The 57,182-nt window shown below is 48.0% G+C and overlaps 3 protein-coding genes across 3 annotated transcripts; all 3 read left to right on the plus strand.

The window, feature by feature from the left end:
- Positions 1 to 947: 947 nt before the first annotated feature.
- CD207 (CD207 molecule) lies at positions 948 to 7,365 on the plus strand. The gene is given in 8 exon segments (XM_059942593.1): positions 948 to 1,021; positions 3,004 to 3,142; positions 3,237 to 3,353; positions 4,737 to 5,111; positions 5,708 to 5,859; positions 6,526 to 6,644; positions 7,129 to 7,169; positions 7,172 to 7,365. Coding segments are annotated over 7 exon segments (1,074 nt in total). The 5' UTR covers positions 948 to 1,021; positions 3,004 to 3,066.
- Positions 7,366 to 9,877: 2,512 nt separating this feature from the next.
- On the plus strand, positions 9,878 to 26,937 carry CLEC4F (C-type lectin domain family 4 member F). The gene is made up of 10 exons (XM_059942595.1): positions 9,878 to 10,135; positions 11,133 to 11,277; positions 13,847 to 13,945; positions 15,202 to 15,347; positions 16,179 to 16,295; positions 16,617 to 16,712; positions 18,914 to 20,032; positions 24,781 to 24,932; positions 25,821 to 25,939; positions 26,582 to 26,937. Exons 4-10 carry the CDS (start codon positions 15,287 to 15,289, stop codon positions 26,727 to 26,729), a joined length of 1,812 nt encoding a protein of 603 aa, XP_059798578.1. The 5' UTR covers positions 9,878 to 10,135; positions 11,133 to 11,277; positions 13,847 to 13,945; positions 15,202 to 15,286; the 3' UTR covers positions 26,730 to 26,937.
- Positions 26,938 to 37,772: 10,835 nt separating this feature from the next.
- FIGLA (folliculogenesis specific bHLH transcription factor) lies at positions 37,773 to 52,895 on the plus strand. Its single transcript, XM_059942835.1, has 5 exons — positions 37,773 to 37,988; positions 40,631 to 40,783; positions 42,393 to 42,543; positions 52,162 to 52,193; positions 52,830 to 52,895. The coding sequence occupies exons 1-4, from the start codon at positions 37,788 to 37,790 to the stop codon at positions 52,164 to 52,166; spliced, it is 510 nt and encodes a 169-aa protein (XP_059798818.1). The 5' UTR covers positions 37,773 to 37,787; the 3' UTR covers positions 52,167 to 52,193; positions 52,830 to 52,895.
- Positions 52,896 to 57,182: the final 4,287 nt, after the last annotated feature.

Genomic DNA, 57,182 nt, shown 5'->3' on the forward strand with positions numbered 1-57,182 from the left:
TCCTAACCAGAGAAGGGGAAAGTGGCCAAACTGTTTGCTTCCTCCATCCTTATCCAGAGGAGGCCTTAGAACCCCAGGAACATGGCAGTGGGGCAACAGAAAAATGAGCACTAACTTCCCTCTCTATCATCACAGCAGTGATTTTTGGTCACTCTAGATCTGGCCCAAAGTTCCTCCTCTGTTTGGAAGAGCGGGGTTCGCCTAAATGTCTGGGAGAATCGCTCTCCTTCCTGGCTGGAAAGTGAGGCTGAGGCGCTCACCTCCCACTTGGTCTTTTCTCCTCTGGGCTGTCAGGTCAGGGGTCACATAGAGCACCCAGAGGGATGCACGGGAGACTGCTCAGGAAATACCTGCGGATAAGCACGGCCAGAGGAAAATAGCTCATGACCCACATCTTCCCTGCAAAGTGGGAAATGAAACTCCTCATGGTCGGGACTTTTACAGAAACCATCTCCGAAACCCCAGAGGGCCCACAGAATTGCGGTTGCTTCTTGCCTATCTTCCTCATGCTGGATCAGCCTTTTGTCCAGCTATCAGCAGAACACTTACCTGAAGCCTCCATTTCCATCACTTGGAGTAAATGCCCCCCAAGCCCAGTCCCATCGTATGCAGTGAGTCCCTTCCCAGCTTGGCGAGGCTTCCAGATCCTTTCCTGGGACCACTGGGAGGGCACATGGGCATTCTACCAATCACTCATGCTACATAACAGCAGAGGTTGGGGAAAGTCAACTTTTCAACAGAGAAGGAAGAGGACAGACATTCCAAGATGTTATGTGGTAGCTGCTCTCCCTCAAATGCCTCAGGAGGAGACCAGGACCCCAGTGGTGCTTTCTACCAAGAATCTAAAGTAACTTGGATTCTTCTCCATCCCCAGGCCCTGGGACGTGGATGTGAGGCCAGGAACCAGGAGCAGAAGGGCTGAGGTGATCCTGAGATTAGACTGGATAACAAGCATGAGAGCCCAGAAACAGAACATTCTGACTCCTTCTGAGCCCTGGTAGAACCAAGGCTCTTCAACTAGGTGAGCGGCTTTAAGAGAACAGGCATGGTTATAAATATTCAGAGACTGGCAGTGAATTAGGAGTGAGGTCTTCAGTTTGTGGGATTAGCCAACGTCAAAGCTTAGAGCAGACAGCAGGCCTGGACGTTATGTGGGTAGGGAGGAAATGAGACAGGATGAATGGAACACCATCCTTGTGACCCAGCTTCCTTCCCAACACTTGGAAAGGGTGGTGTGGAGTCCTCTCTGGTTTCCCTCAACCAGTTAGAGAAACAGCTCTAGTCTGAGGCCTATTCAGCCTGGAGAGGGGAGCAGCAAGGGGTCTGTAAGCACAATGAACTGGTCAGAGAGGGAGGTGGGATCCTCTCAAATATCAAAGGCAGCAGAAGCCTCTGCAAGTAAAGGTAGCTATTTCCTTGGCCCCGATCATTTAGCCTCCAACCTTGGTCCCTGACACCAACGTGTCATCCAGCTTCACTGGCTCAGAGTCAGCGAAGCCAGTCAGCTTTCTAGTCCTGTGGCCAGAATTGTTATGCATTGTTGGGTAAGGTTTAAAACCACACTTGCCTCATGCCTTTACTATGGGAATGAATGAGAACTGCTGGAGGCCATAGAAAGATGCAGTATCTTCTAGAAGACAGATTCCAGTCCACAGGCTGGAATCTCAGAGTTGAGCCATGATCAGACATCAACTAGTCCATTCATTTCTCTTTCATCCATTCATCCATCTTCCATCCATCCACCCATCCATCCATTTTCCATCCATCCATCTTCCATCCATCTATCCATTCATCCATCCATCCATCAATCCATCCAATTATCTGGACTGACTTCCTTCTTTTTCTCCTTTCCTCCCTCTCTTCCTCTCTTCCCTCCTCTTTCCTACCTTCCAAGAAATATTTGTTTAGAATCTGTTATATACCAGGTTTCTCAGATTTGGCAGACTTCTTCAAAGTGTGAGAAGCTTCCCAGGAGAAAACTTAGTCCCTCATGGAGCCCCAAATCAGCTCCCCTCTGCCCTGAGCATCTCCCATGAATGAAAGAACAGCTCCTGGTCTGGTATTGCTGAGCCTCCCCACATTGTCTGAGGCCCTCACAAATGCAGGAAGCACAGAGGAGAAGCCAAATCTTACACTTACAGTTTGAATCTCCAAGCCCCATTTTATAGAGGGATACTATATCATCTAAGATGCCCTAAACAGAAGTAGAATATTTTATTGCAGTGGTCTCCTTACTGGTCTCCCTGCTTCCAGACTCCCCACACCCTGATCTCTGCTCCTCACCACGATCAGACTGATTTTTCTTCAGTGTTCCTGTCCTTGTCTCTCTCCTGCCTAAAGTCCTTTACTGGCTCCACATCACCTATAAGCCAGAGTTCAAGCTCCTTAACATGACCCAAAAGGATCTTTATGATCTGACCCCAGGTGCCTCCTTAGCCCAAGCCCTCCCTGCTCAGGTCATATATTGATACTCTATATTCCAACAGTGCCAAACTACTTATAATTCGCCAGGCACTCCGTACTTTCCAATATGCTAATCCCTCTACCTGGAACTTCTTAAAATTACTCCAGTCTATGTACTTCCCTTGAACTGTGCATATTCTTCTATTGTTATGCTTATCACCCTGTACTGTAATTTATTTGCTCAGGTCTGTCTTCCTTACCAGATGGTGAGCCCTTTGAGTACAAGGGCTGTCAGTTATTCAGCTCAGTCCTAGCACAGTGCCTGGTATCTAGAAGGCATTCAATAGGTATTTGTGGGGTGAATGGATGGCAGGATGGAAGATGGATGAGAGCCATCTTATAAGAGAAAAAGCTTAGCCTGAGGACAAGGTAGTTAAAGTGCCCATGTAATAGACCCCCGGAGAAGATGACAAATGACCTCTTCCTGAAAGCTCAGGCCCTTGAGGAGAGGACCGAGCTGTAGCCTAGGTGCTTAAGCCAGGAATGGGGAACTTTGGGATAACACAATGACTTCTGGGGGTCACTTCCCTTTTCCTCTAGATAAAAGGACTTTGGGGAGAGAGCTGGCCGGGAGCACCTGTGCCACGAGGGGTACGGTGCAGAATGAAGACTATCGAGAGCGAGGTCGCCGATGTGCACGTCACTGTGGATAAACAGAATACCTCCCTCTGGCCCTGAGGTAAGCACCAGCCACAGCTCAGAGTCTGCTCAGGGCTCTGTGTCCAAACCCACAGTTTGCTGGTCCAACGAACGCTCTCCTCTTCTTCCTGCAGAGCCTCCTCCCAAGACTCATCCATCTCTGGTTCTGGGGAGACTTCTCACAGTCCAGGCTGCAGTCATCTTCCTGATGCTGGTCCTGGTCGCCTCCGTCCTGCTGCAGGCCATTCTCTGTAAGTCCTCCGCTTCCATCTGGGCTCCAGCCTTCCCCACGGCCAGTCAGTTCCCTCTCTCCCCCGCTCTCTGCTGGTCTCTCCTGCCTCTGGCTTTTTCATTTGTCTTGTTTCCCCTCTTTCCACGTGCAGTCAGAGAGTCCCCTCCCACCTCCACACCCCCGCCGTCCCCAGTAAGATCAGCTGCTGCCCCGTCCTTTCCAATTCCGGGGAGATTTTCCTGGCAGGGATCAGCATGCCTGTGCTCTAGGACACGCTCTTTTGTCCCCAAGAAATGTTCGCCCATCTTCATCCTGTGTCATTTCCTCCTTCCTCTCTGAGTTTCGTGTCCCTTTGATTCAGAGCCTTGTGGGTAGCCCCCAACAGTGAGCATGATGTTTCCTGACCCCACAAGGGATGGTGTCCCAACTGTATCCTCAGCCCCAACTGACTAGATGGAGAACCTGGTCAACAGGTTAGGGTTAGGGTTAGGCTTAGGCTTAGGCTTAAGGTTAGGGTCAGTGTTAGGGATCACTGCCCCCCCCCCACCACAGGACCCCTTCTCTTCACTCTCCTGCTCCCACAAAGGTCATGTCAAGGGAGACTTCCTACTTCTTCATTGGATGTGTGATGTATCTTTCTCCCTCTTCTGGCTTTGCCAAGCCTCATGGCCTCTGCTGCTTCTTCCTCTCATTAGGTCTCCAGAAAGCAGGTGGAGGGAACATCTGCACTCTCCCTTCCAGGCCTCGGGACATATTTGGTCTTGGACTTGGAGGCTCTGAGCAGAGTCTCCTCTGCTTTGAGCCCACTTGGCTTACTTTTGGTTTCCTCTATGGCACCTAAGCCTGTGGCCTGAACAGAGTGTGACAGGGGGTGGGACAAGGGAAGAGAAGAAGTGGTTTCATAATTCTCCCTTTTTGTATTCTCTGGAGAAGAGATCACCTCCAGATTAGAAGTCTGCATAGGCTCTCCCTTCCATAACCGCGAGGGGCTTATGGGAAGTCATAAGCCGTGTGGCCCAGAGGGACGTGGGAAGTATGACAAAGGGGTGTTCGAAGGCATCCCTTTACCAAATGCGCTGTGAACATGCAAAGAAAATTTAGAACTGGATTCTAACCCCCTCATCTGCTTACCTGTGAGAGCCTCTAACAGAGAGCCCGTGTTTTGTCGATCTTTGCATGATCTGCCTTTACCAGAGTTCCTGGTGCATGGAAGGTGCCCATCGCATGTTTGTTGAATGAATACATTATGAATGAGTGGAAGGTAGACAACTGCTCCTTGGGTTGGGTCCTTGGGAAGCTTGAGCCCATCCCTTCCCTCCCCTTCCTTTTATTACCCTGGCAACACCCCCACTCCGGTCCCTGGGAATCCCCTTGGCTGACCTCTTGACTTTCTCAAATCCAGATCCCTGGTTTATGTGCACAATATCAGATGTCAAGACCAATGCCTAGTTGCTGAAAGGTCATGTGGACAACATCAGCACCCTGAGTTCTGAAATAAAGAGGAATAGAGGTGGCGTGGCAGCAGTTGGCATTTAGGTCCAGATGGTGAATGCCAGCCTGGATCGTGTGTGTTCTCGGATCCGGAGGTTGGAAACCAGCGTGAAGGAAGCCAATGCACGGCTGCAGATGCTAACAAGTAGTTGGGAAGGAGTCGATAATTTCAATGCCCAAATCCCGGAGCTAAAAAGAGATTTGGATAAAGCCAGTGCTTTAAACGCAAAGGTCCGGGGACTCCAGAGAAGTTTGGAGAATACCAGCCAGTTGTTCCAACAGCAAAGTAAGTGACTCAGAAAAGAACGTTGCAAGTTGACCAGTGGCCCGTGGGACCTTGCCAGTCTCAGGCATGACACCACTGGGCTGGTGTGTGTGGAGGGAAGGGGGAGAGGAGCAGGGTAGCCATGGCTGGAAAGTTAAGAGAGGGCTCAGCACTGGGTTTGGGGAGGACTTAGGGGCTGTTCAGGAGAGAAGGCACTAGGGACCAGCCAGGGTTCCCACACCAAGGCATAGAATATGAAGGCATTAGGGAGTCTCTTTGTCCTGATCCAAAGCCAGCCATTTTCCATTAGTCTCTACCTAGAGCCCAGGGGCTCAGACACTTGTGATGGCCAAAGGAAAATTACTCCTCCCCACAAGAGAGTCAGATTCTTGATTCAGCCTCTCTCACTCTCCCCTCTCTGAGCCCAGAGACTCTACCAATCTCAGTCAGACTTTCAGGATCTGAGGGAATGTCCCCAAGCTCCTACACAAGGACCCAAAGACCCCAGAGCCCAGCCCCATTCACTCTGTCTCTGGGATCCCACTCAAGTATCCCCACCTACCCAGCACCAGAGAAAACAGGAACACCAGAGTACATATTTCACTCTTGTTCTCCAGATGACATCCTACAGATGGTTTCTCAAGGCTGGAAATACTTCAGGGGGAACTTCTATTACTTTTCTCAAATCGCAAGGGCCTGGTACAGTGCCCAGCAGTTCTGCTGGTCCAGGGATTCACACCTGACCTCAGTGACCTCAGAGAGTGAACAGGTGAGTGCTGTCCTGTGGGGTCTAGGAAGGGGGTGTATTGGTAGCTGTATCAGGCAGGATGGGCAAGATTATGCTGCGGTGACAAAAATCCCCAAATATCAGTAATTCTTCAGAGTTACTTCTCACTTGTACACTGCATGTCCAATGAGGGCCAGCAAGGGGTTCTGCTCACTGTGGTTACTCAGGGCTTAGGTCAAAGGAGATTTCATCTCAACATATGTTTCCACAATTGCTGAGGTGAGAAAAGGGAACATGGCACATTGTGTGTTGGCTCTTAAAGCTTCTGCTGGCAGCAACGGACATCACTTCAGCTCACATTTCATTGGCCAAACAAATGATGCAGTATTTGTAGCTTCAAAGAGGGCAGGGTAGTACAATCTTTCCATGTGCCCAGAAAATAGAAATATTTGTGAATGGCATTAATGACACTGTCTAACCCAAGAAGTCCCCTACCTGGTGAGGCAGAATATTGAACAAGCTCCTTTCATCTGGAGGTGGGCTAGCAGAGCAGGTGAGATCATGGGCTCTGGAGTCAGAGTCTAGAGTCCTAACCCTGTGTCTGTGGGTTCAGGGGCTGTCGCTGAGGATGGGTGAAGAACACCCAGAGAGACAGATGCTCCAACTCAGAGTCGTGGCAGCAACTCTGCTCATTCTGTCTCTCTGCAGGAGTTTCTCTACAGGACTGCAGGCGGACTTCTCTACTGGATCGGCCTGAGCAAAGCAGGGAGTGAGGGGTACTGGTACTGGGTGGATGACTCGCTGTTCAACAAGGTCCAGAGTGCGAAGTAAGCCCCAAGAACCCTCCTTCCCAGACTGACTTTCTTGGGCCAGGGCCAGGGCATGAAGAGTGGAGTGATAGTTCCTACTGACCACAGGGTTTGTGATTCTTCCCCACCCTCGGGCGGCAGGAGCATTGAACAGAGATCTAGCTGACCTCTGCCACTAATTGGCTGTGGAACTGGGGACAAATTCATGGCCTCTCGGTACCCTCTGGGGTTTGGCAGTATGGCCGTCCACCCAGACTTGGCAGGGACCTTGTTCTAAGTCTAGGTCTCTGCACTGTGGGTTCCTGTAGGGCCTTGAGAGTTGTGGGCTGGTGTGGCCCTAACTTACGGGGTGATTGCAGGCTCAGAGGTTGACAGATCACTGGTCCCCTTCCTCTCAGGCATGGAAAAACTTGCGATGCTATCACCCGGCACCAAAGCTGGGGTTGAAATCTCTCAGTTATTCATTGGAAATATGTTTTTCTTTGTTTTTTTCCTTTGATAGGTTCTGGATTCCAGGTGAGCCCAACAACACTGGGAACAATGAAACTGTGCCGATATAAAGATGTCCTCACTGCAGTCATGGAATGATGCCTCCTGTGACAATGAATTTCCTTTTATCTGTAAACAACCGTACATCCCATCAGAACCATGGCAGGACTGGCCCCCAAGCTCAAACTTTAAACTCCAATGCTTGTTGAATTCAAGGAAATGCGGCTCTCTCCTTCATACTCCAGGGTGATTTTGAACCTTAATTTTTCTTGCTTCGAAATTGTCCTGAAGGCATCTGGGAGTCTATCTTCCTTGGCTAGGAATTCTCTGACCCCACAGAGGCAGCTGAAATGGAATGGAGATCTTGGGTTGAAATGGGAGCTGAGGGTGGAGAGGATTAGAAGTTCACTAATTTACACAGTGAGGTGAATCAGAACCTGCAATCTGGGGCAGCACCCTGGGGCATCCCATCCCTTCAGAGAAGCCTCAGCTTCACTGCGTGAAAGTTGCTTCGACCACCCAAGCAATTGTCTGGGGACTGAGACTCAGGGCTTTTCTGGTTGATTCCCCAGAATTCCCAGTTGCCTGCTGAGTGGCTGTGTTCTCAGTGGGAAGAGCTCTGCTCTTGGTGACCCTGTTCATGCCATGTACCCATGGCCCCCTTCATCCACATCCTCTGAGATCTGAGCCCCTTCTTCCCTGGGACGGGCTTGACTGGTTCAGATCTGGGGCTGACATGGGAATGTGTCTCCTTAGAGCTGGACCAGCGTCCATGCGCTTCTCCCTCCCCCTCACTCGCTAAACCCCGGGACCCAGTCTGTCTGCCGAGCCCTTCTGCCTCCCCTCCTCTTTCTTCTGCATCTCCTCTCTCCCCAGAGCGCAGGGGAAGGGGCCTCCAGTGAAGACGGCACCTCTGAGCTTCTGCCTGGGAAAAGGCCAGTCTCTTTTGTTGTTTTCTTCCTGGGGGTACAGGTGAATGTGCGGGGAAGAACATGTGCTCTGCTGGACATGAAGTTCTTGGGTGTCCTCAAGAAACAGTCGGGGGTTCAAAATAACAGAGAGTAGGAAAGTTCCAGCCCCAGAAATGCCATAAGATATGAGCAGTACTTATCTCTGGCTTTTACTGAAATGCAGCAGAGCTAGGACTGCAGTGTCTGCAGTGTCACGACCCTCTTGGTGGTCTTTCCTCCCAGATGTTCGTGGACCATCTTTTGTTCTCCAGCTTTGCTCCCGATGGGGAGACACGTCAGGTTTCCCACTCTTCACAGAGACCATGATCACAGACATCGGGTCCAAATCCCCCATCCAGGGGCCGAGGCAGGAATCCAGGCCCGCACCAGACAGGAGAGGAGCAGAGAGGAAGCAGAAAGGGTGCGGTGTGAGTGCAGGGTGGGTTCAGCAGAGCGGCCCTCCCCTCCTTGGGGTCCTAGTTAGGTGTCCTCTTTAGGGTCCTGGGGAGGGGACGTTTTCCTTCAGTGGCTGTGACCAGCAGCGTGGTGTTCTGGGTGCAAAGGGGTCGGGGTTAAGGTCAGGGGCATTAGGAGGAAACTTGAAGGAACACGGGGCAATTGGGGTTTTTAAAATATGGCGATGGACGAGGGATGGGCAGTCAGCGATGGCATCCACGAGGGAGCATTTGTAGGCCGGCTCCGGGGACATCTGAGGTCTGAGGGGGCAGGGGCGTCAGGGAAGTGAAGACGGGCAAGTTCACAGGGGTGGACTGTGCGGGCATGGAAGGCATCTATGTCTTCTCTAAGAAATACTTGGTTGTTCCTACTCTTCATAATTCGAAGTAACAAGTTACGGGAGAATGTTATTTCTTCCCAGTGTCGGCTATGTGCTCATAGCACAAGCTGATGTAGAAATGAAATACAGGTTGTGGGCTCAGGGCTGCCTCTAGGGAACTATCCCATTGTGTGTCCAAACGTGACACTGCTCTCCATCTTGCTGTCACGCCTGGCGTGTTAGTCACCACGTCTGGGCTGCCACGCTGAGTAGCATGTGACCCTGCCCCACGCTCCAGCTTCTTCCCTGAGGTGGGCACTTGTCACCAGGGCAGCGGATTCAGAGGCTTGCATTGTAAGGCCTAAAATTTCACTTATTGCCATGATATTTTCTGAGGCTTACAGGGCCTCAAAAGCCTAACTTTGAGTTCCCCAGCTCTCACCAGATATGTCCCCCCACTTGGCCAGTTCCCCTTAACTGGACCAGCTGCACTCCACCCAGTTTTCAACCTACTGGGTTCCGCTAACCCACCAGTCCAGAAACTGTTCAAACAAGCCAATCACATCCTCCTGCAGGAACCAGGGGCACACTATCCTCTTATTGCTGCAAAGCCGGCCTCTCACGGCTCTTGCTGGTTCCCTCTGCTCCGGGTGTAACCCCCGTGTGGCCCTGCGTGGTGTGCAGTGTCCTCCTCCGGGCTGTGACTGTATGTGACTAGTAAACTGCTGTGAGTATTATCTGCCCAGTGTCAGATGTCATGTGTTCGACCATCTTGTACTGTTTGGGGCAGGAGATGCCTCCCTCACTGACTGAATGCATCCCCTCACAATTCATATGTTAAAACCCTAATCCCCAGTGGGATGGTATTAGGAGATGGGGCCTGTAGGAGGTAATTAAGTCACCAGGGTGGAGCCCTCATGATGGGATTAGTGCCCTTATAAGAAGAGACATGAGGGACTTCCCTGGTGGTCCAGTGGGTAAGACTCCGTGCTCCCAATGCAGGGGGCCTGGGTTCCATCCCTGGTCGGGGAACTAGATCCCGCATGCCACAACGAAGATCCCATGGGCCACAACGAAGACCCAGTGCAGCCAAAGTAAATAACTAAATTTTTTTTTTAAAAAAGGAGAGACATGAGAGCTTGCCTCTCTCTGTCTGCTCTCCATCCTGTGAGTTTACAATGAGAAGACAGCCATCTGCAAACCAGGAACAGAGGCCTCACCAGGAACTGAGTCTGCCAGCATCCTGATCTTGGATTTCCCAGCCTCCAGAACTGTGAGAAAGAAATTTCTCTTGTGTAAGCCTCTTAGTCTGTGATGTTTTTGCTATAGCAGCCTGAATTGACTAAGACACTCACCACTGGGGTAAATAGGAAGCGATAAGACCAAGGCTGGCCAGGAATCTCTGGTTGGTTGTGATGTGAAGGGATGAATGGGTCTCTCTGACCACTTGTCTGGGAAAGAATTTGAACTTGGAAATACCCAGGGATTGAGGCAGTTAACAGAGAGAAGTTGAGTTGGAAAGGCCCTGAGTTAGAGAAATGCTGGAGGGGCCACCATGGGGGCACCTGCGGAAACTAAGAATACGCAGAAGCTGTGAGGCAGAGAAGCAAAGCACACGAGGAATATATCTGGCAGAGAAAAGAGAATGGTGCAGAGGAGGGAACAGGCGAGACACAGAGGGGAGGGCAGCAGAGTGAAGGCCCAAGAGCCTGGCTGCTGAGGTTCCTGGAACCACCTTAGATGCAGCCCAGCCCTCCTGACACTCCTGGGTCCTGTGCACGTGTATCCTGTGATACGACCTGCCCCCATGACCCTGCCCATTGCTTTTTCTCCAAACTGAAGGAGCCTGGGTCAGTGAGGATGTATTTTTATTTGGAGTCTGTGCCCCACGCTGTAACCAACCAGCGTAGCATTGCCAGGCCCTCCTCCCTTCAGGAAACTGGGACGGCTGCTGCTTTGCCTTGCCTTGTGACCTTGGCTCACTTACCCCCGCAGGCAGGGCTTACTTCTCCAGTGAGGTCACTACATGGGTACCTGCCCTTCTGCTGGCAATGGGTCCTTACCCAAGAAGTCCAGCATTGACAGAGCTTTAGTCCTTGTCTCAGTTGAGGGGTGGGCATCATAAGTACTTAACTCCTCAGGTCATGGACACGATAATATTTCTAATGAAATTCCAGGATTGTTTCCATTATAAACTGGAAAGCTGGGAGCCAAGGATGGGTAAGAATTTTAGCTCATCCAACTTGTGTATTTATTTTACTATAGTATTATTTTTTTTTTCTGATTCTGCAGGCTAACAATGATTGACATGCCTTCTCTGAATGCTGCAATGAAATGCTCTTGAAAAATCTATATTTTTGTATTTGAATACAAAGAAGAGGAGAAAAAATATTTGACCCACTCTTACTGATTGACTGATCCTAGCTCTTGTGAACAGGTACATACTATTTTATTTTTCTGTTTTATGCTTTATTTGTCTATGTATCTATGTATCCATGTATCTATCTATCTATCTATCTTCCTTCTTTCCTCCCTCCGTTCCTCCCTCCCTCTTCCTTCCTCCCTCCTTCCTTCCCTCTTTCTCCCTTTCTTCCATCCTTCCTTCCTTCCTCCCTTCCCTCCCTTCTCCTCCCCTCCCCTCCCCTCTCCTCCCCTCCCCTCTTCTCCCCTTCCCCTCTCTTCTCCTTCCCTCCCTTCCTTCCTTCCTTCTTTCCTTCCTTTCTTCCTTCCCTCCCTCCCTCCTTCCCTCCTTCCTTCCTTCCTTCCTTCCTTCCTTCCTTCCTTCCTTCCTTCCTTCCTTTTTTCTCTTTCTCACATCATGCCACAAAGCTATCTCCCTCCAGCCTTGCCCTTGGCTGCCTCTGCTTTGGCGTTGATGCCAGGCAGACTCTCCCCAGTGGTGATCTGGGTAGCTCCAAGCTTAGAACCTCACAGCTCTGTAACTTCAGAGGAAAGAATTTCCCCTTTCCAACAGTTTCAACAAAAACCCAGCATTGGGTCGCATGCTCCGCCCTGAAGCAGTAATGGAGGTCAGGGAGATGGGTTATGTTGATCGAGCCATAGGCTTAATCCTGGGAATTGGGTATGGGCTCAGCCTCACCCCTGCCAGAAGACTGAGTATGAGGGCAGGATGGTTCTCAAGACTAATCCCGGGAGGGATGCCTGAAGGAGGGAGACTGTTAGTTCACAGCTGCCCAGGGCCCTGCTTGCAGCTGTGGGTCTCTTCCTTCCATCAAAACTGCGGGATCAGCCACTCCCAGCTGATCACCCTGTGTTGTCAGGGGTTGATATGGATGATCAAAAACTTCTGGGGTGTCTGAAGCTAAGGGTCTGCATCTCTAGGAGGACAGCCCTGTACCATTCAGCAGAGACCACCAACCTGTGAGAGGTCCTGACCAATGAGTGGTTCTAAGTGTTAATGTATAAGATGTCCATTTGATTTCTTCTGGCCAGAGAACAGAGAAACCTCTCGGCAAGGCTTAGAAACCTGGTGCTTCTTTCCTGATGGCAGATTACGTTCTTGTGGGAGAAATAAGAGCTGGGAGCCTGGAGTGGGGAGGGGATTGGGCACAGGGAAGGGGGTGAGAGGAGGAGCCCTGCTGACCAAGCCTGGAGGACTGTGCCCCTTCCTGGCCCAGACCTCGCCCTTCTAGCTGAGCAAGGGTTCTCCAAAGTTCTGCTTTTGAGGTTCTCTCAGCTTCTCAGGCCCAGGAGGAAACAGCTCCTGAATGGGCTGACATGGGCCCTTCCTGTATGTGGGGAAACAGAAACCAAGGCAGCCCCTTTCTTTTCTGCTGCTCCCCTGGGCCTCTTACAGGCCTCTTGGGGGGTACCTCTGGCAGCTCCCCTCCCACTTGGACACTCCTGGGGTCTCAGGCAGCGCTGTTACGGACTTCACATTTTCCTGTGTCCTCTCCTCTCTGCTCAGCTTTCAACTGCCAGGAGGTAGCAGGCTTGTGGATGGTGGCTCTGCATTCTCCACACGCACACACACACACACACACACACACACACACACACACACACACATATACATATACCACACATATATACATACATACATACACATATAAACACACATACATATCATATACACATATACTCATGCACACACACGTATACACACATACATATACGCATACACATATATATCACACACATATACACATACACATAATCACGCATACACATATCCATATACACAGTATATGGATACACGATACACAAATATACACATATACAAATATACACATACACGCATATATCACACAATACACATATACACATACACATATACACATACACACACATACATACACACACACACACTGCCATGGCATCATGAGCTGGGTGCAGGCAGGCACTCCCCTCCTCACCCTGCCGACGAGCTGTGCTCCCGGCTGGCTGTGGCTGCGTTGACAGTGGCCGTCCATCACACAGGCTCCTGCTGGACCTAAGCTGCTCTCCTGGCCTGGCCGCAGGAGGAGCCATGTTCAGTGTGGCTTCTCCACGACGGAAGCCAGACGGCGGGCTTCTCAGGTGGTGCTCGGGGCCCTATGGGAGGCTGACTCCAGCATTTGGGAAAACACTGTGGGAATAGGATGTAGGGACTGAACGTGAAAATGGGAAAAATCAACACAATTTGGATGGAACAAGCCACTTGCAAGGTAACTGACATCTCGTAAATGGCCCGCTGGTGAGATAGGGGACAAATATGTAATTAGATTTTCATGAGATAAAGAAAATGTGATCCATTTCGATAAGATTGTAAGCATCTGGAGTGATGGGGGACCGAGGAGCGAGAATCTACCGTCATCTTCAGAACTGACCTCAGGAGGGCTGCCTTGACCAGCCCTTAGGATTATTGATTCTGTCCAGCTGGTCACCCCCATGGGGGGTGGGGACTTGGGGCTGCACAGCTCCACTGGGATGGCTCACTCCTAGGTCTTGGCCCACAAGCAGCAGGAACCCCCTGACGCAGTGTTTGTTCCTCCTGGGAGTCACAGGTCTCATTGTAAAGCAGCACATTGGCTCACCCCGCCGCTTCTTCTGAGTTAGTCCTGAGCCTGATCAGCTGAGGGGAGCACGGATGCAGTCAGCTTGAGGTGAGGTCTTGGATTACGTTGGGTCCTGTTTGGTATTTTCTGACATCACTTCTGACACTAGATGTGTGGTGTTTTCTGAAAGCAGCCGATTCTCTGACATCAGCTGAGTGTCCTACAATTCAATTCAATTCTGACACTCACCCCTGGAGTTAGCACAGACCCCACAGGTTAGGGGCTCAGTCCCACAAGACCACCCCAACTTCAGATGCCACGTGCAAGCAGGCTCTCCAGGCAACCACACTTCTGCCCAGCCGACGGCAAATCTGGGGAACCCCATGACCCCTCTCAGGTCGATAATTCACTAGAATGACTCACAGAACTCAGGAAAACACTGTAATTACTATTACAGTTTATGATGAAGGATACAAATGAAGAGCCACATGAAGAGGTACAGAGGGCAAGGTCCAGAAGGAGCCTGGGAGCATGGGACCCTCTGTCCCCCACCCATGGAGGTGGGGTGCAATGCCCTTCTAGTATGTGGGCGTGTTCACCAGCCAGGAAACTTCTTGAAAACTCCTTGAATCTCTCTTGGTGTTTATGAGCTTTTGTAACCCAATAAGAGAGGTGAGAGTTTAGTCTTTCTGAGACTATCTCCCATCTAGAAGCTATCTAGGGGTCTATTCTCAGTCCCCTTGTTAGCATAAACTCAAGTGTTGTTGAAAAGGGTTTGTTTTGAATAACAAAAGACACTCCTGTCGCTCAGAAAATTCCAAGGGTTTTAGGAGCTCTGTTCTAGGGACCGGAACTGAGACCAAATATATTTTTTATTCCACTATAATCCCTTTCTTGTCAAGCCAGGTGTGAGGTCCCGAGTGGGCAGAAAGTCACCTCAGCCCTTCCTTTGACCTGCAAACACCTGCTTACACTGACCCAGCCTCCTGCCTTACCTGACCTCCTGTTATTTAAGAGCGTCTGGGGCTGGGATTAAGAGTCAGCCATGGGTCACAAGGATGTTTTCTCTGCAAAGCTGAGAAGGAACCCCTGACCCACTCCTAAGTGGCCGGTGAAAGGTGTCTGTGACATTGGGGCAGAGGTTAGGGTTTGGGGCTACACTGGAGCACAGAGAGGGGGAGGATGGGCCTGAGGGGAGGGCAGAGGCTGGTGCTGAGGGAGAGGGAGAATGGGGGTGCAGACTGGCGCCTGGGAGCCTTGAGGGGAAGAGCCCAGACGGGGCGCTTCTGCAAAGTCAGCAGCGGAGGGAGGCAGGCAGAGCTGGTTCGGAATGACTCAGGGGCATATAAATCCGGGTATCGCAGCTTCACTTCCCACCACTGCTGGCCCGCAGCGTGGCCTTGAGGAGCCCGGGGCAGGGAGTTGCGCTGGAGGACGAAGGAAGCAGAGATGAGGGGTGACGAGGTCCACTTCTGCACAGGCAACCAGAGCGTCTCCCTGTGCTCCCGAGGTGAGAAAACTGGGGCCCCAGCCCGTCCTCACCAGGGACCGGCCTGCGGCGCCCCAGCCCTCCGCCATTTTCCCTGCCTGGCAGGCTCAGTGCTGGCTCAGCTTCCAGAATTAGCAGGGAGGGCAGAAGGTGCGTCGGGTGAGGACAGAGAGCCTGCGGCCCACACCCAGTCTCCGTGTGACATCTCCCCGGACCCTTTTCCTTGGAGATGGCAACCTGTCAAGAGAAAGAGAGTGACCTTTGAATTTAGGGGGACCTGGTTTTGAACCCCATCTCTGCACACTGGGCTGGTGCCATGAGGCCTCAGGGACTCCGGGCTGCCGTCTCTCCCCTTTCGAGTGGGTTTCCCTGTACACTCAGCCCCCAGACTCCCAGGCATAGCCCTTTTTAGGACACCCATGGGGGACTTCCTGACCCAGCCGGGGAGGCTCCAGGACTGACCCATGTCAGACCCCAAGGGCTCCGCGTCTCACTCCGGTCGGGATCCATGGAGCAAGGCTGGCCCTGGGGCGCTGAGGTCAGAGCTCCTGCTGGGTCCCCTGCCCTCCCTGCTTTGTGCTTTCATTCAAACGACACCTTGGTTGCACCAGGTTCTGTGCCCTGTGCACGCCTTCCAGGCTCCGGGCTGTGGTCTTCTCTTAGCCTTTATGTTGCTACCACAGCCTCCACGAGCCCTGGTGCACGCCCCCCAGCACTCATCGCCCTTCCCCACGGTAAGTGCAGCAAGTGTCCTCAGCCCCAGCGGACAGCCAGGAGAGGGAGCCCAAGGGGCGGAGCCTGTCCGCCCCGCACAGCACAGTCTCGTCCCAGACCCTGGTTTCTCCCCTGCAGGGCTGGACCCCGGGGCAGTGGCTCCTGCAGCCCCCAAGATGTCGAGGCGTTTGCAGGCCACCCTGGCTGTTGGGGCCGTGACCGTGGTCTCCTCTCTTGTGGCTCTCTTCGTTGTGGGTAAGCTCCTAGGTGACCTGAACTCGGCTGACTCTCTCTCCTTCCTGCATCAAGGTCCCAAAGAGCCCCAGATGTACCCCCTCTACTCCCAGGAGGGTCACTCCACCTCTAGTCCCAGGCCCAAACCAGAGCTTTCCTGGGACCTGAGCAAGGCCTGTCCAAGGGGAGCCTCCCAAGAGATGAGGCCCATGAGGGGAGCTCTGAGGGGTCGTTGGTGCCATCTCCCCCCATCCCCTCTGGACCCTGAGTGGGGGTGGGGCAGCCTGTTCCTCCAGGCTCAGTGCTGCGGGATTATGCTGACCTGGGAATGGGGTATCTCAGCTCTACAGCATCCAAGACCTGCACTGGAGGCATACGCCTCCCTCCAAGAGTTTCCGGAAGACAACAGTACTGGGCAGTTCCTCAAGGCACCCGATGGTAAGTGGCCACAGTAGGGGGTGGGTGGGAGGGAGCGGGGACCTTGGATGCCCAGACCCTTAGGACACGCTTCTTCCCTGATACCCTCAGGGCCACGCTCCTCACAGAAAGGCATTATCTTGTTTTTTTTTAATGCATTTTTTTTTATAAATTTATTTATTTTATTTATTTATTTTTGGCTGCGTTGGGTCTTCGTTGCCGTGCGGGCTTTCTCTAGTTGCGGCGAGCGGGGGCTACTCTTCATTGCGGTGCGTGGGCTTCTCATTGCGGCGGCTTCTTTTGTTGCAGAACACCGGCTCTAGGAACGCGGGCTTCAGGAGTTGTGGCACGTGGGCTCAGTAGTTGTAGCTCACAGGCTCTAGAGCGCAGGCTCAGTAGTTGTGGTGCACGGGCTTAGTTGCTCCGTGGCATGTGGGAATCTTCCCAGACCAGGGCTCGAACCCGTGTCCCCTGCATTGGCAGGCGGATTCTTAACCACTGCGCCACCAGGGAAGCCCTTAATGGATTTTTTGAGGTATAGTTGGCACATAATAAAGTATACATATTTAAAGCGTACAGGCTAAGTTTTGACATATGTATAAACGCGTGAGACATCATCACCATCAAGATAATGAACATATTCAACATCTTCCCCGCACAGTTCACTTGTACCCTTTGTCATCCTCCTTCTCTTCTCCTCCTTTCGTTCCCAGGCAACCACTGACCTGCTTGCTGTAATATACATTACTCGGCTTTTTCTAGAGTTTTATATAAAAGGATTTATAGTACGTACTCTTTTTTTGACCTTTATCAGTCACGTGATTTGTGAATATTTTCTTTTAGTCTGTGGCTTGTCTTTTTATTCTCTTAACAAGATTTAAATTTTGATAAAGTCTAATTTATCCAGTTTTTATTTCTTTTATGGATTGTCCTTTTGGTCTGTATCTAAGAAATCTGCCTATACCAAGGTCACAAAGACATTCTCCTATGTTTCCTTCTGGAAATTTTATAGTTTTTGGGTTTTACATTTAGGTCTGTGATTAATTTTGAGTTTTTTTGAATAATGATGCAAGGTATGGTTTGAAGTTCATGTTTTCTTTTTGCATATGGGTATACAATTGGAGAAACAATTATCCTTTCTCCTTTGTATCTTTGTTGGAAATCAGTTGTCCATACATGTGTGGATTCTCTATTCTGTTCCATTGATCTAAGGCCCTCCTGGTCTTACCTCAGCACAGTGGCTGAGGTCTCACACACTTACCTAGGCAGGGCTTTAGAAACAGGGCAGGAATCCTCCAGAAAGGGTCCTTGCCTATTTGGGTTCTTCTCCCTATTCCTGAAAGGAGGCTGGAATGGGAGCCTCACACCATGAATGTCTGAACTTACGTCCTAGCTCGTGAGGTTCACAGAGGGTGCTAGAAGAACCAGAGACAGCTGCAGGTGGGTTTGGTGGGAAAGGCCATGCACATGGAAGGGGCTACCGAGTTTCCTTGAATGACCCCAATGACCAAAGCCTTTCACTCAGGTCTCCCACATCCTCAAATGGTTCTATAGGGACCCTTGCCCTACATAACATTGGGGGTGCCAGCCCTTTAAAAGGCTGTCGCAGCTCAGGGTTCAGTGTCACCTGGAGGACTTCCACCATAGCCTTGTGCTTTGAACAGAATGCTTCCTCGACGGGTACCTGTTTTATTTTGTTTCTGTTTTTCTTACCCCGTGGATTTGTGATCAGAAAATTTCTATGTTTGTGGCCTACATGTTTTTTAGGTAGTAAAAATTGTGTATCAAGAGGCTTCACGCTTAGTGTACAAATACAGTGTAGGACTAAACATGGGCTTTATTCATACCTATTTTCTTTACCATAATGACCCATCTAGTGGTGAAATTTCAGTGGAATTAAACATCAACAGCTCTCAATGACATAATCAGTTATTTTCAAGTTCAATTACAATGGCAAAAGCATCCAGTAGGCAAGTATTTCAGTCCTTCCGCTCCCCAGTTCACATGGGATAGTTAAGTAGGCCTTTATTTCGTTTTTGGGTTTACATTCTCAGGCGGCCATTCCCAGGGCCTGGGTGGTTACAGGTTGCCTGAGGAGAACTCAGGGTTGTGCCATAGACATTTCCCTTGGAAATCTTAAGAACACTCTGGTTGGCCCATGGAATGAATGGCTTCCCTATGTAATGGGCCTCTTAGCTGCCTTCTCCATTTCCTCCATCCAGATCCCTACCACTTTGGCAGGGGGGCAGAGCTGCAAGAGGCTATCCAGATGTTTAAAGGGCACGTGGAGAATTCCAGCACCTGGAGCGTGGAGATCCAGATGTTGACGTGCAGAGTGGACAATGTCAGTTCTCAGATCCAGATGCTCGGTGGTCATCTGGAAAGTGCCAGTGCTGACCTCCAGATGGTAAAAGGCATCTTAAAGGATGCCAGCACCTTGAGTTTCCAGACCCAGATGTTAAGAAGTTCCTTGGAGGGGACCACTTCTGAGATGCAGAAGCTAAAGGGAGATCTGGAAGAGACACAAGCCTCACATTCCCAGATCCAGAGTTTCTTAAAAAGCAGTTTAGAAAACACTAGCACTGAGCTCCATATGTTAAGCAGAGGCTTAGAAAATGCCAACACGGAGATCCAGGTGTTGAAGGCAGGGTTAGAAACGGCAAATGCTCAGGTCCAATTGGCAAACAGTAGTTTAAAGAATGTTAATGCCCAGATCCATGGTTTGAGAGGCAATCTGGATAGTGTCAATGATTTAAGGGCCCAGCAGAAAGTTTTAAGAAGTAGTTTGGAAGGTGCTACTGCTGAGATGCAGAAGCTAAAGGGAAGTCTGAAAAATACAAATGCTTTAAACTCCCAGACCCAGACCTTTATAAAAGGCAGTTTAGGCAACACCAGTGCTGAGATTCAGGTATTAAGAGGTCATTTGGAAAGGGCTGGCGATGAGATTCGCCTGTTAAAAAGAGATTTGGAAACTGTCACTGCCCAGACCCAAACAGTAAATGGTCACCTGGAGCAGACAGACACTCAGATGCGAGTATTAAAAACAGAGCTAGAAAGCGCCATTGCCTTAAGTTCCAAGATTCAGGTGTTAGATGATCTTTTGAGAAACGCCAGCCGAGAGATACAGACCCTAAAACAAAGAATGAAGGATGCTGCAGCCTTAAATTCCAAGACCCAGATGTTAGAGAGAAATCTGCAGGAGGCCAGAGCTGAGGTCCACAGGTTGAAAGAGGATTTGGAGAACACCAAAACACTGACTGCGAAAATCCAGGAGGAGCAGGGTAGCCTGGAGACCCTCCGCGCAGCCTCTGCGTCGCAGGAGCAGCTCCAGAGGACCCAAAGTAAGTTGGAGGGGGGGCTGGGGAGGGTAGAGCCTCCTGTCCCTTCAGCCTTCTGCTTACTTCTACATGCACCCCCCTGGGAAGAAGTGTGGGTGCTGGAGAGGGGCGGGACCCCACCAAAGGCGGCATGATCCCTGCTTATCATCTGATCAGAGTGACAAAACAAACATCTGGGAAACAAATGAGAGCTGGTGGAGGTGTGTAATAGGGACAGAGTGTGCCAGCAGGGCCAGACAGCCTTATTTCCGACCTCCTGCTAGCCCAGATGCTGTGATTTTCCTCAAGTTTTTCACCTTCTCTGAGCTTCACTTTTCTCATCTGCAAAGTGGAGACACTAATATCTGCTTCACAGTGAGGATCAAATGAGTTAACACATATAAAGCATTTAACTAAGTACCCAGCATTCTTGCATTCATCTGACAAGAATTTTTTGAGGCCCTAGGATGCGTCAGGAGCATAAAGATGAACAAGATGTGATGCCTACCCTTGAAGCTTGCAGGCGGGTGGAGCAGCCTTGCACAAAAGGCATAAGAGGTGCTATGTTGGGAGCAGGTCTAAAAACTGGGGTTGGGGAAGAGCAAAAGAGAAGGAAAAGAAGAGATCTTCTCCGGGCTGATGTCCTCTGGTGTAGACAAGGATCTTCCAAGGTGGGGAGGAAATCTTCTGGGGGAGAAAGGATCAAAAGATGCTTCGATGGTAATTTGGCCCTTGAACTGAGTCCTGAAGGACCAGTAGGTGCTCGCCAAGCAGATAGGATAAGGGAACAGCAGGTCACAGGCATGGAGATGTGAACCATGAGGTTCAAGAAACTTCAGGCAGTTCTGTCTGACTGGACTGTGGCCAAGTGGGTGGTTGATGAGGTGCAGGCTGAAAAGACAGTAGGCAGGGGCCAGAGTGGTGGCTTTCAAACCGTTTTGAATGTAACCACAGCATGAAATTCATTTTACATTGTGACCCAGTATAATTATGTGTCACACACACACACACACATTTCAGAAAGCAAAACTTTTACCACATGAATGCACTTTAATATTTTATAATCTATTCTCCAAAAAACCCTACGACCTCAATACAGCCCATTAGTGGGTTGATGACTGTGACTGGAAAAACACTATGTGAGGAAGGGAGGCAGATCTGGAGAGACACCAGCTAGATGTGGAAGGCCTCTGAGCTTGGGTTTCTTTTTTTTTTAAATATATTTTTAAATTAAAAAAAATTTATTTGTTTGGCTTCATTGGATCTTAGTTGTGGCATGCGGGCTCTTTAGTTGCGGCATGCAAACTCTTAGTTGCGGCATGTGGGATCTAGTTCCCTGACCAGGGATTGAACCCAGGCCCCCTGCATTGGGAGTACAGAGTCTTAGCCACTGGACCACCAGGGAAGTCCCTGAGCTGGGGTTTTGTCCTTCAGGAAATGAGGATCTATCAAAGGGCTTCAAGGAGGCTGGCTAGATGGGTCTCCAGACTGAGACAGGGAATAAAAGAGGAAGACAAGCAGCGAGATTTGGACATGCTGAGTCTGAGATGCTTTGTGGGTATTCACATGGCTGTCATCTGCAGGCTGTCTGGAGTGTAGGAGAGGGGCCCTGCTGCGCACAGAGATGCAGGACCCCTGGGTATGCTGGTTCTGGTTGTGGCAGTGGGAGTGGGCAGTTTGCAGGAGCCCTGGGTATGCTGGTTCTGGTTGTGGCAGTGGGAGTGGGCAGTTTGCAGGAGCCCTGGGTATGCTGGTTCTGGTTGTGGCAGTGGGAGTGGGCAGTTTGCATGAGATAAAATGCTTCGTGAGAAGGAGGCTGAGGCTGGAAACAGGAAGTCAACCTTTAGGTGGCAAGAAGGGAAAGAGGTGTTTTTGAAGGAGACTGGAGAAGGCAGTCTCAGAGGCAGGAGGAGAACTAGGAGATGTGCAGTTGGGGAAGCCAAGGAAGGAGAGCATTTCAAGAAGGGAGTGGCTAGTTCTGGCAAATATCTAAGAGAGGCCAGGTAAAAATCAATAAGCAACCGCTAACTTCAGGCAATAAGTAAGTCACTGGAATAAAGTTTCAGTGGAGAGTTGTATGTGGCCTGGAGGCCAGACCATGGTCAGTGGGGTGTGAATGAGAGATCAGGTGCCCAAGTCATTCAGGGGCCTTAGCTGAGAAGAGGAGAGAGATGAGGCCAAGGTGAAGGGGATGGAAGGGTAGAAGGAGGGATTAAAAAACAACCTGTATCTTTCATATTAATATCACAAAACTTAAATATTAATTACAGACAATGTGGCAAATATTGAAAAATAGAAAGATGAGACTATGACAACTTGTATTTCTGTAAAAATGTCTATTTTTACAATAAGAACCCACTGCTAATATTTTGGTGAACTTCCTTGAGAGGGTTTTTCTAAATTAAGATGGGCTTGATCTGCGGGTCAGAAAAAGGCACCAGCAAAGAGGGAGGAGATTGAGGGAGAGAGAGACAGATGGGGGTGGGGGGTTGGGGAGATAGACAGTGTTGGATGCGGGGAGACAGAAAGAGAGAGAGGAGAGAATGAAATGCACAGCTAGCTGAGTGATTGGCCTTGAAGGGTTGGGATAGTACTTGAACCTCTGAGGCTGGGAGGGGAGGAGGTGTGGAAGTAGATGTTCACCCAGGTTTGCAGATGTGGGTGCATGACACTGAGGGAGCTAGATATTTAGTGGTGTCTCTGTAGAGTAGGAGGTCCCTGGTGAGAGAAGAGGGAGGGAGCTGTGAGGGAGGGGGCCATTTGGAGCATCTGCTGAAAAGATGGGGCTGACAAATGAGGGGCTTGACAGACAGCACTGAGGACCAACTCCACTGTTTTGCTCTGCTGCCCTCTGTCAGAAGCCTGGAAGTCTTCCCTTCTTAATGACTCTCCTATGCTGTCCTCTTAACTCCCTCCTATATCTTGCTACTGCTTTGGTACGGACCAATGCTTCTCCACCTTGGGGACACACTGGAATCACCCAATGAGCTTTTAAAAAATGATGCCTGGAACGAACCTCCAGAACTCTGACTTTCCTCTGGGGAGAGGGGTGGTTCTGGGATGCAGCCTGGGCGTCAGAGTTTTTTAAAAAGCTCCCTAGGTGGTTCTAATGGGCAGTCGGGGCTAAGAACCATTAGTTTAACTTTTTCTTAAAGGGCCAAACAGTCGATATTTTGGGCTTTTGGCTAAACAGTCTCTGTTGCAACATCTCTGCTGTTGTAATGATAAAGCAACCAAAGACAGTCTGTAAACTAAAGGGCACGGCTGTGTTCCAATAAAACTTTATTTATAAAAAGGAGCTGCTGGTAGGCTGTAGTTTACCAGTCCTTGGTTTAGACTGCTGTTTCTCAGACTTTGGAGTGTATCAGAGTCACCTGGAGAGTTTGTTAAAACGCAGACCGTCAAAAAACAATTTTGGATTCAGCTGGTCTGGGGGTGAGTCTGAGAATCGGCATTTCTACCAGGTTCCCAGGTCCTGATGCTGCCGGTCCTGGGACCACACTTTGAAAACCCCTGGTTTACACACTCACCATTTATTATTCAGACATTGCAGTTGTGTTGTAATTGGTGTCTCTGGCCTGATTAAGATTGCCTTCCTCCTGTTGAGCACCCACACCATTACCAGGTTGACATTTTTACAGCGCAAATTTAAGCATATCATGATCCTTCTTAAAACCCTTCAGGGCTTCCCACCGCTCACAGGAAAAATCTTCCAAACTCCTTTACATGGGATGTGCGATTTTGTGCTGGTGAACCTGTCCATGTTCATTTCCCATCCCTTGTGCACTGACCATTCCAGTACTTGAACAGATCAGGCTATGCCATGCTGTTTCACACCTTCGTGCTTTTGCGGCTACTCTGTCCCCTGCCTGGAATGCTCTCCTTGGCACTGCCTATCTGGCACACGCTTCCTCAGTCTTTTAAGACTCAGCTCAAGTGACCTCTCACCTAGGGTGTCCTTCCTGAGCCCCGCGTCCAGCCCAGGTGAAATAGACCACACCCTCTTCTGTGCCTCTAACATGCAATGGTTTTCAATCAATGCATCTTCAACACCTTTTTGAACATCTGTCTCATTTGCTAGACAGTAATTTCCTTGAGGGCATGAATCATGTCTTATTGATTTCTCTATAACAGTCCCTGATTCATAGAAGTTGAGGAATGTTGAACAAAAGAATAGATGAATGAATAAGTGAGTCTATTTTGGCACCATTTCAAGCAGCTGTGATAAGGACGATGTTAAAGAAGAGAGTGTCAGGACAGGGAGAGATGAAACAGCTGAACGAATCAGGGCTTGTGCTCACGGGATGAGCTATCAGAGTCTGAAATTGTGAGGTCAGGCAGACCAGGGGATGAAAAGGTTCCAAGTGTGGTCCTGAGTGTGGGCAGCTGAAGTGGATGGAGATGAAGTCAAGGAAATGAGGGAAGCTGCAGGTTGGCTGTGAACTCTCCCAGGGAAATGGCAGGAATTGAGGTGCAGAGAACTGTCAGGTGATAGCAATGAGTTGGGAAAGAGGGTAGTATAGCTAGGAAGCAGGAGCCTCGAAAGAGTATTGCTGGGTAGCAGAGCTGTCTGAATATCCCCGGAGTGATGGAGCCACATGTCCTGAGCTGCTGCTGGGCAGCGGGCTGGGGGTGCACCCTCCCAGACCGTGCCCCTGTAGCACTGGGCATCAAGCATGGCAAGGGCTTGTGACCCTCAGCGGTCAGTCCCTGGACAGATCAGGACCCACAGCCAGCTCCTGGTTCTCTCTCCTCCCCCACCTTTGCTCCAGATCAACTCCTCCAGCTGATCCTGCAAGGCTGGAAGTCCTACAGTGGGAGCTTGTATTACTTTTCTCATGCCAAGAAGACTTGGCAGGAGGCTGAGCAGTTCTGTGTGTCCCAGGGAGCCCACCTGGCCTCGGTGACCTCTGAGGAGGAGCAGGTCAGAGCTGTGGGCTTGGGGTGGTGCTGCTGGGGTTGATGTGGGATCAGGGACTTTGGAGCTTTGGCCTTCCCCCTCTTGGAGTGGGCATGGCAGAGATCTTCACGTCTCCTCTGTCAGTCAGGGAGCAAATATTTATTGAATTGTGATGAGCATCTTGCTCTGGAGGTACAAGCACTGACAGCAAACCCCAGTGTCCTCAGTGAATGAGGGAGACACCCAGAGGAGTCAGCAGAGAGGAAAGGCAGAGGGCGGTGGCACCAAGTGACTGCCCTTAATGTGTCGGGTGCAACCTTCCCTCTCCATTCCCTCATTTTCCTCTCAGTCTTCCTCTCTGGTTGTCAATCTTGATTTTAATGTCAGTTCGTCTAATGGCTATGGAAGGCCCATGAGCAGAAGATGCAGGCTTCTTGGGAAGGCCAGACACACGTATGAGTTTGAGGAGCACCAAAGGCCATAGAGCCCCAGAGTGGCCCATATGCCAAAGGTTCTTATCAGAAGTTACTAGGGCTATTGACAAGGGCCCACTGTAGGTTTGAAATCTAACTTACAGACCTGTCCAACCCTTGTGATTCGTCTGTCCGTCAAAGGACTTGCTTGTTTGTAAAACACATCTTCTTAAAAAAACTGTGACCAGATCTGTCTTTGTCCCAGTAAGGCCACACTCCTCATCAGGTCAACGTGGGAGAAGCTGGACTTCCCTGAGGTGACCTGGCTGCTGCCCTAGATCTGGAAAACCATGGAACGCATGGGGAGGGGGCCCAGCTCCTGAAAAGTGGGCTTCATGTCCCTGGGACTAGGGAGGGCGTGGCTTGGATTCCTCTTCCACGCGGCCTGGTGAACAAAGCTCCTCACACAAGGTCACACGACCCTGCCTTTCCTCCACAGGCATTCCTGATACAGTTCACGAGTGCCTCTTACCACTGGATTGGCCTCACTGACAGCGGTTTGCAGGGCTTCTGGCGCTGGACAGATGGCACACCATTCAGTAGTGCCAGGAGCAGTGCGTGAGTCCAGCCCCTGTATGGTGCCCTCCCAGGCACTGTCTTGGGCAGGTCTGGCTAGAGACTCTGTCCTGTGTGTGTATCCCTGCCCACGAAGTGTTAGTGTTCTGTGTGATATATGTGTATGATGTGTGTGTGTGATGTGTGTATGAGGTGTGTGTATAGATGATTGTGTGGGTGATGTGTGTGTGTGTGTGTGTATCATGTGTGTGGTGTGTGTATGATGTGTGTGGACACCAGCATAGCTGTGATCCTCACCTGGACCCCTCCACGAGGGCGTCAGAACAGGACAGGTCCCGGGGCTGGCAGGCAGCCTATGAGTGGGTCTTTCTGTTTTGTTGTGTTTTGTTTGTTTTTGCCTATCCTATACCCTACTACTTAGGCCTGGTCCCAAGGAGCTTTGCCCCCATCTGAAGGTATCTGAATATGAATTCTGGGGTGGGGACTTGCAGCTTTAGACACCCTTCCCATCCCTCCATTCTCAGTAACTAAGGACAACCTCAGCAGAGCCATCCTGAGGGCACCACTGGCCCCATCCTGGGGCTACCAGGGTATTAGGGACCTGTGTCACTTCAGCTCCTTATGCCACAGCAGGGCGAAGGGACACTTCTTTCATCTAGCAGAATAAAGCCCCCTTGTTTCCAGGTTTTGGGACAAGAATCAGCCGGACAACTGGCGACACGGGAATGGGCTTACGGAAGACTGTGTCCACATGCAGCGGAAGTGGAATGACATGTACTGTACCGCCCTCTACCACTGGATCTGCAAGAAGCCCGTGGGCCGGATAGCCTGAGGGCAGGCGGAGCTGAGCCCCTTCTCCAGGATGCCTTGGGAGCCTCTGAACTCAACTTGCTCTCTGGGGACTTCCATTTGGCCTTTGTTTCTCCTGCCCTGTCCTTTTGAAAAAATCTTCCCAACATGTTTACCTCACGTGACCCAGCACAAGCAATATCTCCTCAAGGCAAGAGTCTTGTTTTGCCTCTGTATCCCCCTCGGCAACCAGCACAGGCCTGTCAGACAACAGGTCCTCAATAAATACTCGGATGACGAAAGTTTGGACTTGTCTCTGCGACAGCTGCCAGGCTCGCTTCTCCCTGCCTTGGTTCTCCTTCCCTCAGGGTCCCTTCTGTCTTGAAACAAGCATATCTTGTTTAAAGGCTTTATAGCTAGGAACTTCCAGTTGGTTTGTTGAAAACAGCAGAGGTTTAACACAAACTACAGGGACTTGGTAGGGGTACAAATTCCCAGGAATTTCATAGACACCCCAGGTGTTCTCTGCACTTTCTTTGTAGAAGATGGGGCTGGAGCTGGATTTTTCCAGCCCTTTAAATAACTCCAAAAACTCATTTCTCTCAGGTTGCTGGCTTTATCTTGTCTTCGGACTGTCAACCCTCAGAGCCACTCTTCTTGTCCCCATTCACCCTTCCAGGGACTCAGCTTTCTGCCAGCTCAACTTAGAATGAGAATTTCTAGACCAGTTTTATTTTGCCTCAAATACTGGAATCCCATCCTAGGCCTGCCCTGGGAATGCCATGCAAAGTTCTGGAGCTCTTTCTCTTCATTACTCTCCTTTACACTCTGCTTCCAAATTCTGGAATGCTCAGTCTGCCCAAACTCCCATCTTTCTCTCCTCAGCTTAGTGAGACTGCCGCACCCTGTGTGGCAACCTTTCCTCTGCACTGTGGTCTGGAAAAATCCTCCAGGAAGAAATCCAGGGAGGGTCTTGGGCTCATCCAGTCAAACCCCGGTTTTGCTCTGCCTGTTATCCGATGTCTGAAAACAATAGTTGCATGTGCTTTGTCCAGTTTTCTGGTTGCTTACAGCAGAAGGGCTGGCCCAGTGACTCCATCATGACCAGAATTAGAAATCTGTTCTTTTATGATATCTTTGGCTGAACTGGACTCTAATCCGTTTGTATTCATTTTTTTCTTTTGGCTTTTCCTTTGGCTTTTTCTTTTATGGCTTCTTTGCTTTTTTTTTTTTTTAGCATCTTTATTGGAGCATAATTGCTTTACATTGTTGTGTTAGTTGCTGCTGTATAACAAAGTGAATCAGCTATACGTATACATATATCCCCGTATCCCCTCCCTCCTGTGTCTCCCTCCAACCCTCCCTATCCCACCCCTCTAGGTGGTCACAAAACAATGAGCTGATCTCCCTGTGCTATGCAGCTGCTTCCCACTAGCTATCTATTTTACATTTGGTAGTGTATATATGTCCATGCCACTCTCTCCCTTCGTCCCAGCTTACCCTTCGCCCTCCCTGTGTCCTCAAGTCCATTCTCTGCATCTGCATCTTTATTCCTGTCCTGCCCCTAGGTTCTTCAGAACCTTTTTTTTTTTTTTTAGATTCCATATATATGTGTTAGCATACGGTATTTGTTTTTCTCTTTCTGACTTACTTCACTCTGTATGACAGACTCTAGGTCCATCCACCTCACTACAAATAACTCAATTTCGTTTCTTTTTATGGCAGAGTAATATTCCATTGTATATATGTGCTACATCTTCTTTATCCATTCATCTGTCGATGGACCCTTAGGTTGCTTCCATGTCCTGACTGTTGTAAATAGAGCTGCAGTGAACATTGTGGTACATGACTCTTTTTGAATTATGGTTTTCTCAGGGTATACGCCCAGGAATAGAATTGCTGGGTCGTATGGTAGTTCATTTTTAGTTTTTTAAGGAACCTCCATACTGTTCTCCATAGTGGCTGTATCAGTTTACATTCCCACCAACAGTGCAAGAGGGTTCCCTTTTCTCCACACCCTCTCCAGAAATTGTTGTTTGTAGATTTTTTGATGGTGACCATTCTGACTGGTGTGCGGTGATACCTCACTGTAGTTTTGATTTGCATTTCTCTAATGTTTAGTGATGTTGAGCATCCTTTCATGTGTTTGTTGCCAATCTGTATATCTTCTCTGGAGAAATGTCTGTTTAGGTCTTCTGCCCATTTTTGGATTGGGTTGTTTGTGTTTTTGATGTTGAGCTGCATGAGCTGCTTGTATATTTTGGAGATTAATCCTTTGTCCGTTGCTTCATTTGCAAATATTTTCTCCCATTCTGAGGGTTGTCTTTTCGTCTCATTTATGGTTTCTTTTGCTGTGCAAAAGCTCTTAAGTTTCATTAGGTCCCATTTGTTTATTTTTGTTTTTATTTCCATTTCCCTAGGAGGTGGGTCAAAAAAGGATCTTGCTGTGATTTATGTCATAGAGTGTTCTGCCTATGTTTTCCTCTAGGAGTTTTATAGTGTCTGGCCTTACATTTAGGTCTTTAATCCATTTTGAGTTTATTTTTGTGTATGGTGTTAGAGAGTGTCCTAATATCATTCTTTTCCATGTAGCTGTCCAGTTTTCCCAGCACCACTTATTGAAGAGGCTGTCTTTTCTCCACTGTATATTCTTGCCTCCTTTATCAAAGATAAGGTGACCATATGTGCATGGGTTTACCTCTGGGCTTTCTATCCTGTTCCATTGATCTTTATTTCTGTTTCTGTGCCAGTACCATACTGTCTTGATTACTGTAGCTTTGTAGTATAGTCTGAAGTCTGGGAGCCTGATTCCTCCAGCTCCGTTTTTCTTTCTCAAGATTGCTTTGGCTCTTCAGGGTCTTTTGTGTTTCCATACAAATTGTGAAATTTTTTCTTCTAGTTCTGTGAAAAATGCCAGTGGTAGTTTGATAGGGATTGCATTGAATCTGTAGATTGCTTTGAGCAGTATAGTCATTTTCACAATGTTGATTCTTCCAATCCAAGAACATGGTATATCTCTCCAACCGTTTGTGTCATCTTTAATTTCTTTCATCAAGGTCTTACAGTTTTCTGCATGCAGGTCTTTTGTCTCCTTAGGTAGGTTTATTCCTAGGTATTTTATTCTTTTTGTTGCAATGGTAAATGGGAGTGTTTCCATAATTTCTCTTTCAGATTTTTCATCATTAGTGTATAGGAAGGCAAGAGATTTCTGTGCATTAATTTTGTATCCTGCTACTTTACCGCATTCATTGATTAGCTCTAGTAGTTTTCTGGTAGCATCTTTAGGATTCTCTATGTATAGTATCATGTCATCTGCAAACAGTGACAGCCTTACTTCTTCTTTTCCAATTTGGATTCCTTTTATTTCTTTTTTGTCTCTGATTGCTGTGGCTAAAACTTCCAAAACTATGTTGAATAATAGTGGTGAGAGTGGGCAACCTTGTCTTATTCCTCATCTTAGTGGAAATGGTTTCAGTTTTTCACCATTGAGAATGATGTTGGTTGTGGATTTGTCATATATGGCCTTTATTATGTTGAGGTAAGTTCCCTCTGTGCCTACTTTCTGGAGAGGTTTTATTATAAGTGGGTGTTGAATTTTGTTGAAAGCTTTTTCTGCATCTATTGAGATGATCATATGGTTTTTATCCTTCAATTTGTTAATATGGTGTGTCACATTGACTGATTTGCATATATTGAAGAATCCTTGCATTCCTGGGATAAACCCCCCTTGATCATGGTGTATGATCCTTTTAATGTGCTACTGGATTCTGTTTGCTAGTATTTTGTTGAGGATTTTTGCATCTATGTTCATCAGAGATCTTGGCCTGTAGTTTTCTTTTTTGTGACATCTTTGTCTGGTTTTGGTAGCATTTAAATAATATGTCCCGCTTTCTTAGAATTTACTGAGATTTTCTTTGTGACCTAGTGTATGCTCACTTTTTGTAAATGTTCCATAGGCATATTTGTTAGACTAGACTTGTAATTTTCATTATTCAGATAGCCTATATCCTCATTTAGGTTCTGTCTCCTCAGCCTGTAAATTTCTCTAAGAGGATTTTAACTCTCCCATGTTTAACATTTATCTATGGTTATCCACATTTATCTATGCTTTGCCACATTCTCAGATTTCTAATAGCTTTTGATTTAGGTATTTCAGTGTTACTTTGTTTAACGTCTAAAAAATTCATAACCATTGGGATGTCCCTGGTGGTCCAGTGGTTAAGACTCCACACTCCCAATGCAGGGGGCATGGGTTCGATTACTGGTTGGGGAACTAAGGTCCTGCATGCCCCATGGCTTGGCCAAAAAAAAAAAAAAAATCGTAGCCATTACATATACTTGAAGAATTTTACTTTTTATCCATATTCATTCAATCAAGGATTATTTATTGTGCTTCCACTATGTACCAAACATTCTTCTAGGTTTTGGGGATTCAACAGTGAACCAAACAGATAAAAATTCCAGCCCTCGTGAAGCTGGCATTCCAGTAGGGAGGAGAGGTGGTTAGGACATCTGCCCCCTTCTCAGAGCCACAGGAAGGAGACCTGTGGTGCTTGAAACCTGGGGCTGGGGACTTTCTGGAGTAACAAGCAGCTGTTCACCCAGCCCTCCATGGTCTGTGGTCTAGAGCTGACAGAACAGGAACAGGTAAACCTGAAGGACTCTCTCCTGCTCACACTCCAGGGTCAATTCTCATGCCCGGGCTGGCCCTTTCTCTCCTCTAGAGGAGGTTGTGAAAGCTGCAGTCTCCCCAAGAAAGAGAAAGGCAGAGGAATTAAGTTCTCTGCAGATGGAGCAGAGAGAATCTGGGGAGGCAGAGAGAATCTGGGGAGGCAGAGTGAATCTGGGGAGGCAGAATGAATCCGCAGTTGTCCTGGGGGAAGCAGTCAGCTTGTCACCCTGTCCCACTCTGCCTCCACTCAGATTGCATTGGTGACAACAGCAGGCTGTGACAATTTCCACCACCTGGGGTGCGCCCACAGCCTTGTCTCCCAGGGCCATGGTTTCCAGTCTTCCTCAGTAGGAGGACCCAACCTGATGAGGCTGGGGTCTGTCTACACATTGTGATTTAGGGGACAGCCGGACTCTGGCATAGGGAGGAGAAGGCATAGACTTTTTGGCCATCATGAAATGACCTTCGAGGCCTAGTTTTCTAGAATAATTTCTCAGTCAGGAGGGAGAACGCATTCTGGAGGAAGATGGCACAGCATCTTGAGGATGGAGGTCACTAGTTTAGAGGAAAAGGTACCCCTACTTATTATAGTTGTAAACTCCAAGTGTCCTCTACCAACTAATGTCTCAGCCCTCCGTGCTCCAGAACTCTTACAACACTTGCTCCCATATGCCCAGATTTAGGCCTTGGCCTTGGCCAGGTCCCCCCGTAAGCCTACACCATGCCTACTAGGAAGACCCTCTCTCTTTGTATTTTCTCACTTATAAGGGCCAGTTATAAATGGCTCTACCTGAATCTGCTACTAGCAATTCCTGCAGCTCAAAGCCAAACACCCCCAAGGACCCGCACTGCCAATGAAAGCCCCAGGCCCCAGTTAGAGTCACAGAAGAGTGAGGAGTTCTGGGCTGCTTTTTGGGGGTGGTGGTGGTGATTTAGGATAGAACAAGGGGCTGCCAGCTGGGCCTCAAGAAGGCTTCTTCCTGCAGGACAAGGGCCCACGCAGCAGGGTATCCACAGCACAGCTGTGTCCCTCAGATCCCCTTACCCTCCCCCAAAGCAGCCTGGACCCCACTTCCTCTTGAACCTCCCAGAGCCCTGCTTTTGTTGCAATCTTACCCTTCTTCGATCTGACAAGAACTTCCCAGTCTCAGCTGTACAGATCCCAGGACCAGGAATCTAGGCCCACTTCAAGGTGACTCCACTGAGCCTGTCATGGCATCCTCGCTGCAGGGTCACTGGAACCGCGCCCTGGGCCTCAGTGCCCCTCAACCAGCTCTGACTGCAGTTCCTGCACCGTTGCTCAGAACATCCCTCTGCCTGGGTCACTTAGGATTTGTCTGTGTAATAGCCAAGTTTCTGGACATTCCATCTGGTTCATAAATCATCACTGCTATTCTCACCATCACTTCCAATGGGGTGGGAGTTACATGAGGCAAGAGAGGGTCGTGGTCATAGATCCAGGCTCTGTGGCCAGACTCTCTGGGTCCAGTCCCAGCTTTGCCCCTTTCTAGCTGCGAAAGCCGGTTACCTGACCTTTGTGTCTCAATTTCTTCTTCTGTGAGTAAATGAGAGTCCCTCCCTCTTGAGGCTGTTGTGTGAATTTAGAAAATTAGCACATATGATGAGCTTAGAATAGTGCATGGCACCCAGATCCCACTGTATAAGCCTTAGCTGTTATTGTTACACCAATAGCCTGATGGACTCCTCACTACAACTCCGAGGAAGCTCCTATTATAATCTCTGCTTTATAGATGGCAAGGTGAGGCCTAGAGTTTGGATGACTCGCTCAAAAGTCCTAGGAACCCCTGTGCTGCGGAAGCTCTTCCCCTCTGACCCACGATGAGCCCCTGGGCCCTGCTTAAGTCTCAGCTCTTCCGTGTGACCCCACAGGCCCTAAGCTTCCATCCACCCCTTTGCGAAGCTGCCAGGCACCTTTGGCATCTTGTCAGAGCTCCAGGCTATGGCTGTGGCCTTAGCCCAGCAGCACAAATGAGAAGGGCACGAGTTGAGGGTCCCTGTGGGGAAATGACCTTAAAGCAGCTTCCTGGGGACACAGCCTGTGGGTCTGTTCCTCTTCTCCGCTGTTGGTGGAAAAATACTTCTGACCCACTGTTACCTCTGCTGAAGATGTGGCCAAGAAGTTAACCCCAGCTCATGCCCAGGGGGTGGAGGAGGAGCTCAAGGGAGGTGAGGTGTGGAGCACAGGGAGAGAGAAGGAGGGCCTGGGTGCTGGGGGACCAGGTTAGCCGGAGGCACAGGGCTGGGCCCAGAGCCCTTGGGATGGAGGCCGCTCAGACCTCGAGGAAAAAGGACTGCCACGGAGACGGCAAGCCTGAGTTCTAGGCTCAGCTCTGCCACTGACCAGCAGCATGACCTCGGCTAGGTACTCAACTTCTCTGGTGTTAATTTTCCCACTTGTACATCGGAGTAAAGTCTAAGTCCCAAGAATATGGTGAGATAAAATAATATATAGTATGTAATAAATAATATGTAATAATAATAATACACATTTCTGTGGAAATGAATACCAACATGAAATTGCCAGAGTGATTTGGATAGGCATTCTGGGCAATGCAAACATGTCCCTTTATAGTTTTTGATCCTTTTAAAATGTCATTTTTGCCTTCCCTTACTAAAGCTGGTTTTCACCACTCTCTCATGTCTTGACTGAGCTAAGGAGATTAAGGGAACTGTGTCTGAGCCACGATCTGGCTGGTGTGGTAGACGCTTCCAAGCACCCAGGATGGGTGTTCCCATCAGCCGGAGGGGGTGTTCTTCTCAGCTGGGTCCCAGGGTAACGAAGAGGCAAAGACTGATGAGGTGAACCTGCTGGGGCAATTTCTCTGTCTTGGGGTGGAAGATAAAGTGGACCGTCTCCCTGTCCTCACTCCCTTCTCCAGGGTGCCTTTCTGCATTGCAGAGGCAGGAAGGCCGAAGTTCCATTTCCCAGAACCCCTTGTACCCATGGCTCTGGATGCCAGTTAAGATGATTTAGTTAGGGCTTCCCTGGTGGCCCAGTGGTTAAGAATCTGCCTGCCCGCAGGGGACACAGGTTTGAGCCCTGGTCCGGGGAGATCCCACATGCCGCGGAGCAACGAAGCCCGTGCGCCACAACTACTGAGCCTGCGCTCTAGAGTCTGCGAGCCACAATACTGAGCCCACGTGCCACAACTACTGAAGCCCGCGCGCCTAGAGCCTGTGCTCCTCAACAAGAGAAGCCACCGCAATGAGAAGCCCGCGCACCGCAACGAAGAGTAGCCCCCGCTCGCTGCAACTAGAGAAAGCCTGCGTGCAGCAACGCAGACCCAACGCAGCCAAAAATAAATAAATAAATTTATTTTTTTAAAAAATGATTTAGTTAGAAACAGGTGTGTGAGATTACCAGCGTGGAAGTGAGGCAGAGCGCCCCTCCCTGTCCTACCACCTGTTCCCTGCGGACATGCCAGGGCATGGGAAATTGGGGTTTCTCTGCAGCAGTCTCCCGGGCCCCTCCCCCAGCTTCGGAGGCTTGAGTGGCAGCTGCAGGGGCAGGGGCTCCCTGCTGCTTTGGTGGTGTGTCCTTGGACTCAGAGCTCTTCCCGCTGATTGTGTAAGCGCCTTTATAAATCCCTGAATTCAACCCCTTGGCATCTGCTTGGAATACCCAGAAGAGTTTCTGACCCTAGAAGAGTTTTCTGGACCTTGACTGGTGCAAGCGGCCTGAGGACTTTGCTGCTGTGAAGGTGATCCCTGCCGGACACCAGCCACGGCAGAAGCCTCAAAGGGGACAGCTCCATTTTGGGAAATGACACCCAGGAGCGATGACGAAGGAGCAATGATTGGGAAAGAATCTAAATCCTTGAGTGACCATAGGAGCAGAGGTGCACTACTGACCTCCACGTTTCACACTGTTAAGAGGCGAGAGAAATAAACTTTTTGTTCATCAGGCCATTGCATTATTGCGTGACGGAAAGGTGTCGGCCCCTCAGCTCACACTGGTTTATGTAATTGCTCTCCCTCAGAACAGATGGCTCAGTTGAGGAATCAAACAGCCAAGGGGCCAGAAAATTATAGTTGGAGTTGACGGAGGGGAGCAGGTCTGAAAGAATAAAGTCTGGGTTTCTCACACTGGATTCCTGATGCACACCAGCTTGCCCACTCAAGCTTTCGGCAATAAAATAATGTCAATGATGTTCCTTTTGAGGCCCAAGGAAAGTTAAGTAAAGGGGTGAACCATCTCCATTTTAAGCTTCATCCCCACACACTTGGCTCTTGCTGCCTTCTCTCTGCCTGTCAGCAGACAGCACCAAATGAACTCAGAGCACATAAAGTTATTTTCCTTCTTTAAAAAATATATTTTAAAAATTACAAAAACAATTTCATGCTATGAAAATGCAAGCAATACAGAAGATGGGAGGCACAGATCAAACCTCCCCATTCCCAGGCCCACTGCTCAGGGGAACCCCAGTTAAGCATTTGGTGTGGCCTCTTCTTTTCCCCTTGCCCTGCCCTTGAAGGCTGTTGCCATGGAGATGGGGCTGAGGAGGTGGCTGATGTGGCTAGGAAATTAGTTATATGTGGGAACTGAGCAAATAAGTAACCAGAGTTAAGTTTCTCACTGTTGAAGAAGGGAATTACAGATAAGGAAGGGGAAACGAGAGAGAAACCTGAAGTATTGGATTGGAATTGGAGGTATTAGTGTGAACTCATGCTTTTTAAATATATCTGTCCATCTATATACAGAGATAGATACAGCTGTATGTGTGTGTATGCATACATCTATTTCCTGTCTGCAAAAAGAGCCTAGAAGTAATGACATCCCAAAAGGAATGAACAGCCAAACTTGGTTCCTAAATCCCATCTTCCAGTAAAAGGAGAATTGACCCACTTCAGGGCAGGGGCTAGGAGAATTCGAGATGAGCCTGGAACATGTTGTCTTTTTGGCACAAGTAAGTAAGTGCTCAAAGAATGAAGGGGTCATGTCAAAAGGACAGAGGAGCCAGCTTGAAGGGGCTCCCACAGGCCAAATCTGGGACAATATGAGCATTAAAATAAATCATATGAATGAATTACATCTTACTGAATAAAATAGAAATTCATGAGCTCACGCTGACATAACACAAGATGAATCAGTTACTGGGGAGAAGGGAGAGCTCTTCCTCAAAGGAGGATGCTGACCATTTGGCTGTTATCAGCGTGGTGGTTAATTCAGGCAGGAGTCAGTAATGGACGCTAAGGATATCTCCTCACAAAATATTTATCAATTAAGAGGAAAAGGGCTTCCCTGGTGGCGCAGTGGTTGAGAGTCTGCCTGCCAATGCAGGGGACACGGGTTCGAGCCCTGGTCTGGGAAGATCCCACATGCCGCGGAGCAACTGGGCCCGTGAGCCACAACTACTGAGCCTGCGCGTCTAGAGCCTGTGCTCTGCAACAAGAGAGGCCGCGATAGTGAGAGGCCCGCGCACCGCGATGAGGAGTGGCCCCCGCTTGCCGCAACTAGAGAAAGCCCTCGTACAGAAACGAAGACCCAACACAGCCATAAATTAATTAATTAATTAATTAATTAAAAATTTAAAAAAATGGTACCCATTCTCACAATTAAAAAAAAAAAAGAGGAATAAAAACAGACAATTTATGGTGAAGGAACCTGGCAGACACCACCTTGACTGGGTGATCAAAGTTAACATTGCCAGCGGTGGGACAGGTCAACATCACGCCTCCTGATGCGAGGCACTGAGAAAAGCTCAGCATCTTTCCTATGGAGTGCCTGCCAAGGGGGCAGGACCTGGGTCTGGACATGAGGAGACACTGGACAGACACAGGTTGAGGGACCTCCTCCACACTGAAAGGCTTCTGCTCTCTGAAACTGTCAAAGCCACGAAGACAGGACAAGACTAAGGGAACGCTTTAGAAAAAGAAAAATGAAAACGGGGATACACATAGAGAGAAAGGTAGTGGTGGAGCACATGTGAAAAAAGTTAAGTGGGAAATCTAGGTGAAGGGGATATAGGACCTTTTTGTTTCTGCTCTTGCAACTTTTATTTATTTCAAAATGAAACTGAAAAACGTTTTGTGTGTATCCATCAATTTTTCTCTGGTAAACGTATATAGGTTCGTATGTATATTTGCCTACACGTGTGTACACATGTCCAGACGCTCAGGTCCCAACTCAGATTGGCTGAGTCAGAATGTGGGGGACTGGTACCCGAGCAGGCGGATTTTTTAAAAACTCCCCAGGTGACTCCAGTGTGCAGCCGATTTGCGAGCCAGCGCTGTCATCCAGGCTTCACGGAAATCACCTGTGGGGCTTGTTAAACCGATCGTCCCGGAGCGGTTTCCCCAGAGCGGGCGGGGCAGGTACGCAGGCGCGCAGGGGGATGCCGGCCACGGCCCCGCGTGGCCCCAGGTGCCCGCGAGGCAAGGCCCGGCCTCCCACCCCCGCGCGCCGCCATGGACGCCGCGCCCGCGCTCCTGAGGGCCCCACCGGCCGAGGTGCTGGACGACGTGCTGCGGGAGCAGTTCGGGCCGTTGCCCCAGTTGGCCGCCATCTGCCGGCTCAAGCGGCTGCCGTCGGGCGGCTACTCGTCCACGGAGGACCTGCAGTTGGTGCTGGAGCGGCGGCGCGTGGCCAACGCCAAGGAGCGCGAGCGGGTGAGCGCCGGCCCCGCGAGGTCCCTGCCCCGGGACCCGGCCGCCTTCCTCCCGGCTCCCCCCAGACCCGCCACCCATTTCGGACACCTTCGGGGGCCCGGGGCGCCCACTCCCCGCCCGGGGGCCCGGGGCGACTTCGACCTCCCGAGGGCCGCTCGTGTTCGCCTCCACCCGCGCCGGGATGGCGCCTCACCTGCGACCCACCTGGACCGGTGCAGGAAGCGAGTCTGGGGAAGGCCGAGGGGGCCCCTGACCACTTCAGAAACGTCTCCCCTTGGCAGGCGCTTTAAACCCTCAGAGGAGGCAGTGCGCTTACGTCTCACTACCTCCTGCGCCGGGTGGGTGCTTGGGGTCCCCTTTTCCCAGCGCCCTGCCTCCAAGCACAAATAGGGCGAGGCACAGGGAGCCTGATGGAAGTTACTCTTTCCCTTACTTTAAACAAAGAATTTAAACAAAGCCTGGGTGTGCACCCAGACTCCCACTCGACCCCCTGGCGGGGGACAGAAAGTGGGTCTTTCCCACTCTGGCGGGTACGCGGTTAATCACCCGCGGGGATGGTTCCTCGGGCGAAGTCGGAGCGCCATCTACTGGTAGCTTTTAGTATTTCTACCTGAACTCGGGCCTCAGACTTGTGAGATTCCATCTCCTTCTGCCCGTTGCAGTCTTTGGGTTGAGCTGCTGCGGAGGCTACCGAGAGAGGGAAGGGCGAGCGCTGGAGGAGGGTGCGCGCACATTCCGGCCTGGGACTTGAGGAGGAAGTTCTGCTGGGGGCTGTTCCTGCACACTCCTGGGCCCTGTAGAAACGTAGCCCCAGACAATCAACTCGGAGCTTTGTTTGGGTACGGGTGAGAGGAGAAAGGACCAAGCAGGTGTAGAAGACTTAAGGGAAAGTTGGGAGCCCTTTATGATAACCCTGTGATCTGATGTGTTGATGTGGCTCTCATACGAGATTCTGATCCAATATTTTGCATTTTAAGTTGGGCTTTCCCCACCAGGAAGGAATTGCTTTCTGCAGAGAATGGGTCCTGGTGTTACCCACTATTTTAAAACTAATGACCTTAGTCTTCTTTATAATGTTGAAATTAGTACACCTGGAAGACAGAGACATGACTAAGTAGGGAACGGAAACACCCACAATGCAAATATAACTACCATGAACTATCATTCTTGTGTGTATCCTCCTAGTCTTTTTTCTACCTATCTTTGTGCATATTCATAATCTTACAAAATTGCGATGATCTAGTACATATCTTTGTATTTTTTTCACTTAACATTATCAAAAGCATTTCCTCATATTCTAAGCAGAACAGCTTTCGACTGCGTAGTCCAACATATAAATGGACCATTACTTATTCAGTCTCCTAGTGTTGGGCATATATGCTTTTTTGCAGCTTTTTACTGGTACATAGATCTATGCCCATGTCTGATAATTGCTTTAGAGCAAAACAGTAGAGGTGGAATTACTGGGGTATAAACAATCCTGTGACTTTTGATACAAGTTGCCCAATTGCTTTCTAGAAAAGTTTATTAATTTTTATCCCCTTTTGCAGGATATAGGACTGTTCCCTTTTTCCATCCCCAATGCTGGGTATGATAATCAAAACAAAAATGTTACCAACTTGGTAAATGAAAAATGGTATCTAATTTCTGTTTCAATTTATAGTGCTTTGATTATTAAAGTTTAATATTTTCATAAGTTTATTGAAACTTATGACCAATAAACTTATGAAATACATTATGACCAATAAACTTACGAAATACATTCACTGTATTCTGCTGTGAATGGGCTATGTCCTTTGCCCACTTTGATGTGGGGTAGGAGGGAGTTCTCAATATAAGTGAGTGAGTATATTGGCTTCATGGTGTTGTGGGAACCGGTTCTTCAAGGGCCTGTGTCCTCCAGGGTGGGTTGATCATCAGAATTCTAGGCCTTCAGAGCCAAGGAATTAGACCCTGGAGATGAAGGAAAAAAGGCTCTTCATTCTACTTTTCAAGTCTTGCCAACGTGCAGACTCTCTGGACTCTATATCATCAACTCCGTTGGGAAAGAGGTTGAAGAGTTGCTGGCACAGTACTTGAATAGACGAGTGTTTGTACAGTTTATTCATTATCGTTAGTGCAACTTATTGAGGACTTTCTGTGTGCCAGGAGGAAGTGTTTGGTGTGTAATTATGTCGCTTAATCACCACAAAAAAAGCTACACCACGACAAGGGGAGTATTTTCCACTTTGCAGGTAAACAGACCAAGGCTTGGCGATATGAAGTATCCTACACAGTTTTGTAAAGCTAAATGGTAGAGTTGGGTTTTAAACCCTGATGTACTGACTCAGAGCTTTTAACCACTACCCAGCCTGCCTCTACCTTGTAGTGGGGATGCTCTCAGAGGAAGAGAAGGAGGTCAGTGTGGACCTAGACACCCATCCCAGTCCATCCATCCCTGCTGCCAGGTTCATGCCACTCCCTCTCCCCTTGCCAGGAACTGTACTGCCAGTGGAGCGGTGGCTCTTCGGCACGAGCCTGCCTAGATTCCCCGCCCAGACAAGAGAGCTGTGGAAACGAGCCCTCACAACCGCCTTCCGTGGTTTGGGGAGATGCCTTACAAGTTAGCTTCCTGTGTGTCACTGTGCCTTTTTGCTTTCCAGATAAAAAATCTCAACCGTGGTTTTGCCAAACTGAAGACGCTGGTGCCATTTCTTCCCCAAAGCAGGAAGCCTAGCAAAGTTGATATCCTCAAAGGTGCAACTGAATACATACAAGTTCTCAGTGATGTTTTGGAAGGAGCCAAAGACTCTGAGGTAAAGGTTTAAGAAGTTAGAACAACGATACCCACTGTTTATTGAGCACTTTCTAGGTGCCAGGCAATTTATGTATCCGTTCTAGTTAGTTTATACAGTCCTTTGACCTATTTATGATCCTGGTTTTACTGAAGAAGAAGCCAAAATACAGGTAAAGTCCACACAGCTAAGAAATGTCAGAACTGGAGTCTGAATCCAGGTCTGTGCAAACTTTGGAGCCAAGTTCCTGACCATCAGTATCCTTACCTCCTGGTGCCGTCCAGGGCATCTAGCTCCGAACTGCTTAGCCTTTAATGGGACTTTGACAGCAGGGGCATGAGAGGAGTTTCCTTAAACCCTTCTCTATGGCAGTGCTTTCCTTCAGCAGGACACACATCAGACAGGACACAGAAAGGAAGAGGGATGTCCCTTGGGAGAGGCCCTCCCTGAGGGGCAACCCTGCCGGAGAGCTCACTGGTTTCCTGGTGATGCTGGTCTCATGGGGTTTTGTGACCATCCAGTGGGACGACACAAGTGAACCTGCTTTGTAAACTGTGAAGCACCATAATGTCACCACCATTATTGGGGCACGTAGCTCAGGGGTGTCCATCAGGCAGTGGAAGGTGTGGGCTGGTTTCATGGGTCATTCTATGGAGAGGCAAATTTAGAAGGCTTGAAAATGGGTTAGTCGTCAGAGGAGGTGAACTATGAAGAGAGAAAAGGCCTTAGAAATGAGCGCTAAAGGAGGAGCCATCAGAGAGGGGCAGGTGGAGAAGCAAAATGGGGTCCTACAATCAGGGAGGGGGCATCTTGGGAATCCGAGCGTGGGAAGTCGTCTGAGAAGCTGCAGGCGGGCCGCGAAGGCAACCAGAAGCAGCACGTGAGGTGTGGGCCAGGAGGGGGCTGGAAGTCACCTTGCTGTGGGTTGAGGGTATGTTGTTGGTAAACATCTGAAATCCAAGCAGAGGGAAGTGGCAGACTTCAAGTTCATTCAACTTGGAAGTCTGAGCCTGGAAAGAAGAATCAAAAGGATGGAAGAACAACAGTTGTTAGATCAATGAAGGCCTTTTCTAATTAGCTATGTGATCCTGTTTAGGGACAAAAGAGGACAGACAGTAGAGAGAAGAGAAAGGTACTCATTCTAGGAACTTAGGGCAGAAATAGCCCAGTGTATAATGGTGCTTTTTAGTTTCTTCCTCTTGTCTGCTAGTCCTACTTAGGTGACTACTGGGAGGATACATTTTGCAGTGGTGGGATTGGATTGTCCTATTGGCCAAACTGGATGCTGGGTTGTGGCATGGTCGTAATACCTGGACAGGTGCAGGTGGCTGCCTTAGTTTTTCCTCGCGTGTGAATTGTCTAACAGAAGAGCTTTGTTTTGTGCTGCATTCATTATAAAATATAGAATCTGTCCCATGCTATAATCTTTTTAATGCAGTTGCCAATCACACAACATTTTAAGGTTATAGGAGAACAAAATACAGTCTGTTGAGCAATGATTTTCTTTCCATAATAACTTAAGCATTGCCCTCATTACTTAAATAAAATTTCGTACATTAGAACTTTGAAATATATTGATTTAAATCTTTAAAATCTGTCATACTGTTTGACAACTAAATATGCTTTCTAGAAACAAGACCCAGATCATCAGAACTATAGCAACAATACTTCTGAACCACATATGTCCTTGGCTAGAGAGCTATCGAGAAATATACCACACTCCGGTTGTGCTGTGGGCTTGAAGAATGAGGAGGAAGGGTCCTGGGCAGATGGCGGCAATGGTGAGTCGGCACACACTTGTCGCCAGGGGGCGATGTCTACAATGGGAGTTATCTCTCCAGCCAGGAGTCTGGTGAAGTGTTTCTTCTTAGATAGTCATGTTGATGTCCAAAAACTCATAATGCATCCCTTGGGCATGAGGTATTTTCCATGTTAAAACATGATTGAAACAAGATCATTGTGTGAAAGCACCTAGGTGGGGGGGTGAGTTTGCTAGTTTGAAAGGTCTGTTATTATGTTCCCAAGTTAATTGGAAAGCTGCTCAAGGGGAAGGTAACTCCTCCAGAATCACCCAATACAGACCTAAGCTTAATTTTTTACGACCCTAATTAATACATCAAAAGGTTTTCCGGATTCTGAGGTCTCCAGAAAAAGAAATAACTAGCTTGCCCTCCATAAAGCTGCATGGTGATCCCATGTACACACACACTCACTCACACACATGTGCACTCACACACGCGCATTTGTTTTTAAATTGGCCTTGTTGGAAGACAGAGTTTTCTAAGTAATAACAAAGGAATTTATTGTAACATTATCACTTATTACCTTGCCAAACTAAGGAAGCCATTGGAAGGAGCAGCCTGCTTCTCCAAGTCTAGAAAGTGGACGTTTTGCTCTTGCTGTGTCTCAGTGTTACACAAACAAGACCCCTTGTTCCATCCTACAACACGATTGCTACTGAAACAAGAAAGGCTTGCAGGAGTCTGGAACTAAGCAAGTTGCTTAGCGTGGTATAAGGAACAGTGGGGGCCGTGGAGTAACAAATGATGGGTGGTGGTGGGAGGTGGTTTAGAAGAGCAGTTGAGTGCAGGCTCTGGAGACAGAATGCTGACGTTCAAACCCTGGTTTTACCACTTGTTTGCTGTGTGACCTTGAGTGAGCTACTAGAATTTTCCAACCGTCAGTTTCCCCATCTGTAGAATGGGAATGATAATTGTACCTACATAAGGTAACTGTGAGGTTCAAATGACATCATGTCAGCAGAGTGTCTAGCATAGTACCTGGCACGTCAGTGTTCACTTGGACTTTATTAAGTCTGCTTGCCACACCATGAGCAATCAGTATTTTTTTTTTTTAACATCTTTATTGGAGTATAATTGCTTTACAATTGTGTGTTAGTTTCTGCTTTATAGCAAAGTGAACCAGCTCTACATATATCCCCATATCTCTTCCCTCTCATGTCTCCCTCCCTCCCACCCTCCCTATCCCACCCCTCTAGGTGGTCACAAAGCACTGAGCTGATCTCCCTGTGCTATGTGGCTGCTTCCCACTAGCTATCGGTTTTACACTTGGTAGTGTATATATGTCCATGCCCCTCTCTCACTTTGTCCTGGCTTACCCTTCCCCCTCCGCACGTCCTCAAGTCCATTCTCTAGTAGGTCTGCGTCTTTATTCCCGTCCTGCCCCTAGGTTCTTCATGACCATTTTTTTTTTTTTTTTTTTAGATCCCATATATATGTGTTAGCATACGGTACTTGTTTTTCTCTTTCTGAAGCAATCAGTATTGATTGGTGAGCAATCAACAACGGGCCCCAGGCATTGTCATTCTGTTTGCAACAAGCGGTCTGGGTTTTCTCACTTGGCTCTTACCAATGCTCCACCGTGGTTTGAGGTCTTACAGGCTCTCTGCTGACTGGCTGGCCTTGTTTCTGATTTGATTACTGTTTTCTAAGGATCCCACTTGTGCACATGCTCAGTCTAGATTTTCCAGTTCCGGCCACTTGAGATTTAAAACTTCGCTCTCCAGTCAACTCTTAGGATACAGAATTCCTATTCTATTACATGAGCTGACAGGGAATGACTGAGATCAAAGAGTGAAAGTGAAAAGGAAAAGAGTGAACTGAACCTTGAACCTGACTGTCTAAGTTAGTAATGGTAATGCTTCCCCAAATGTGGTTTTAGTGTGTTAGATATTAAGGCAAGAATCTTGCTTGCATTTAATCCTCACTGGTCCCTATCAGGTAGGCATCACCATGTCATTCTCACAGTCAGGTGCCTGGCTAGTCCCTCCAGCCAGTCCCCTTGGGCCTGGTACAGAGCAGGCCTATGCCAGCATCAAGGATGTACAACGGGAAGTCCTGCTTTTCCAAGGATAATTGATCATGGAATTTACCAATTTATGGTAAATTGATTTAAAGTGGGGACTATCATTTTCTAGTAAGAAACAGGAAAGTTCTGGCTGGAAAGTTTTTAAAAAGGGAACACAACACTCAATTTTTAGTCTTTTAGCTAACCACGTCTAAGTTGTTAATTGGAAGAGTGTGCTAATTCTTAGAATGAACAAAGAATCACGTATTTGAGATTTTTTATGTATGTGTATAACTTCTGTCAAATGTGACTTCCAAGGCCTGAATGTAAATAGTGCCAGTTTTTGCAGAAGGATTTTAGGATTTCATCAGTTTTGTCAGGGGTTTCTCATTCTTTGACATTCAGATCATTCATTTACAAAATTAAAAACATTTATTCTGAAAAAAATCAACTTAAGAAAAGTTGCAAGTATAGTACAAAGAACTTTTTCCCTGACCCATTTGAGAGTAATTTGCCAACCTGATGGCCATCACCCCTAATGACTTCAGCGTGCATTTCCTTCAAATGGGAAATGGGGACGTTCACCTGTATGACCACAGTGCAGCCATTAAATCAGGAGATTATGTGGCTTTACAGTCATGTAATCCTCAGGTCCCATTCAAGTATCACCAACAGTCTTGAAATGCCCTTTCTAGCAAAAGGACCCAGCTAAGAATCATGCATTGCATTTAGTTGTCCCTTCCCTTTTCCCTCCTTTTACCTGGAAAAATTCTTTGGTCTTTAGGTAATTTTTATGACCTGGACACATCTGAAGATTACAGGCCAGTTGTTTTGTAGAATGTTTCTTGATTCAGTCTTGTCTATTTCCTCCTGATTAGATTCAGATATGCATCTTTGGCAGCAATATGGAAATGATGCGGTTTTCTACTCATTGCATCCTATCAAAGGGGGGCAGATTTTGATTTGTCCCATTACTAAGGATATTCACTTTGATCATGTGCTTAACGTAGTGATTTCCAGGCCTTTCCACTTCAAAGTTAGCCCTTTTCTTTTGTAATTAATCTGTATTTTGTGCGAAGGTGCTTTGAAATTATCTAGATATCTCATTATTCATCAAACATTCTATTTTTTTTCTTAAAGTGATATCTGTTGTCTTATTTTATTTTTTTAATATTTATTTATTTATTTATTTGGCTTCGCCTGGTCTTAGTTGCGGCACGCGGGATCTTTTAGTTGCACCATGTGGGATCTAGTTCCCTGAACAGGGATTGAACCCAGGTCCCCTGCATTGGGAGTGCAGAGTCTTAGCCACTGGACCACCAGGGAAGCCCCATCAAACATTCTATTAAACTTTTTATTTTGCGACTGAGAAGTCCCATATGCCTTTAACTCAGTCTCCCCCCATGGCTGCGTCTTATGTAACTATAGTACAATATCAAAACCAGAAAGTCGATATTGGTACTATGTGTGTATAGTTCCATGTCATTTTATCGCATGTGTAGTTTTGTGGAACCATCACCGTAAAGCTGTCCCACATGCTACCCTTTATAGTCACACCCACCCACTGCCCCTACTCCTCCACTCTCCCTAACCCCTGCAACCACTACTGTGGTCTCCATCTCTCTAACTTATCATTTTCAGAATTTTGTATAAGTGGAATCATACAGTGCATAATCTCTAGAGACTGGCCTATTTTAAACTCAGCACAATGTGCTTTATTTATTTATTTATTTTTCACAATGTGTTTTAAATCATCCAAGTTATTGTATCAGTAGTCTGTTCTGCCTTTTTATTGGTATTAGTTCATGGGATGGATGTGCCACAGTTTAATTATTATTGTAAAACATTTTGGTTGTTTCTATATTCATTTTTTAATATTACAGACGTGTGGTTTTCCATTCAGTGGATTATTACATCATCATATAATATCATGACTTATTTTGTTACTCAAACTGTCCTCATTGTGGCCAGTGACAGCCCTTGTAAGTGGGCTGCCTTTCCACTTGAATGTCACCGTCATTCTTTGATCACTTCCTTTCTGGCAGAAGATGGTCCAAGCTCACACATCTTATACTTTTCCAGCCTTGGAATCACTTTCATCAAGGACCTCCAGTGGGTAACTCACCCCCCATCTCCGTACCATCTCCTCCTTGCATGGCGGTTCTCCTTACCCCTCTTGGGCTTTAGTACCTGTAGTTGGTTTGTTAGAGGTGCCGTAAAAAAGTACACAGACTGAGTGGCTTAAACAGCAGAAATTTATTTCTCACAGTTCTGGAGGCTGGAAATCTAACATCAAGGTGTTGGCAAGTTTGGTTTCTTCTGAGGCCTCTCTCCTTGGCTTGCAGATGGCCTTTCCTGGGTGTGTGCTTGCCCTGGTGTCTCTCCTTTATGAGTCCAAATTTCCTCCTCTTATAAGGACACCAGTCAGATTGGATTAGGGCCCACCCTAATGGCCTCATTTTAACTTAATCACCTCTTTAAGGGTCCTAACTCCAAATACAGTCACAGGTACTGGGGGTTAGGACTTCCATATGCATTTTGGGGACCACAGTTCAGCCCATAACAGCAACCATGACAGGCTGCCCCTCCATGATGACCCCCTCTAGGATGGATCAAGGTAAAGGGGCCAAGGAAACAAAGCTCAGACTGGTCTCTATTTGCCAAACAATCGTCATAAGGGGTCATTCCCATTTATTTGAAGGGCAACTACATAGGGTTTCAGGATCTGGCCAGATACCTTAACTGGAGACCTGGGGACAGCCGATGTGGCTCATTGGACTGAAATGCTCATATACAGAGGGGCTCAGGATTTGGGATGCAGGTCCCCTCCAGCTTCAGTTTGCAGGAATGGCACCCTTCTTCCTGCTCTTGGAGAGGATCTCTGAGGAGTGGAATCTGGTGCTGGTAGAGATGGGCATTTGGAGGGACTTGGGGGTGTGGTCAGAAAAGGCTGTGCAAGATCAACAACATTCCTGAGAGGCAAAATCCCCAGTGAAGCACATAAGAATCTGCTGATGGCAGGAGGGGAGATGAACTGCTCGGGCCAGAGCAGGTTCGCTTGGGGACTGAATCAGCAAATAAGTGTGTGCGTGGATGGAGAGGACATGGGCCAGCCATGCATCTGGCCTCGGTAGGGATAGGGATTAATGTCAAGGTCCAGGGAGGCTTGTTTAAAATTGGACTTTCAAGGTGTAGGATTTTGTTCCTTTGGGATTAGACATTACTGGGTGGAAGATGTTCACTAACCCACCATTGTTTATTCCTTCTATTTGTCACCGGTGGCTATGGCTTGGGCATTTCACATCATGCAAGGCTCTGAATTTTGCTCAGAGTTGCCTGTAATCCTGTAGAGACTGTGTCCCTGGACAAAGACCACCCTCAGTGTTGAAGTGAGATGCCAACTGTGCTGGGGTCAGAGAAGCTCTGGAAAGGGTTACATGCATGAATGTAAGTGCCTATTATGGGACCTGGATGTGCCGCCATTATACACTTCTAAATTTTGGCCTGTCATAGGAGCGTTCCGTGGAAAGAGTTTCTGAGAGAAGGAAGCCTGGTGGGTGGTAGATTTCCTCGACCCCTCCTCTTCAGGTTGTGGTCATCTGTGTGTGAAATTAACCACTGGGGACATTTCTTCTAATAGCAATTTAAGCTCTGAAATGAGATGGTCTGGCTAGTTGGGATGAATTTATTAGCATCCTGAGAAAGCCCTAAAGCATCTATGTTCTGTCTTCCATCTCACGTTTCCCCCAGGTAGTGGCTATGTGTGATAGCAAAAATTCCACTATAGTATTGTGTGTGTGTGTGTGTGTGTGTGTGTGTGGCGGGGCCAGGGGTAGGTCTAGGCTTTTCCTTGGGAAGCACTTTTATCTGCCCCAGTATTTACTTGTGGCCTAGTGGGCATATTCTCATGAGTTTTAAAAAATTGAACTTCCCTTTTGATGGGGTAGGTGCTCTTTGGTTTGTCAGTCCCCGCCCCCTCTTACTGCGTCTCCAGCGTAGGCATTTAATTTTGCAGTACTGGGCCAAGGGCACTGGGCACAGAGGGAAGGCCGCACGAGTGGCTGCATTTGGCTCTGGGATGTTATTGTTTTCTAAACTTTGGGGGTTTAGGGGTTGGTGCTCTGATGGTATGAATGCTGGTCGTTCTGTCTGGAACTCTGGTAAGGTGAGATGTGGGGCATGCAGGACAGGATCCATCTAACTTTGGAGTAATGCCACCTCTGGTGGAGTGTTCCCCAGGCTACAGCTACTTAGGAAGAGATCCAACCAGCACCCAAGGAAGACTCTTAAGGCCCAATCTGATCAAGTAAGAAGAAAATGTTACAGGGAATCCTTATTTCTTTGTGAAAATAAGAGAGGGAGATTTCTTCTGTTGTAACTCAGATTTTTCTATGGGGACAGAAGATTGAATCAATCATGGAAGTGGGGTTTGTCTGTGTGTGTGTGTACACGTGTGAGCGTGTGTGACGTGAAGCTTGGTGTGTCTGAGGAGCTCTCTATGTGGTATGTGCTCCTGAGTCTGTCAGTGAGCTGAGCGTCATTGGAGAAAGCCAGTAATTGCCATTTGTCTGACATATAATGGGTCTGGTGATTAAATAAATTGAAGTTAGTTCTCTTCTATTCTTGTGGACTTTTTGAGGGATTATTTATATGAGTTTTATGAAAGATCCATCTCATTGGTCCCATATGAACAAGGAAGAAAATGGCAAGAATTGGATGGAAGGATCTCTCAAAGACCCTTCTCTGAGAGGGTCCTTAGAGGCAGGACTTCTCTGATGTGCTGTGGGACCTCCCTGGAGACAGACAGCTCCTTTGGGTCAGCAGAAAACCACCAAATGCTCGGACCACATAAGCCCGCCCCTGAGGGAGGTCAGTGTATCCTCCCACCCGCCACCTTCTCCCCTGTTCTAATTCCGGGGCTATCCAGAGCAGATCAGGGATAAAATGTACGCCAAAGACACAGTATTAAAGGTAGATCTTTTAGTGGGAGGGTAAAGGGATTAGAAATACAACTCAATTATTTTTCAGAACTCTCCCGGTCCTCTTTGGATCGCTCTCTTCCTTTTTGGAAGATTTTTCCCTCCAGGAGTTGTCCTTCCAGTACCTCTGGTGTAGAAGACAGGGCTGGGGCACCTGCCTCATTGGGGTTGCTCTGAGGTGAGAGGCACCGAGGGGCAAAGTCCCCCTGCATCATGCTATTTGGGCCAGGTCCCCAGGAGAGGAGACAGACCACATGGGGCTTTGTGGCCAAAGCCCTGCTCAGAATGAGCTTCCTTTGCTGTAAGATCATCTGTATGGCTTTCCTTCCGGACAGGAGGCAGCGAGGCTGTGGCCACAAGGCTGGATTCTGATCTCTGGGTCCTGGCTGGACTTTCACACACTGAAGCAGTATTAACAATGAGAGCACAGTTTAGATGGGAAGAAATGCCACTTTACTTTTTACACTGTTCTCCACTCGTTCTTGAGAACCCATTATGACGCAGATGGTGGGAGAACTCTTTATCTTGCCCCGTTAAGGCCTATCTTCTTCGAGTAAAGCCGAGTCAGTTCAGCGTTCAGAATATTCCCTGTGGGGCTCCTTTGCCTCCTACGTGATCTCCCTCCTCCCTCTGCCCCTCCTCCGGTACCGTGAGAGATGCACACGCCGGAGGCTGCGGTGGGGGCCTCGTGTGCTGCCCCACCTCTGGCCCAGCTAGTTCTCTGGCCCCTGATCTTGGGTGTGGTTGAGCTGACATCTGCTCTGGGTGTCCATGGCCCCCTGTGGCTTCTTTTGTCTAAGCCACACCATTCAGAACCCAGGCCTCTTCTCGTATCCCTAGCCTTCCCGCCCCAGATGGGCTATACGGCTGCCCTCAGGCGCACGTTCCTAAAGATGTCTCTCAGCCAGTGCTCACCAGCTCCTCTGAGAGACTATATCCCGAGAAGTGGGTGCCGATCCTTGCTTTCCTCAGATTCTACTTTGCCTTTCTTGGGTTCTGTTACCTTTGGAACTCTCCCCAATCCCCTGGTCAGGGCCAGGATGGCACGGTACAGGACCCTTCCCAGGGGTCAGGCAGCTTCTACACACTGGTCCACCCTCTCTGAGTAACCACTTCCCGCTGTTTCAATCTCATCTCCGTCTCGGTTGTGGTAGGCCTTCTGCTGTCATATCTTGCCTCCTCCCTGCACCACGAGCACCCCATGAACAGCCATCTGAGCTCTGCCCACCAGAGCTCTCTCTTTCAACAAAGTTGCCCTCTTTCAAATGAGAGTCTTGCTTTTCAGACTGTTGTTAAGCTTGGAAATGAACTCTGAGGACTTCTGGTCGGTATCTATCCATCCCTTCCCTCCCCGTCACTCTACCCTCCAGCCTTGACTCAGTGGGTGGAGGGAAGGGTACACTGGATAGTATGTCAGATTATCCAGCTACACAACCAACAGCAGGAGTACACCCACCTTATTAAAGTTGCTGAACTGCAGGCTGGGTTTCTCTTCCTCAGACGCCCTTCTTCTTGGACCTTCAACTCCTTGACTTAGATGAGGCCAACATTTTTAAGTGAACTGTGAGAATAAGACAACATCAATAAACTTCAAGTTTTTGTATTCCGATACTTAAATATTACAATCCTGGAATTTCCCAGCTAACTTAAAAAAAAAAAGGAACTAAGACAACAATCTGTAATACACTGGACTATAGGCTGATAAGATGAAATTATCCTTTAACCTTCTAGGTAAACACAGCAATACGTGAATTGTCTTCTAGGTTTAGAACATTCTGGTTGTGTAAAAAGTTTAAAAATTTTTAAATGAAACTTCTAAAGCTAAATTTGAACTCAAAAAAAGGAAGCTTGATGACATGTATTGCGGAAAGACTTGTTCAAGATCAGAAAAAATAGATATTGATACTTATTTTGTGCCAGGCACTATTCCTGGCAGTTTATACGTAATAACCTATTTAATTTTCATAACTGTCCTGTGACGTACAAACAATTATGCCCATTGTACATGTCAGGAAACTAAGGAATGAAGTTAAGTAACTGGCCCAACATCCAGTGCGTGGATGAAGGGTTGGGCATGGGAGATGTGGGGAAATAGTGTTAAACCTTTTAATGGTCTTTCATTCTAACAAAGCTCACCCTTGAAATGTAAATGAGTGGACTAGGAAGTAAATAAATGTTTTTTAAAGCTAAATTAAAGCATTTGATTGCAGTATTTCATATTAATATACATCCGGGTTTCAATTTCTGAAGTGCCTGACCATGATTTGAATGACTTTATTTTTTTAACTCATGGATTTAAGTTGAGATTTCAGAAAATTGAGAAGCCCAAGGTGATCTTACCATCTTAAAAAAGCCACAGATGGAAATCTACTAATATGCTGGCAAAATTTTTTCCTATACAACTGAATTAAGAAATTATCATAAGGTGTATAACATTGTATGTTGTTTTCTTATTCTATCATTGGCATGTTTAGAGGTTATTATATAGTCTTTATAACAAGTTTTAATGGTTCATTAAATGGGGCAATTTTCTAATTGTTGGACATTTGTTTTCAATTTTTTGTTCTCAACCTGATGCGTTTAGCTCTTTTTTGTATTTCATTTTGTTTTTAGGATAGATTCCCAGAAGTAGAACTGAGTCACAGGTAGGTACAATCTGTGACTTGGTGCCAATTTTTTTTTAAAAATAAATTTATTTACTTATTTATTTATTTTTGGCTGCACTGGGTCTTTGTTGCTGCACGCAGGCTTTCTCTAGTTGCAGCAAGCAGGGGCTACTCTTCGTTGCGGTGCACAGGATTCTCATTGCGGTGGCTTCTCTTGTTGCGGAGCATGGGCTGTAGGCATGCGGGCTTCAGTAGTCGTGGCTCACGGGCTCTAGAGCGCAGCCTCAGTAGTTGTGGCATGCAGGCTCAGTAGCTGTGGCTTGCGGGCTCTAGAGCGCAGGCTCAGTAGTTTTGGCGCATGGGCTTAGTTGCTCCACAGCATGTGGGATCTTCCCGGACCAGGGCTCGAACCCATTGTCCCCTGCATTGTCAGGCGGATTCTTAATCACTGCGCCACCAGGGAAGTCCCACTTGGTGCCAATTTGTAATACTAACAGCTACGTAAGAGTGCCAAGCCCTTCATATCCTTACCAACAATGAGATCTATTAAAATGATAGAATTGTAATGGGCAAAAAATGGTATCTTTAAATTTAAACATCTTTGATTATTAATTAATTTTTGTTTGTTTTTAAACTGTCTGTTAGCCATTTACAATGGGCTCTCTTCTGTTTCAGGTTCCCTCAAGTATGAAAAGTGAAAAGGCTGGCCCAGGGCTATCTTCTACAAACAAATAAATGCAGTCTTGAAAGTTTTAGAGTCTCTTTAAAAAAAAAAAAATTGTCATAATTCAAAGTTTAACAATTACCCTTTAAATGGCCTTGCCTGTCACAAATTTACTTGACTCTACTTTCTCAATTTCATGCACCCAGCTAGGGCCATATGGCACCTTCGTGCAAGCTCAAGCAGCTTGAGCACAGAGACAGTCATTGTTATAACGACTGCTCACAAAGACTTAGCACTTCATAAGTGGAACTCTTCTCCATACTTTACATATGTTAATTTGTTCTCATAACAGTCCTGCAAGATAGGCACAATGATCCTTGCTTTACAGATGGAGAAACTGAGGCATAGAAAGTGCATAGTCAACTTAGGCTGCCATAACATAGACCACAGACTCAGTGGCTTAACAGAAACTTCTCACAGTTCTGGAAGCTGGGAAGTCCAAGATCAAGGCCTGAAGAGTTTAGTTTGCTTTTCCTGGCTTGCTGACAGCTGCCTTCTCTCTGTGTCCTCACATGATGGAGAGAGGGAGCAAACTCTGGTCTCTCTTCCTCTTCTTATAAGAACACCAATCCTATTGGATTAAGGCCCCACCCTTATGACTTCATTTAACCTTAATGACCTCCTAAAAGCCCTATTGTTGAATACAGTCACAGTGAGGGCTTCAGTGCATGAATTTTGGGGGAACACAGTTCAGTCCATAGCATTCCACCCCTTACTCTCCCAAATTCATGCCCTTATCACATGCAAAATACATTCATTCCATTCAGACAGCCCCAAAAGTCTTACCTCATTCCAGCATCAATTCTGAAGTCCAAAGTCCCATCTAAATATCATCTAAATCACTTTTGGGTAATACTCGAGGTATGATTCATCCTGAGGCAAGATTCCTCTCCAGCTGTGAACCTGTGAAACCAGACAAGTTATGTGCTTCCAAACTATAGTGGTGAACAGGCATAGGATAGACATTCCCATTCCAAAAGGGAGAAATTGGAAGAAAGTGGTGATGTGTCCCAAGCAAGCCCTGAACTTAGCAAGGCAAATTCCATTATATTTTAAGGTTTCAGAATAATCCTCTTTGGCTCAGCGTCCCACCTTCCAGGTGGACTGGGATGGCAGCGTAACCCCACACAGCTCTCTGCAGTGGCCCTGCCCTCTGAAACTAACAGGAAACAGACTTGCCCCCTGGGCCTGCGGTCAGAGTGGCAGCCCAGATGCTCTCTGAATTGCCTGTGGATCATTCTTCCCTTTCCTTGAAGAACAGTGCGTGTTTGCCACTGAATAGCTCTGTGGTCTTGTCCTTCCTTCATTCTGTCCTGCTTTATCTTTCCCCTTTAGTTCAAATTGGCAGTGTCTTTGCTGCTCTTAATCCCATCTCTCTTCCTGGCCTCTGCTGAGATAGTTGATTAAGTCTATGAGTTGCACCCATGATCTCTTTATCAAACGGTTGTTCAGCCACAGCCTTAGTGCTCTCTTCAGAGCAGGCTTTCTCACCTTTTGCAATATAGATAGGCTGAGAATTTTCTAAATTTCTAAGTTCTGGTTCCTTTTTGTTTAACAATTCTTCCTTGAATTTATCTCTCACCTCTTGCATTTTGCTGTAAGCAGTAAGGAGGACCCAGGGTGCACCTTCAATATTTTGCCCAAAAGTCTCCTTTGCTAAATATCCAAGGTCATTACTTACAAGTTCTACCTTTGACAAAACACTAATACACAATTTAGCCAAGTTCTTTGCCACTTCATAACAAGGATCGCCTTGCCTCTGGAGTCTGGGGCCTCTCCACACCAATCGTGTGTGGTGCCTCCCTGCCCTGTGTGGTTCTTCCCTCATGTGGGTGGGGTTACCGTTGCTGGTGGCCTCATTTTAATCAGTGATAATGAAACTGAGCAGGACCCTGTGGGGCTCCTGGGCACGGAAGCCTTTCCGTGTTCCCCGTTTCTTGTAGGGAACAGACTCCAGCCTCCAGGACCTTCCCTGAGTTCCAAAGGGCAGATTCGAACAGTTGGTCATCCAGGAAGGGAGGGGATGCAGAGACAGGGGAGGAGCAGCTAAGAAACAATAGTGCAGCCTTCGGGCAGCGTCCTGGTTCCCCCTCAAGGGATACACATAACAATATCTTTAAACTCTATAGAATTAAAACCCAACAAATGGAAGATGTCAGCATTCTTCATACCAGAGAAGAGCACCTGAGGCCAGATCAAAGGAACCAGAGAAGCTCATCAAGAAGATTACCTGAGACCAGATTAGAGGAGTGCAGGCCTTGCACACACCCTAATCTTGTCAGCAACCCCACCCTTGAACTATTGCTATAAAACTCCTCACTAAATCCTCCTGGGTTGGGACACATAGGTTTGGAGGGGCACGAGTCCACTGTGTCCCCCTTTGCCTGGCAAAGCAATAAAGCTATTATTCTCTACTTCATGCAAAACTCTGCCTCTGAGATTTGATTTGGCACCAGTGCACAGAGGCTGAGCTTTTGGCATCAATAATAAGACTGTAAGTACTTTCACTTGTTGTCCCATTTGGTCTCCATGACAACCCTGGGTGGTAGAAGACTATTCATTTTCTAGGGCTGCCATAACAAAATACCACAGACTGGGGGGCTTGAACCACAGAAATTTATCTGAGATCAAGAGATGGAGGTCAGCAGGATGGTTTTCTTGATGCCTCTCTCCTTGGCTGTAGATGGCTGTCTTCTCCCTGTGTCAGTCTGTATCCACATTTCCTCTTCTTAAAAAGGCAGCATCCTATTGCATTAGGACTTACTCACATGACCTAGTTTTTTAATCTCTTAATTGTCTTATTAATTTACCTCATTGTCTCTCTGAAGACACTAACTCCAAATACAGTCAGTCATATTCTGAGGTACTAGGGGTTAGGATTTCAACATAGGAATTTGGGTTGGGGGGCTCAAGTCAGCCCATAACAGAGGGCAAGCGCTGTTACCCTCACTTTACAGCTGGACCCGGGGGTCAGAGTCTTTACTGAGGCCACACAGTCCATGGGACCAAGACTGGAGTCCCAGGCCCTGGACCCAAGTTTCATTCTCTTTCCACAGCAGGCCTCAGCCATGGGGTTGGCTGACCTTTTACTTGTTGGGAGAGGGGTGTCTTCAGGAGATCTAGACTTAGAATTTACCATTGGTCTTGCTTTGAAAGCCCTGTCTTCCCTGCTCTCTCCTGTCTTAAATTTGATTTCCATAAAGGAGGCCATAATTTATAGTTTATCTGGGAGGCAATTCCAGGAAGTACCAATAGGGGAGTGGGAAAATGATATAGGGGAGGAGAGCCAGACAATGAAAGATGCATGCTGAGCAGGTGAGGCTGTGGGCAGCTGGGGCTCAGTCCTGCTGGGGTCTGCTGGGAAACTACGCACAACACGCCTCAGGGGGTCCTCCCCTCACTTACAGAGGAGGGAGCCGGGCTCTTTATCCACTAACTCCTGATGGTCATAGTTTGAGAGCCGATTCCCTGGGGTGTCAGTTCCTCCAGCACCTCCAGCATGCCCTGGGGAAGGCCGTTGATAAGAATGTCTGGCCCTGGAGAGTGCCAAGGCCCTGTGTTTAGTTATCTATTGCTGAGCAACAAATTACCCCAAACTTTGCAACTTTAAACAACACATTTATTATATCACAGTTTCTGTGGGTCAGAAGTCATGCTTGGGCATGGCTTAGCTGGGTCCTCTGCTTCAAGGTCTCTCTCAAGGCAGAAATCAAGGTGTCAGTCTGGGCTGGGGTCTCAGCTGAAGTCTTGGCTGGGGAAGGATCTGCTTCCAAGCTTATGTGGTTGTCTGCAGAATTCATTTCCTCTAGGACTTCTGGACTGATGGCCTCAGTTTCTAGCTGGTTTTTGGCCAGATATCACCCTCAGTTCCTTGCCACATAGATCTGTTAGACACTGCAGGTGTCTGTTACACCTGCTCTCCTTACAAGTTATTGCTGGCTAGAAACATTTTTGTCAAGAGACTTGGAGATTAGAAATAATTTTACTGCCTAACAGAAAGTCTAATTTTATCTGGCTATTGGAGGCTAGCCAAATGTGATTTTCTGGGTCTGACATGGAGTCTCCTATGCTCTTCTGTCCCTTGTCAAGGGCCAGGCAACTCGAGCTTTCTGCAACTGAGAACTTTGAATTCTGATGATATTTGATGGAGCCAGCTAGTTCTGGTTCCTTCTGTTGGATTTCAAAGTGAATTTGGAATTGAGTGAGAACTTCCGGAACTTCAACTAAAATTCCATATAGGCTATTAATATGGAAATTAATACAATGAAGTCTTGTTTCCCATCTGACATTTGAATAATTCCTAA

The sequence above is a fragment of the Balaenoptera ricei genome, chromosome 13, assembly GCF_028023285.1.
Source record: "Balaenoptera ricei isolate mBalRic1 chromosome 13, mBalRic1.hap2, whole genome shotgun sequence".
NCBI lineage: Eukaryota > Metazoa > Chordata > Mammalia > Artiodactyla > Balaenopteridae > Balaenoptera > Balaenoptera ricei.

Bases quoted from the DNA above. Each gene is read 5' to 3' on its own strand.
- CLEC4F (XM_059942595.1), top strand. From the start codon at position 15,287: ATGAGGGGTGACGAGGTCCACTTCTGCACAGGCAACCAGAGCGTCTCC. The intron at 20,033-24,780 runs GTAAGTTGGAGG...CCTTTGCTCCAG, and splicing joins GCAGCTCCAGAGGACCCAAA to ATCAACTCCTCCAGCTGATC. The intron at 25,940-26,581 runs GTGAGTCCAGCC...CCTTGTTTCCAG, and splicing joins AGTAGTGCCAGGAGCAGTGC to GTTTTGGGACAAGAATCAGC.
- FIGLA (XM_059942835.1), top strand. From the start codon at position 37,788: ATGGACGCCGCGCCCGCGCTCCTGAGGGCCCCACCGGCCGAGGTGCTG. The intron at 37,989-40,630 runs GTGAGCGCCGGC...TTTGCTTTCCAG, and splicing joins ACGCCAAGGAGCGCGAGCGG to ATAAAAAATCTCAACCGTGG. The intron at 40,784-42,392 runs GTAAAGGTTTAA...TATGCTTTCTAG, and splicing joins AAGGAGCCAAAGACTCTGAG to AAACAAGACCCAGATCATCA.